Source organism: Salmo salar, chromosome ssa10, assembly GCF_905237065.1.
Source record: "Salmo salar chromosome ssa10, Ssal_v3.1, whole genome shotgun sequence".
NCBI classification, from domain to species: Eukaryota; Metazoa; Chordata; class Actinopteri; order Salmoniformes; family Salmonidae; genus Salmo; species Salmo salar.
The window spans coordinates 110020025-110080832 of NC_059451.1; the positions used below are offsets into that span (position 1 = coordinate 110020025).

Below are 60808 nucleotides of genomic sequence, written 5' to 3' on the forward strand. Positions count from 1 at the left end.
TGCAAAGACATAAAACGTTAACCCCTGGTCGGTCTCCGTCCCGCATCCGGCGAAAAATCCTATCGCCATTAGCATAACAATTTTTATTTTTATTTTTTTTCAAATATAGGACTATGTTATATCGTTTTATAGATACACCTCTCCTGAATCGAACCACGTTGTACGATTTCAAAAGGCTTTACAGCAAAAGCAAAACATTAGATTTTGTTAGAGGAATATATCGTAAAAGTATGCCACATAGCCATTTTCCGACCAACCACATGCATCACAAATAACCAAAAAACAGCTAAATGCAGCACTAACCTTTGACAATCTTCATCAGATGACACTCCTAGGACATCATGTTACACAATACATGCATTCTTTTGTTCGATAAGTTCATATTTATATATAAAAACAGCATTTTACATCGGCGCGTAACGTTGACTAACTATTTTCCCTCAAATGTGTCCGGTGAAACAGCGCTACAATTTACTAAATTACTATTCGAAAACATTTTTAGGACAGGCCACTTCCTGTAAGGAATCTTCTCAGGTTTCTGCCTGCCATATGAGTTCTGTTATACTCACAGACACCATTCAAACAGTTTTAGAAACTTTAGGGTGTTTTCTATCCAAAGCCAATAATTATATGCATATTCTAGTTACTGGGCAGGAGTAGTAACCAGATTAAATTGGGTACGTTTTTTATCCGGCTGTGCAAATACTGCCCCCTATCCCCAACAGGTTAATCAGGAGAATCACCTCTTTCTAATGACATAAGGTTGGGCAGCGTCCTCTGCTGTCATCGGTCACTAGACCAGAAATAGTCAGAAGTTGCCCGTTTTTTTCCTACTCCCTGGTAATGCAGACATAAACACACTTGGCACCATCGAGGTGCGGATGTTTACTTTCTACACCAGTTGTTATTTTTCAGTTTGGTCCTAAGAGCAGGTTTTAGTGGTCAAATAAAAATGTCATGACGTTGGCCTGTGGGTAAGGTTTATGACCCCCCCCCCCCCATAAATACCTTTCTCCCTTCCCCTCTCTGACCCTACTGAAGGACTTGAATAGCCTGTGTTAAATATAGAGAGTCTGGGAACATCAAACAAATGGGGAAAGGAACCATATTTTGGTAATAAAACCAGTTGGAAATATGCTTGATAACGTAATGAGTATGTATGTCAGGTCGGTTGTCATCTGAGACATTATGACTGATGACAGGACGACAGAAACTGTACCTGAGAAAGTATACACCCTCTAGTTATCAGAGTAACATGGAATTGTTATGCAATTGAAATGTTTGATATTGAAATTGTTTGTTAGGAGATTAAATGTAATTTTAGCTTCCAAATGAGAGAATTGGGTTTTCATAAGGAAAGTGCCCTGCTTGATCAGTGGCCCAACCCTGTGAAGAGACAGGGGTTATAAACGATGAAACACCTCCTTTCCCCTCTCCACTATATAAGCCTTTGATGAAAAGATAACCACGTTGTTCCAGTACGGGAGGTCTGCAGCCTCTACGTTAGAAGGACACACATGTCAAGGACAGAACTAAGCCAACCTCGGCGTGAGCTATGGTATGAACTGGTATGAACTTTGAGCTTATTCACTACAGAAGTGATACTTCCTAGCCGTTGAGTTAGCAGCGACCGCTGCTAACGTGGGCTAGGAAAGGACGGACGACGGATCCAGTCTAACAACCAGACGAAGATACCACCACGTATCCAATTGACCACCATTGACATTCTTCCGAAAACAGGGAGATCTGTTGGCCAACCCGGCCAGCATCTACGACCAATCTACCGAAGCGCAGCTCAGAGTAAATATTTATTGCATTTTCCTTTTCCAAATGGGCGGTAATTTAGAATGCATAAGATAATGTATTTACGATAGCATAGCTGCTGTTTCTTTGTTCCTAAATCTTCCCGCTCTTTCATTCAAGCCCAACCCCTTTTCCTTTGTGTAACCAGCCATCATACAGGTTCAGTTCACCAGGGGTGAATTCTGTATAACATCATTGTATTCTGTGTATTTGTAATTCTGTGTGATTAGTTAGGTATTTAGTAAATAAATAATTAAACCCAATTTTGTATTGCTGATTCAACTTGTTAGCCAGGGTTCGTGAAGATAGCCAAGAATTTACAACTTTCATTATGAGACTGAAAATAAGATAAGGGTTAATAGTGACTGCTACCGATGTAAAATATTACTAAGTATTTTAAGAGTTTATTCGGAAGATAACGGCTCTATAAACGTTCTTCTGTGGTGCCCCGACTTTCTAGTTAATTACATTTACATGATTAGCTTAATCAGGTAATATTAATTACAGAGAAAGAATTTTATAGGTTAGCATGTCATATCACTTAATCCGGCATAGCCAAAGACACGACAAAAAGGTAGACATTTTTTGGTGCCATTTAGGGGAAATGGAATTCTAAGGATCATTCCAGTCAGAAGAGGCTCTGTGAAGGTTCGTTTAAATTAATTTGCTATGGCCTCGCTAGTGTTCCAGCTCAGACAACGTTCTTTGGCCGTTTTGACACGTTCTATTGTCCAGCCTACTAGGACTCAGGGGACAGAGGCTGGGTCTAGCTCTGCTACGGGGCAGGCTACTGGAGGGGGGACCAGGAGGGAGGAGAGTAGAGCAGGGCCAAGCGGTGTTCTGTACCTGCCTGTCCAGGAGGGGGGACAAGGCCTGGTGTACCTGGAGAGCAGGGTGGCAGCGTTCTGACTCAATGAGGTGCAGAGGCTACTGTACCTACTGTCTCTCTCTCTCTCACTCTGTCTCTCTCTCTCTCTGTCTCTGTCTCTCTGTCTGTCTCTGTATGTCTGTCTCTCTCTGTCTCTCTCTGTCTGTCTCTCTCTGTCTCTCTGTCTCTCTCTCCGTCTGTCTCTCTGTCTCTCTCTCTATCTCTCTCTCTCTCTCTCTCTCTCTCTCTCTCTCTCTCTCTCAACAGCGCTCTGCACAGGCAGAAGTGGAGGACAGTGATCAGATCTTCACTGAGCTGATCCGCTCCATTGAGAGAAGGAGCTCTGAGGTGAAGGAGCTGATCAGAGCCCAAGAGAAGGCTCAAGTGAGTCAAGCTGAAGGACTCCTGGAGCAACTGAAGCAGGAGATAGCTGAGCTGAGAAAGAGAAGCACTGAGCTGGAGCAGCTCTCACACACAGAGGATCATATCCATTTCCTCCAGGTAACTAAACTGTCTTGTTACATGTGATATGAAATTAACTTAATGTGAAACTATTCATCTCAATCATTATGTTGTCCTGTCTGTCTCTCTGTCTCTCTGTCCCTGTCTCTCCCTCTCTCTGTCTGTCCCTCTCTCTCCCTCAAATGTCCCTCTCGCTTAATCTCTCTGTCCGTCCCTCTCTCTCTCTGTCCGTCCCTCTCTCTCTCTGTCCGTCCCTCTCTCTCTCTGTCCGTCCCTCTCTCTCTCTCTGTCCGTCAATCTCTCTCTCTCTGTCCGTCCCTCTCTCTGTCTTTCCGTCACTCTCTCTGTCCGTCCCTCTCTGTCCATCCATCCATCTCTCTGTCCGTCCCTCTCTCTCTCTCTGTCCGTCCCTCTCCCTCTCTCTGTCCGTCCCTCTCCCTCTCTCTGTCCGTCCCTCCCCCTCTCTCTGTCCGTCCCTCCCCCTCTCTCTGTCCGTCCCTCCCCTCTCTCTGTCCGTCCCTCCCCTCTCTCTGTCCGTCCCTCCCACTCTCTCTTTCCGTCCCTCCCCCTCTCTCTGTCCGTCCCTCCCCCTCTCTCTGTCCGTCCCTCTCCCTCTCTCTGTCTGTCCCTCTCCCTCTCTCTGTCCGTCCCTCTCCCTCTCTCTGTCCGGTCCTTCTCCCTCTCTGTCCGTCATTCTCCCTCTCTCTGTCCGTCCCTCTCCCTCTCTCTGTCCGTCCCTCTCCCTCTCTCTGTCCGTCCCTCTCCCTCTCTCTGTCCGTCCCTCTCCCTCTCTCTGTCTGTCCCTCTCCCTCTCTCTGTCCGTCCCTCTCCCTCTCTCTGTCTGTCCCTCTCTCTGTCTGTCCCTCTCTCTGACTGTCCCTCTCTCTGTCTGTCCCTCTCTCTGTCTGTCCCTCTCTCTGTCTGTCCCTCTCTCTGTCTGTCCCTCTCTCTGTCCATCCCTCTCTCTGCCCGTCCCTCTCCCTCTCTCTGTCCGTCCCTCTACTTCTCTCTGTCCGTCCCTCTCCCTCTCTCTGTCCGTCCCTCTCTCTGTCCATCCCCCCCCTCTCTCTCTCTGTCTGTCTCTCTGTTTCTCACTGTCCGTCCCTCTCTCTGTCCGTCCCTCTCTCTGTCCGTCCCTCTCCCTCTCTCTGTCCGTCCCTCTCTCTCTCTCTGTCCGTCCCTCTCCCTCTCTCTGTCCGTCCCTCTCCCTCTCTCTGTCCGTCCCTCCCCCTCTCTCTGTCCGTCCCTCCCCCTCTCTCTGTCTGTCCCTCCCCTCTCTCTGTCCGTCCCTCTCCCTCTCTCTGTCCGTCCCTCTCTCTGTCCATCCCCCCTCTCTCTCTCTGTCTGTCTCTCCCCTCTCTCTGTCCGTCCCTCTCCCTCTCTCTGTCCGTCCCTCTCTCTGTCCATCCCCCCCTCTCTCTCTCTGTCTGTCTCTCTGTTTCTCACTGTCTGTCCCTCTCTCTGTCCGTCCCTCTCCTCTCTCTGTCCGTTCTCCCTCTCTCTGTCCGTCCCTCTCCCTCTCTCTGTCCGTCCCTCTCTCGTCCATCCCCTCTCTCTCTCTCTGTCTGTCTCTCTGTTTCTCACTGTCCGTCCCTCTCTCTGTCCGTCCCTCTCTCTGTCCGTCCCTCTCTCTGTCCGTCCCTCTCTCTCTCTCTGTCCGTCCCTCTCCCTCTCTCTGTCCGTCCCTCTCCCTCTCTCTGTCCGTCCCTCTCCCTCTCTCTGTCCGTCCCTCCCCCTCTCTCTGTCCGTCCCTCCCCTCTCTCTGTCCGTCCCTCCCCTCTCTCTGTCCGTCCCTCCCCTCTCTCTGTCCGTCCCTCCCACTCTCTCTTTCCGTCCCTCCCCCTCTCTCTGTCCGTCCCTCCCCTCTCTCTGTCCGTCCCTCTCCCTCTCTCTGTCCGTCCCTCTCCCTCTCTCTGTCCGTCCCTCTCCCTCTCTCTGTCCGTCCTTCTCCCTCTATGTCCGTCATTCTCCCTCTCTCTGTCCGTCCCTCTCCCTCTCTCTGTCCGTCCCTCTCCCTCTCTCTGTCCGTCCCTCTCCCTCTCTCTGTCTGTCCCTCTCCCTCTCTCTGTCTGTCCCTCTCCCTCTCTCTGTCCGTCCCTCTCCCTCTCTCTGTCTGTCCCTCTCCCTCTCTCTGTCCGTCCCTCTCCCTCTCTCTGTCTGTCCCTCTCTCTGTCTGTCCCTCTCTCTGACTGTCCCTCTCTCTGTCTGTCCCTCTCTCTGTCTGTCCCTCTCTCTGTCCATCCCTCTCTCTGTCCGTCCCTCTCTTTGTCCGTCCCTCTCTCTGTCCGTCCCTCTCTCTGTCCGTCCCTCCCCTCTCTCTGTCCGTCCCTCCCACTCTCTCTTTCCGTCCCTCCCCCTCTCTCTGTCCGTTCCTCCCCCTCTCTCTGTCCGTCCCTCTCCCTCTCTCTGTCTGTCCCTCTCCCTCTCTCTGTCCGTCCCTCTCCCTCTCTCTGTCCGTCCTTCTCCCTCTCTGTCCGTCATTCTCCCTCTCTCTGTTCGTCCCTCTCCCTCTCTCTGTCCGTCTCTCTCCCTCTCTCTGTCCGTCCCTCTCCCTCTCTCTGTCCGTCCCTCTCCCTCTCTCTGTCTGTCCCTCTCCCTCTCTCTGTCTGTCCCTCTCCCTCTCTCTGTCTGTCCCTCTCCCTCTCTCTGTCCGTCCCTCTCCCTCTCTCTATCTGTCCCTCTCTCTGTCTGTCCCTCTCTCTGACTGTCCCTCTCTCTGTCTGTCCCTCTCTCTGTCTGTCCCTCTCTCTGTCTGTCCCTCTCTCTGTCTGTCCCTCTCTCTGTCTGTCCCTCTCTCTGTCCGTCCCTCTCTCTGTCCATCCCTCTCTCTGCCCGTCCCTCTCCCTCTCTCTGTCCGTCCCTCTCCCTCTCTCTGTCCGTCCCTCTCCCTCTCTCTGTCCGTCCCTCTCTCTGTCCATCCCCCCCTCTCTCTCTGTCTGTCTCTCTGTTTCTCACTGTCCGTCCCTCTCTCTGTCCGTCCCACTCTCTGTCCGTCCCTCTCCCTCTCTCTGTCCGTCCCTCTCCCTCTCTCTGTCCGTCCCTCTCCCTCTCTCTGTCCGTCCCTCTCCCTCTCTCTGTCCGTCCCTCTCCCTCTCTCTGTCCGTCCCTCCCCCTCTCTCTGTCCGTCCCTCCCCTCTCTCTGTCCGTCCCTCTCCCTCTCTCTGTCCGTCCCTCTCTCTGTCCATCCCCCCCTCTCTCTCTCTGTCTGTCTCTCTGTTTCTCACTGTCCGTCCCTCTCTCTGTCCGTCCCTCTCCCTCTCTCTGTCCGTCCCCTCTCTCTGTCCGTCCCTCTCTCTGTCCGTCCCTCTCTCTCTCTCTGTCCGTCCCTCTCTCTCTCTCTCTGTCCGTCCCTCTCCCTCTCTCTGTCCGTCCCTCCCCCTCTCTCTGTCCGTCCCTCACCCTCTCTCTGTCCGTCCCTCCCCTCTCTCTGTCCGTCCCTCCCCTCTCTCTGTCCGTCCCTCCCCTCTCTCTGTCCGTCCCTCCCACTCTCTCTTTCCGTCCCTCCCCCTCTCTCTGTCCGTCCCTCCCCCTCTCTCTGTCCGTCCCTCTGCCTCTCTCTGTCCGTCCCTCTCCCTCTCTCTGTCCGTCCCTCTCCCTCTCTCTGTCCGTCCTTCTCCCTCTATGTCCGTCATTCTCCCTCTCTCTGTCCGTCCCTCTCCCTCTCTCTGTCCGTCCCTCTCCCTCTCTCTGTCCGTCCCTCTCCCTCTCTCTGTCCGTCCCTCTCCCTCTCTCTGTCTGTCCCTCTCCCTCTCTCTGTCCGTCCCTCTCCCTCTCTCTGTCTGTCCCTCTCTCTGTCTGTCCCTCTCTCTGACTGTCCCTCTCTCTGTCTGTCCCTCTCTCTGTCTGTCCCTCTCTCTGTCTGTCCCTCTCTCTGTCCGTCCCTCTCTCTGTCCGTCCCTCTGTCCGTCCCTCTCTCTGTCCGTCCCTCTCTCTGTCCGTCCCTCTCCCTCTCTCTGTCTGTCCCTCTCCCTCTCTCTGTCCGTCCCTCTCCCTCTCTCTGTCCGTCCCTCTCCCTCTCTCTGTCCGTCCCTCTCCCTCTCTCTGTCCGTCCCTCTCCCTCTCTCTGTCCGTCCCTCTCCCTCTCTCTGTCCGACCCTCCCCATCTCTCTGTCCGTCCCTCCCCCTCTCTCTGTCCGTCCCTCTCCCTCTCTCTGTCCGTCCCTCTCCCTCTCTCTGTCCGTCCCTCTCCCTCTCTCTGTCCGTCCCTCTCCCTCTCTCTGTCCGTCCCTCTCCCTCTCTCTATCCGTCCTTCTCCCTCTCTCTGTCCGTCCCTCTCCCTCTCTCTGTCTGTCCCTCTCTCTGTCTGTCCCTCTCTCTGTCTGTCCCTCTCTCTGTCTGTCCCTCTCTCTGTCTGTCCCTCTCTCTGTCCGTCCCTCTCTCTGTCCGTCCCTCTCTCTGTCTGTCCCTCTCTCTGTCCATCCCTCTCCCTGTCTCTGTCCGTCCCTCTCCCTCTCTCCGTCCGTCCCTCCCCCTCTCTCTGTCCGTCCCTCCACCTCTCTCTGTCCATCCCTCTCCCTCTCTCTGTCTGTCCTTCTCTCTCTTTCTGTCCGTCCCCCTCTCTCTCTGTTCGTCCCTCTCTCTCTCTGTCCGTCCCTCTCTCTCTCTGTCCGTCCCTCTCTCTCTCTCTGTCCGTCCCTCTCCCTCTCTCTGTCCGTCCCTCTCTCTGTCCATCCCCCTCTCTCTCTCTCTGTCTGTCTCTCTGTTTCTCACTGTCCGTCCCTCTCTCTGTCCGTCCCTCTCCCTCTCCCTCTCTCTGTCCGTCCCTCTCCCTCTCTCTGTCCGTCCCTCTCCATCTCTCTGTCCGTCCCTCTCTCTGTCCATCCCCCTCTCTCTCTCTCTGTCTGTCTCTCTGATTCTCTCTGTCCGTCCCTCTCTCTCTCTGTCCGTCCCTCTCTCTCTCTGTCCGTCCCTCTCTCTCTCTGTCCGTCCCTCTCTCTCTCTCTGTCCGTACCTCTCCCTCTCTATGTCTCTCCCTCTCTCTGTCCGTCCCTCTCCCTCTCTCTGTCCGTCCCTCTCCCTCTCTCTGTCCGTCCCTCTCCCTCTCTCTGTCCGTCCCTCTCCCTCTCTCTGTCCGTCCCTCTCCCTGTCTCTCCCTCTCCCTCTCTCTGTCCTTCCCTCTCCCTCTCTCTGTCCGTCCCTCTCCCTCTCTCTGTCCGTCCCTCTCTCTGTCCGTCCCTCCCCATCTCTCTGTCCGTCCCTCTCCCTCTCTCTGTCCGTCCCTCTCCCTCTCTCTGTCCGTCCCTCTCCCTCTCTCTGTCCGTCCCTCTCCCTCTCTCTGTCCGTCCCTCTCCCTCTCTCCGTCCGTCCCTCTCCCTCTCTCTGTCTGTCCCTCCCCCTCTCTCTGTCCGTCCCTCCACCTCTCTCTGTCCGTCCCTCCACCTCTCTCTGTCCGTCCCTCTCTCTCTCTCTCTCTCTCTCTCTCTCTCTCTCTCTGTCGGTCCATCTCTCTCTCTCTCCGTCCATCTCTCTCTCTGTCCGTCCATCTCTCTCTCTGTCCGTCCATCTCTCTCTCTGTCCGTCCATCTCTCTCTGTCCGTCCCTCTCTCTCTGTCGATCCCCCTCTCTCTCTCTGTCCGTCCCTCTCTCTCTCTTTCCGTCCCTCTCTCTCTCTCTCTTTCCGTCCCTCTCCCTCTCTCTCTTTCCGACCCTCTCCCTCTCTCTCTTTCCGTGCCTCTCTCTCTCTCTCTGTCCTCTCTCTCTCTCTGTCCCTATCTCTCTCTCTCTCTCTCTCTCTGTCCGTCCCTCTCTCTCTCTGTCTCCACCTCTCTCTCTCTGTCTCCACCTCTCTCTCTCTGTCCCCCTGTCTCTCTCTGTCTCTCTCCAGAGTTATCAGTCTCTCTCCAGTATCAGTGTATCTTCAGACTTACCCAGCATCGTTGTCCGTCCTCCTCAGTACTTTGGAGATGTGAGTAAGACTGTGTCTGAACTGAGAGAGAAACTAGAAGACTTCCTTAAAGGAGAATGGACCAAGATCTCCACTACAGGTGTGTTGAAAACATTGAAAGTTCCCTACTAGTCATATACATGTGGAATATGGTATGATGATAACATTCCCTCTCTCTGTCAATGTGTTTGTGTGTCTGTAGTGAATATAGTGGATGTTGTACTGCCTCCAGAGCCCAAGACCAGAGAACAGTTGTTACAATGGGAGTCTCTTTATTGTGAAGTAACTAACAGTCTCTTTTTACTGACACTCCTAACAATCCCTCTAGAAATATATAGCAATAGTAGATCTAATCAAAGACTGGGTATCTATCTGACTCCTCATATTTCTCTGATTTGATCTCTGCTGTGCTCTAATCAAAGACAGGGTAGATACAGTATCTGACTTAACTTATTGTTCTGACTCCCCTCATTGGTCTCTGCTCTGCTCTTCTCCCAGATTCCTGTCAGCTCACACTGGACCCAAACACAGCACACACACACCTCTCTCTGTCTAAAGGGAACAGAATGGTGACCTATACAGACCAAGACCAACCATATCCTCACCATCCAGACAGATTCAACAACTACTGTCAGGTTCTGTGTAGAGAGCGTCTGTCTGGACGCTGTTACTGGGAGGTGGAGTGGAGTGGTTATGTTGTTACAGCAGTCTCATATAAAGACATCAGCAGAACAGGGTCAGATAGTGGATTTGGACACAATAACAAGTCCTGGAGTTTATATTACTATAGAGGTGGTTATTGTTTCAGACGCAATCATGTTGAGACTGAAGTATCAGGCCCTCAGTCCTCCAGAGTAGGAGTGTACCTGGATCACAAGGCAGGTACTCTGTCCTTCTACAGTGTCTCTGACACAATAACCCTCCTCCACAGAGTCCAGACCACATTCACTCAGACCCTCTATCCTGGGTTTGGTCTCTTTGTAGGAGGTACTTCTGAGCTGGTTAAACTGTAGTAGGGTCCACATAGATACTAGTCATGCTGGTGTAGTCTATAGCTGAGCTGGTTAAACTGTAGTAGGGTCCACATAGATACTAGTCATGCTGGTGTAGTCTATAGCTGAGCTGGTTAAACTGTAGTAGGGTCCACATAGATACTAGTCATGCTGGTGTAGTCTATAGCTGAGCTGGTTAAACTGTAGTAGGGTCCACATAGATACTAGTCATGCTGGTGTAGTCTATAGCTGATCTGGTTAAACTGTAGTCGGGTCCACATAGATACTAGTCATGCTGGTGTAGTCTATAGCTGAGCTGGTTAAACTGTAGTAGGGTCCACATAGATACTAGTCATGCTGGTGTAGTCTATAGCTGAGCTGGTTAAACTGTAGTCGGGTCCACATAGATACTAGTCATGCTGGTGTAGTCTATAGCTGAGCTGGTTAAACTGTAGTAGGGTCCACATAGATACTAGTCATGCTGGTGTAGTCTATAGCTGAGCTGGTTAAACTGTAGTAGGGTCCACATAGATACTAGTCATGCTGGTGTAGTCTATAGCTGAGCTGGTTAAACTGTAGTAGGGTCCACATAGATACTAGTCATGCTGGTGTAGTCTATAGCTGAGCTGGTTAAACTGTAGTAGGGTCCACATAGATACTAGTCATGCTGCTGTAGTCTATAGCTGAGCTGGTTAAACTGTAGTAGGGTCCACATAGATACTAGTCATGCTGGTGGTGATGGTCCCCAGATGTGATGATTCATTCTACTCTGTTTTATCTACAATGATTTAACTGATTTCATCTTCAGATGTTCTGAATTAAAATAAACATTCAATGTATTCATATTTATTTAAGTGCAATGTTTTAATCTTGTACATTCCCATGAATCATGATGTATGGTGTTGATGTTTATTGGTTGTCATTCAGAACCATTGATATGTTTTCTCAGTTGGTTCTCTGTCTCTATGTAATTCTCCTCAGATTCATCCTAGTCCTGGACTAAAAAGTATGTTCAATGTAGATGTCCAGGAAACCGGCCCTAAATGTGTCATCTTTCATCCTCCCATACTGCTCAGTCCAGCAACATTAAACCTGTCCAGCAGGTGGTGTTATTGACCAAACAATAAAACCAGCAGATATCTTGACTTGCCACTCAGTATATCAGTAATGTTCAGAATAGTACTTTAATATCATTGGAGATTGATGGTCTTTTTAATCCACTATCCAGAGTCAGGAACAGATGAAGTTAGGTCTGCTACTGTTCAGTGATTAAATATGATTTATGGTGATGGGAAATAAAAAATACAACACTAAACTTCATCTAGTAATAGTTTTCCTTTGTTATTTATTCCAAGGTGTGTCTTTAACTTGTAAATGGATTGTGTGGAGGTGAGCTAGTGGTGTGGGTGAATATTCCAGCTGTGTTTAGGCATCTTCATGTCTGACATCCCCCAGTTCTGTTCAGACCCATTGAACTGGGTCCCATTCTAAATGGTGACTTGTATTGATAGTCCATACTGGACCTAACTGTGGTTAACCAGACTGGAGGGTTCTGATCACATATTCCCTCATCTCCACAACTTTACCTGATGTTCTTTCTCTGCCTCTCTGCCTCTCTGCCTCTCTATCTCTTTCTCTCTCAGATAGCAGACAACCTCAATATGGTTTAATTCCTGTAGTTATCAGAACACATGGGCTGTGTCCCAATTATCTCCTTTCTCTCTAAGTGTGAACTTGTCCACCTCCCTTCATGGATTAAAAAGGAAATGACTGGTATATGTAAACTCCCTCTACCCCATGTCAACACCAATCCAATGCTTTTACATTTGTGAGGAGTAGAGAAGGAAAGCTACACTTCAGGAGGAAGGAGAGATTATTGGGACGCCCCCATGGAGAGATGATAGAGGGATGTGAAAGAGGAGAGGTAATGGTTGTACTCCCCCATGGAGAGATGATAGAGGGATGTGAAAGAGGAGAGAGGTAATGGTTGTACTCCCCCATGGAGAGATGATAGAGGGATGTGAAAGAGGAGAGAGGTAATGGTTGTACTCCTCCATGGAGTGATGATAGAGGGATGTGAAAGAGGAGAGAGGTAATGGTTGTACTCCCCCATGGAGAGATGATAGAGGGATGTGAAAGAGGAGAGAGGTAATGGTTGTACTCCCCCATGGAGTGATGATAGAGGGATGTTTAGATCTTCATTTGTAGTTGATGTCGGGTTTCATCTGTCAAAAGGTCAATCACACCTGGTGACTTAAGAGTTATAAAGGTCTTTACTGTGGGGTCACCATGATCTGATTACTGTGGGGTCACCATGATCTGATTACTGTGGGGTCACCATGATCTAATTACTGTGGGGTCACCATGATCTGATTACTGTGGGGTCACCATGATCTGATTACTGTGGGGTCACCATGATCTGATTACTGTGGGGTCACCATGATCTGATTACTGTGGGGTCACCATGATCTGATTACTGTGGGGTCACCATGATCTGATTACTGTGGGGTCACCATGATCTGATTACTGTGGGGTCACCATGATCTAATTACTGTGGGGTCACCATGATCTGATTACTGTGGGGTCACCATGATCTGATTACTGTGGGGTCACCATGATCTGATTACTGTGGGGTCACCATGATCTGATTACTGTGGGGTCACCGGGATCTGATTACTGTGGGGTCACCATGATCTGATTACTGTGGGGTCACCATGATCTGATTACTGTGGGGTCACCATGATCTGATTACTGTGGGGTCACCATGATCTGATTACTGTGGGGTCACCATGACCCGCAATAACATCTGCTAAATATGTGTATGTGACCAATAACATTTGATTCTGTCTGTCAGTGTGTCTGTCTGTCCGTCCGTTTGGTTAATTAGCTGATGTTCTTATCAGGACTCACTAATTAAAATGTGGATTTAATCTGTACAGCAGAAGTATTGTGGAAGATCCACATTATAGCTCGATTTAACTTCAAAGGCAATGTTCCAGAGTTCTTGGAGACTGCGTTCACGGTAAATGTTGCATATGTCGGATATTACCTTTACATTTTAATGTGGATCTTCCATGATACTTCTTTGATATGGATTGAATCCAGCCCTTGGTTTGGGTCCAGACAACATGGTCACATGTAATGGTTTTGACATCATATACACAACATATATATTGAATACTCAGATACTGCTCAACAGAGACAATAAGAGCACAACCCTTAAATATGGTGACTGGATATTGATATTGTAGTTTGTCCCTTTAGGGCACCTGTAACGCCCCCCCTGCTTATGTACATTGGAATCCTTGGAATGTTTTGTCCTGTGATGAAACAATGGCCACGTTAGTTTCTACTCCCGTCTCCTTAGTTACTGTCCTTCTATTAGTTGGAGAAGTAATACAGCGTGTTCTACAACACTGACCTGTTGTGGTTCCACTATGTGGATCAATGATCAATAACCAGTATTCATTATGTATGTTATCATGTATCATACATGTCATCTACATGTTTCTACTTTAAACACATTTTATTACTGTAGGGTCTCTACATCCTTATATAGCAGACAGACCAGTTTAACATCTATAGTTTTACCAAACGGTTAAGTGATTCATCATTAAGCTCAGTTGGATTAAGTGATGGTCAGGTGTATTTAAATAAAGAACAAGAGAATCATATGAAAGTATTGTGAACATTGCATTGTGAAAGGCAATGACTTTATATGGAAGGTATTTCTAGATGCCACTGATTAGGTTTGGTGAAAAAGTTACTGTCATTTTGTGTGTTGTACATTAGTCAATTGAAATGTGCTTAAAGTAATAAAAACATAAAAATATATTTTTGATGATCTGTGTTGAGTTTTGTACTAAGAGTTGTGAAATGTTACCACACCTGGTAAAATAGTACCAAAGTGATAACACAACTGTAGGAGCGTTACAGAGGGGAACAGGTTGTCTGGAGTCCAGTAACAGTGGGCATGTACCCCCTCCTCTCTCTCTGTGAGTTAACAGTGGACATGTACCCCCTCCTCTCTCTCTGTGAGGTAACAGAGGACATGTACCCCCTCCTCTCTCTCTGTGAGGTAACAGTGGACATGTACCCCCTCCTCTCTCTCTGTGAGTTAACAGTGGACATGTACCCCCTCCTCTCTCTCTCTCTCTCTCTGTGAGGTAACAGTGGACATGTACCCCCTCCTCTCTCTCTCTGTGAGGTAACAGTGGACATGTACCCCCTCCTCTCTCTCTGTGAGGTAACAGTGGACATGTACCCCATCCTCTCTCTCTGTGAGTTAAGAGTGGACATGTACCCCCTCCTCTCTCTCTGTGAGTTAACAGTGGACATGTACCCACTCCTCTCTCTCTGTGAGGTAACAGTGGACATGTACCCCCTCCTCTCTCTCTGTGAGTTAACAGTGGACATGTACCCCCTCCTCTCTCTCTGTGAGTTAACAGTGGACATGTACCCCCTCCTCTCTCTCTGTGAGGTAACAGTGGACATGTACCCCGTCCTCTCTCTCTGTGAGTTAAGAGTGGACATGTACCCCCTCCTCTCTCTCTGTGAGGTAACAGTGGACATGTACCCCCTCCTCTCTCTCTGTGAGTTAACAGTGGACATGTACCCCTCCTCTCTCTCTGTGAGGTTACAGTGGACATGTACCCCCTCCTCTCTCTCTGTGAGGTAACAGTGGACATGTACCCCTTCCTCTCTCTCTGTGAGGTAACAGTGGACATGTACCCCCTCCTCTCTCTCTTTCAGGTAATAGTGGACATGTACCCCCTCCTCTCTCTCTGTGAGGTAACAGTGGACATGTACCCCCTCCTCTCTCTCTGTGAGGTACAGTGGACATGTACCCCCTCCTCTCTCTGTGTGAGGTAACACTGGACATGTACCCCCTCCTCTCTCTCTGTGAGTTAACAGTGGACATGTACCCCCCCCCTCTCTCTCTCTCTCTCTGTGAGGTAACAGTGGACATGTACCCCCTCCTCTCTCTCTCTGTGAGGTAACAGTGGACATGTACCCCCTCCTCTCTCTCTGTGAGGTAACAGTGGACATGTACCCCATCCTCTCTCTCTGTGAGTTAAGAGTGGACATGTACCCCCTCCTCTCTCTCTGTGAGTTAACAGTGGACATGTACCCACTCCTCTCTCTCTGTGAGGTAACAGTGGACATGTACCCCCTCCTCTCTCTCTGTGAGTTAACAGTGGACATGTACCCCCTCCTCTCTCTCTGTGAGTTAACAGTGGACATGTACCGCCTCCTCTCTCTCTGTGAGGTAACAGTGGACATGTACCCCCTCCTCTCTCTCTGTGAGGTAACAGTGGACATGTACCCCGTCCTCTCTCTCTGTGAGGTACAGTGGACATGTACCCCCTCCTCTCTCTCTGTGAGGTAACAGTGGACATGTACCCCTTCCTCTCTCTCTGTGAGGTAACAGTGGACATGTACCCCCTCCTCTCTCTCTTTCAGGTAATAGTGGACATGTACCCCCTCCTCTCTCTCTGTGAGGTAACAGTGGACATGTACCCCCTCCTCTCTCTCTGTGAGGTACAGTGGACATGTACCCCCTCCTCTCTCTGTGTGAGGTAACACTGGACATGTACCCCCTCCTCTCTCTCTGTGAGGTAACAGTGGACATGTACCCCCTCCTCTCTCTCTGTGAGGTAACAGTGGACATGTACACCCTACTCTCTCTATGTGAGTTAACAGTGGACATGTACCCCCTCCTCTCTCTCTGTGAGTTAACAGTGGTCATGTACCCCCTCCTCTCTCTCTGTGAGTTAACAGTGGACATGTACCCCCTCCTCTCTCTCTGTGAGGTAACAGTGGACATGTACCCTCTCCTCTCTCTCTCTGTGAGTTAACAGTCGACATGTACCCCCTCCTCTCTCTCTGTGAGTTAACAGTGGACATGTACCCCTTCCTCTCTCTCTGTGAGGTAACAGTGGACTTGTACCCCCTCCTCTCTCTCTGTGAGGTAACAGTGGACATGTACCCCCTCCTCTCTCTCTGTGAGGTAACAGTGGACATGTACCCCCTCCTCTCTCTCTGTTAGGTAACAGTGGACATGTACCCCTTCCTCTCTCTCTGTGAGGTAACATTGGACATGTACCCCGTCCTCTCTCTCTGTGAGTTAAGAGTGAACATGTACCCCCTCCTCTCTCTCTGTGAGGTAACAGTGGACATGTACCCCCTCCTCTCTCTCTGTGAGTTAACAGTGGACATGTACCCCCTCTTCTCTCTCTCTGTGAGGTAACATTGGACATGTACCCCCTACTCTCTCTCTGTGAGTTAACAGTGGACATGTACCCCCTCCTCTCTCTTTGTGAGGTAACAGTGGACATGTACCCCTTCCTCTCTCTCTGTGAGGTAACATTGGACATGTACCCCCTCCTCTCTCTCTGTGAGGTAACAGTGGACATGTACCCCTTCCTCTCTCTCTGTGAGGTAACAGTGGACATGTACCCCCTCCTCTCTCTCTTTCAGGTAATAGTGGACATGTACCCCCTCCTCTCTCTCTGTGAGGTAACAGTGGACATGTACCCCCTCCTCTCTCTCTGTGAGGTACAGTGGACATGTACCCCCCTCCTCTCTCTCTCTGTGAGTTAACAGTGGACATGTACCCCATCCTCTGTCTGTGTGAGGTAACAGTGGACATGTACCCCCTCCTCTCTCTGTGTGAGGTAACAGTGGACATGTATCCCCTCCTCTCTCTCTGTGAGGTAACAGTGGACATGTACCCCCTCCTCTCTCTCTGTGAGGTAACAGTGGACATGTACACCCTACTCTCTCTATGTGAGTTAACAGTGGACATGTACCCCCTCCTCTCTCTCTGTGAGTTAACAGTGGACATGTACCCCCTCCTCTCTCACTGTGTGGTAACAGTGGACATGAACCCCCTCCTCTCTCTCTTTGAGTTAACATTGGACATGTACCCCCTCCTCTCTCTCTGTGAGGTAACAGTGGACATGTACCCCCTCCTCTCTCTCTCTGTGAGTTAACAGTGGACATGTACCCCCTCCTCTCTCTCTGTGAGGTAACAGTGGTCATGTACCCCCTCCTCTCTCTCTGTGAGGTAACAGTGGACATGTACCCCCTCCTCTCTCTCTTTCAGGTAATATTGGACATGTATCCCCTCCTCTCTCTCTGTGAGTTAACAGTGGACATGTACCCCCTCCTCTCTCTCTGTGAGTTAACAGTGGTCATGTACCCCCTCCTCTCTCTCTGTGAGTTAACAGTGGACATGTACCCCCTCCTCTCTCTCTGTGAGTTAACAGTGGACATGTACCCCCTCCTCTCTCTCTGTGAGTTAACAGTGGACATGTACCCCCTCCTCTCTCTCTGTGAGGTAACAGTGGACATGTACCCTCTCCTCTCTCTCTGTGAGTTAACAGTCGACATGTACCCCCTCCTCTCTCTCTGTGAGTTAACAGTGGACATGTACCCCTTCCTCTTTCTCTGTGAGGTAACAGTGGACATGTACCCCCTCCTCTCTCTCTGTGAGGTAACAGTGGACATGTACCCCCTCCTCTCTCTCTGTTAGGTAACAGTGGACATGTACCCCCTCCTCTCTCTCTCTGTGAGTTAACAGTGGACATGTACCACCTCCTCTCTCTCTGTGAGGTAACAGTGGCCATGTACCCCCTCCTCTCTCTCTGTGAGGTAACAGTGGACATGTACCCCCTCCTCTCTCTCTCTGTGAGTTAACAGTGGACATGTACCCCCTCCTCTCTCTTTGTGAGGTAACAGTGGACATGTACCCCCTCCTCTCTCTCTGTGAGGTAACAGTGGACATGTACCCCCTCCTCTCTCTCTGTGAGGTAACAGTGGACATGTACCCCCTCCGCTCTCTCTGTGAGTTAACAGTGGACATGTACCCCCTCCTCTCTCTCTGTGAGGTAACATTGGACATGTACCCCCTCCTCTCTCTCTGTGAGGTAACAGTGGACATGTACTCCCTCCTCTCTCTGTGTGAGGTAACAAAGGACATGTACCCCCTCCTCTCTCTGTGTGAGGTAACAGTGGACATGTACCCCCTCCTCGCTCTCTGTGAGTTAACAGTGGACATGTACCACCTCCTCTCTCTCCGTGAGGTAACAGTGGACATGTACCCATTCCTCTCTCTCTGTGAGTTAACAGTGGACATGTACCCCCTCCTCTCTCTCTGTGAGGTAACAGTGGACATGAACCCCCTCCTCTCTCTCTGTGAGGTAACAGTGGACATGTACCCCCTCCTCTCTCTGTGTGAGGTAACAGTGGACATGTACCCCCTCCTCTCTCTCTGTGAGTTAACAGTGGACATGTACCCCTTCCTCTCTCTCTGTGAGGTAACAGTGGACTTGTACCCCCTCCTCTCTCTGTGTGAGGTAACAGTGGACATGTACCCCCTCCTCTCTCTCTGTGAGTTAACAGTGGACATGTACCCCCTCCTCTCTCTCTGTGAGGTAACAGTGGACATGTACCCCCTCCTCTCTCTCTGTGAGGTAACAGTGCTCTGTACAGGCAGAAGTATGAGTCAATCTTTACTGAACTGATTGGGTCCATTGAGAGAATTCTCACCGAGGTGAAAAGGTTTATTAGAGGCCAGGAGAAGTCTGCAGTGAGAAGAGCTGCACGACTCCTGGAGCAACTGAAGCAGGAGATAGCTGAGCTGAGGAAGAGAAGCACTGAGCTGGAGCAGCTCTCACACACAGAGGATCACATCCATTTCCTCCACGTGACATCATTTGGTCTATCAACAGAAGAATATGTCTCTCAAAGTGTCATATCTGGCTTTTCTCCCCATGCTAGTGGAATGTGTTTGAGCTTTGGAAGTGTTAATTTGTTAAACATTCATCTCTCCCTTCAGGGTCTCAAAAGTCTCTCTATGACCCTCCTGAGCCTGTGTCCTCTCCCATCCTGTCATCTCTCACCTCTCCTTTAGACAGCATGGTGTTTTCTCCTCCTGAGTCTGTGTCCTCTCCCATCCTGCCTGTCATCTCTCACCTCTCCTTTAGACAGCATGGTGTTTTCTCCTCCTGAGCCTGTGTCCTCTCCCATCCTGTCATCTCTCACCTCTCCTTTAGACAGCATGGTGTTTTCTCCTCCTGAACTGAAAGATCAACTGGACAACATGAATGATGTCTACACATGGTAGGAAGTGCTCCAGCTGACGTTGGATCTGAACACAGCTGATCCAGAACTCAGCCTGTCTGAGGGGAACAGGAAGGTGACAGCCACTGATAAAGCTCAGACCTCTCCTGACCAGAGAGATGATTCACTTTTCTGAATCAATTACTGAATCAATGTGATCTTTCAAAATAAAAGTCATGACTTTGGAATTGCTCTATTATTGAATTGATTGACACAATGAATCAGTTATTTACAGTAATCTATGTACCAGTATATCCATTTAGACAAATATGTGTCACATAACACACTCCCACATCATGGGGCGGCAGCGTAGCCTAGTGGTAAGAGAGTGTTGGACTTGTACCCGAAAGGTTGCAAGTTCAAATCCCAGAGCTGAAAAGGTACAAATCTGTCGTTCTGCCCCTGAACAAGGCAGTTAACCCACTGTTCCTAGGCCGTCATTGTAAATAAGAATTTGTTCTTAACTGACTTGCCTAGTTAAATCAAGGTAAAAAAATTAAAATCATAGACTAATACACAGTACATAACACACACATATATATATATATATATTTCAGTAGGAAGGAACACACATGTTTAAGTCTCTGACCATCTTAAGTGACTGTCAATGAAAACAGAGGCAGAGAGAGAACATCAGGTAAAGTTGTGGAGATGAGGGAATATGTGATCAGAACCCCTCCAGTCTGGTTAACCACAGTTAGGTCCAGTATGGACTATCAATACAAGTCACCATTTAGAATGTGATTCAGTTCAATGGGTCTGAACAGAACTGGGGGATGTCATATATGAAGATGCCTAAACACAACTGGAATATTCACCCACACCACTAGCTCACCTCCACACAATCCATTTACAAGGTAAAGACACACCTTGGAATAAATAACAAAGGAAAACTATTACTAGATGAAGTTTAGTGTTGTATTTTTTATTTCCCATCACCATAAATCATATTTAATCACTGAACAGTAGCAGACCTAACTTCATCTGTTCCTGACTCTGGATAGTGGATTAAAAAGACCATCAATCTCCAATGATATTAAAGTACTATTCTGAACATTACTGATATACTGAGTGGCAAGTCAAGATATCTGCTGGTTTTATTGTTTGGTCAATACCACCACCTGCTGGACAGGTTTAATGTTGCTGGACTGAGCAGTATGGGAGGATGAAAGATGACACATTTAGGGCCGGTTTCCTGGACATCTACATTGAACATGCTTTTTAGTCCAGGACTAGGATTCATCTGTGTCTGGGAAACCAGACCATATACTTTAGTAGAAAGTAAGTGATTCCAGCTAGTAGTGGGCTGACTAGTCCTGAATTGTCCTTTTGTTCCTGGACCATTTTCCATGCAGCTCCAGGTGACAGAGAACACATAAATTAGGGCCGATCCTACAAGCTGATCAATGATACTGAGGAGAATTACATAGAGACAGAGAACCAACTGAGAAAACATATCAATGGTTCTGAATGACAACCAATATACATCAACACCATACCTCATGATTCATGGAAATGTACAAGATCAAAACATTGTATTTACAAATATATGAATACATTGAATTTTAATTCATAACATCTTCTGAAGATCAAATCAGTTAAATCATTGTAGATAAAACAGAGTAGAATGAATCATCACATCTGGGGACCATCACCACCAGCATGACTAGTATCTATGTGGACCCTACTACAGTTTAACCAGCTCAGCTATAGACTACACCAGCATGACTAGTATCTATGTGGACCCTACTACAGTTTAACCAGCTCAGGTATAGACTAGACCAGCATGACTAGTATCTATGTGGACCCTACTACAGTTTAACCAGCTCAGCTATAGACTACACCAGCATGACTAGTATCTATGTGGACCCTACTACAGTTTAACCAGCTCAGCTATAGACTACACCAGCATGACTAGTATCTATGTGGACCCTACTACAGTTTAACCAGCTCAGCTATAGACTACACCAGCATGACTAGTATCTATGTGGACCCTACTACAGTTTAACCAGCTCAGCTATAGAGTACACCAGCATGACTAGTATCTATGTGGACCCTACTACAGTTTAACCAGCTCAGCTATAGACTACACCAGCATGACTAGTATCTATGTGGACCCTACTACAGTTTAACCAGCTCAGCTATAGACTACACCAGCATGACTAGTATCTATGTGGACCCTTCTACAGTTTAACCAGCTCAGCTATAGACTACACCAGCATGACTAGTATCTATGTGGACCCTACTACAGTTTAACCAGCTCAGCTATAGACTACACCAGCATGACTAGTATCTATGTGGACCCTACTACAGTTTAACCAGCTCAGCAGTACCATCGACATAAAACCCAGGATAGAGGGGCTGAGTGAATGTGGTCTGGACTCTGTGGAGGAGGGTCATTGTGTCAGAGACCCTGTAGAAGGACAGAGTACCTGCCTTGTGATCCAGGTACACTCCTACTCTGGAGGACTGAGGGCCTGATACTTTAGTCACAACATTATTTTGTCTGAAACAATAACTACCACTATAGCACTGTAAACTCCAGGACTTGTCATTGAATCCAAATATATTACCTCTCTTTGATCTGCTGATGTCTTTATATGAGACTGCTGTAATAACATTACCAGTCCACTTCACCTCCCAGTAACAGCGTCCAGACAGACCCTCTCTACACAGAACCTGGTCATTGTTGGTGAATCTGTCTGGATGGTCAGGATATGTTTGGACTTGGCCTGTATAGGTCACCTTTCTGTTCCCTTCAGACAGAGAGAGGTGTTTGTGTGCTGTGTTTGGGTCCAGTGTGAGCTGACAGGAATCTGGGAGAAGAGCAGAGCAGAGACCAATGAGGGGAGTCAGAACAATAAGTTAAGTCAGATACTGTATCTACCCTGTCTTTGATTAGAGCACAGCAGAGATCAAATCAGAGAAATATGAGGAGTCAGATATATACCTAGTCTTTGATTAGATCTACTATTGCTATATATTTCTAGAGGGATTGTTAGGAGTGTCAGTAAAAATAGTCTGTTAGTTACTTCACAATAAAGATACTCACATTGTAACAACTGTTCTCTGGTCTTGGGCTCTGGAGGCAGTACAACATCCAATATATTCACTACAGACACACAAACACATTGACAGAGAGAGGAATGTTATCATCATACCATATTCCACATGTATATGACTAGTAGGGAACTTTCAATGGTCTAAAGTTGCTGTTCTTATTGTTTTCAACACACCTGTAGTGGAGATCTTGGTCCATTCTCCTTTAAGGAAGTCTTCTAGTTTCTCTCTCAGTTCAGACACAGTCTTACTCACATCTCCAAAGTACTGAAGAGGACGGACAACGATGCTGGGTAAGTCTGAAGATACACTGACACTGGAGAGAGACTGATACCTCTAGAGAGAGAGAGGGAGAGAGAGAGAAAGAGAGTGAGGTAGAGTGAGAGCGAGGGAGAGAGAAGGACAGAGAGAGAGAGGGACAGAGAGAGAGAGGGCGACAGATAGACAGAGAGAGGGACAGAGGGAGAGAGGGACAGAGAGAGAGAGGGACAGAGAGAGAGAGGGACAGAGAGAGAGAGGGACAGAAACAGAGGGACAGAGGGGGACGGACAGAGGGGGATGGACAGAGGGATAGAGAGGGAAGGACAGAGGGAGAGAGAGGGATTGATAAAGGGAGAGAGAGGGACGGACAGAGAGAGAGGGATGGACAGAAAGAGAGAGGGACGGACAGAGAGAGACAGGGACGGACAGAGAGAGAGAGGGACGGACAGAGAGAGAGAGAGAGAGAGAGAGAGACAGGGACGGACAGAGAGAGAGAGGGACGGACAGAGAGAGAGAGAGAGAGAGAGACGGACAGAGAGCGAGAGGTCCGGACAGACAGAGAGAGAGAGAGGGCCGGACAGAGAGAGAGAGAGAGAGAGAGAGAGGGACGGACATAGAGAGAGAGGGACTGACAGAGAGAGAGAGAGAGAGAGGGACGGACGGAGAGAGAGAGAGAGACAGGGACGGACAGAGAGAGAGAGAGAGAGACAGAGATGGACAGAGAGAGAAAGCGAGAGTAACGACAGAGAGAGAGGGACGGACAAAGAGAGAGAGGGATGGACAGAGAGAGAGAGAGAGAGGGACGGAAAGAGAGAGAGAGAGAGAGAGAGAGAGATGGACAGAGAGAGAGATGGACGACAGAGAGAGAGAGAGAGAGGGACGACAGAGAGAGGGAGAGGGACGGACAGAGAGAGGGAGAGGCACGGAGAGAGAGAGGGACGGACAGAGAGAGAGAGACAGAGAGAGAGGGACAGAGAGAGAGGGACAGAGAGAGGGGGACAGAGAGAGAGAGGGACAGAAAGAGAGAAGGACAAATAGGGACAAAGAGAGAGGGACAGAGAGAGAGGGACAGAGAGACAGGGACAGAGAGACAGGGACAGAGGGGGACAAAGAGAGAGCGACAAAGAGAGAGCCATCAAGAGGAACAAAGAGAGAGATGGACAAAGAGGGACAAAGAGAAAGACAGAGAGAGATAGGGACAGAGAGAGAGGGACAAAGAGGGACAAAGAGAAAGAGGGACAGAGAGAGAGAGGGACAGAGAGAGAGAGGGACAGAGAGAGAGGGACAAAGAGGGACAAAGAGAGAGAGGGACAAAGAGGGACAAAGAGGAACAAAGAGAAAGAGGCACAAAGAGGGAGAGGGACAGAGAGAGAGATGGACAGAGAGAGAGAGAGGGACAGAGAGAGAGAGAGTGAGTGAGAGAGAGAGAGACAGGACAACAGAATGATTGAGATGAATAGTTTCACATTAAGTTAATTTCATATCACATGTAACAAGGCAGTTTAGTGACCTGGAGGAAATGATGTGATCCTCTGTGTGTGAGAGCTGCTCCAGCTCAGTGCTTCTCTTCCTCAGCTCAGCTATCTCCTGCTTCAGTTGCTCCAGGAGTCCTTCAGCTTGACTCACTTGGGCCTTCTCTTGGGCTCTGATCAGCTCCTTCACCTCAGAGCTCCTTCTCTCAATGGAGCGGATCAGCTCAGTAAAGATCTGATCACTGTCCTCCACTGCTGCCTGTGCAGAGCGCTGTTAAGAGAGAGACACAGAGAGAGAGAGAGAGATAGACAGAGAGATAGAGAGAGTAGGTACAGTAGCCTCTGCACCTCATTGAGTCAGAACACTGCCACCCTGCTTTTCAGGTCCTCCAGGCCTTGTCCCCCCTCCTGGACAGGCAGGTACAGAACACCACTTGGCCCTGCTCTACTCTCCTCCCTCCTGGTCCCCCCTCCAGTAGCCTGCCCCGTAGCAGAGCTAGACCCAGCCTCTGTCCCCTGAGTCCTGGTAGGCTGGACAATAGAACGAGTCAAAACGGCCAAAGAACGTTGTCTGAGCTGGAACACTAGCGAGGCCATGGCAAATGAATTGAAACGAACCTTCACAGAGCCTCTTCTGACTGGAATGATCCTTAGAATTCCGTTTCCCCTAATGGCACCAAAAAATGTCTACCTTTTTATTTGACCACTAAAACCTGTTCTTAGGACCAAACTGAAAAATAACAACTGGTGTAGAAAGTAAACATCCGCACCTCGATAGTGCCAAGTGTGTTTATGTCTGCATTACCAGGAAGTAGGAAAAAACGGGTAACTTCTGACAATTTCTGGTCTAGCGATCGATGACAGCAGAGGACGCTGCCCAACCTTATGTCATTAGAAAGAGGAGATTCTCCTGATTAAAATGGTGTCCGACATGAAAACATCTAAATTTACACATTGTGAGATATTTAGTGAAATAAACAGACATACCATAACTAAGCTGCTCAAACTTAAATCATTAGAAATAATAGTTTATCCTGATTAAAATGGTGAAGAACTTCAAACCATTAAAATAAATACATCTATTACAGATAATTGGAGAAATAGACATGTCCCTATTTTCCCAAAACAATGGCAGTCTGAAAGTTATAACAGCAGTATTTTATTTAACCAGCTTTCCATTTATCTACGACCATTTGACTTTGTGTTTAACATTTAGTGGTTTGTAATCTTGCGGTTAAGAACGTTGGGCAGTAACTGAAAGGTGCCTGGTTTGAATCCCCGAGCTGACTTGGTGAAAAATCTGTAAATCTCCTTTTTTAGGCAGATTCGGGATCTTAACCCTAGTGGCTCTGGATAAGTGTCTGCTAAATGACTCACATGTAAACGTAAACTATCGAGTAAACACCACCTCTTCCTTCCTAATCTGACCTTTGAACCTTGGTCCACCGACCTTTAGAGGACATATAAATGCCGTCCCTTGTGCTCAGAGTCCTATCTCTTCTGCCACACATCTATCAAAATGTCTCTGATCTTACATTTGTCCTCACCTCTACCCAGTGGAATATTAATATATATTATATCTTGTTGTAAAGCTCTTTTAACTAACTGGTCTACATTTTCATTCCCTTCCACACCTGAATGTGCTGGGACCCAGCAGAATCTCACTACTACACCCATTCTCTCATTTCTCCATAATAAGATTGATACCTACAACTGTCCAACCAAATCCACTGCCTTGTCTACTAGTATATTCCCAACAGTCGTCTAGAACAGTAGCAGTGGGATGCTCAACCTCACAGCCTTGCAACCCAATAAGCTAATGACAATTTATTACGCCGTATACCCAAAGGCATCTCACCTGCCTCCACTAGTAAGACACATACAGATGTTGATTTAAATGCACCAATACATATCCTTAAAGCTATATACTGGATTCTGTCCAGCTTAAGTCTTTGCCGCTGTTCCATAAACTATACACCCGTAATAAATTGTCGACCTGATCAGAGCTCTATAAATATCCATCAACGATTGTCTGTCAGCACCCCCATTCCTAACCAGAGACCCACACAACCAACTACCACAAAAGTGATGGAATGAGAGAGAGAGAGAGACATCGTTACAACACTGTACATAGACATAATATAACGTTTCTTCTTCTTTGGAGTTTAACGGTGGTTGGCTTCCAATATGTTGAATTACCGCCCCCAACTGGACAATAATATGAATCTATTTTACTTTGTGATGCAAAATGGGAAAAGGAACATTTCATATTTTTGCAAATAAAAAACACTCTTCCAACTAACCCTACACTCATTAAAAACCCACTACCCCATTCCACTACTTTGACCCTATCTGCTCCTGCACCAGGCCAACTAACCCGACAGTTATTAAAAATCCCCTACCCCATTCCACTACTTTGACCCTATCTGCTCCTGCACCAGGCCAACTAACCCTACACTCATTAAAAACCCACTACCCCATTCCACTACTTTGACCCTATCTGCTCCTGCACCATGCCAACTAACCCTACACTCATTAAAAACCCACTACCCCATTACACTACTTTGACCCTATCTGCTCCTGCACCATGCCAACGACCTGGGAGGACGGGACACCACCACCCAACACACCCTGGAACTCTTCTGAAGTCAAATCTCATATGACCAAATACTTCTCTGCAGCTGCCACCACAACATCTATTGTCTGTGATTTACGTTCCATTTCTGAGGTACAGTTGAAAACCATTGCTATGAACTCTAAGAAGCCAACCTTACTGAAGCATATATCCCTCGTTGGCCAATTCCTCTGTGCTGGCACAGATCTACTACTCACAGGGATCCTCAGGATTCCTCACCCTTGACCCATCCTCCTCTTCTTTCTTCACTGCCTCAACACACGACACCTTCTGCACTACTCTGACTCTAGTCACCTCAACCTGCCTCTCTCTCACCAGACACTTCTGATCCCCAGCAACATGGGCACCCCTACAGTTGACACAACTTTATCCACTGAAACTACACAATCCTCTATCCCATGACCTCCTGCACACTTCCGACATCTTGGAATCTCCCTCCTACAAACTGCTGCAGCATGACCATAAACTTTGTACCTGAAAATCCTTTCAAAGAAATCACACATTTCAATGGTGTCCTGTTCCTGAGAGCAATGCAAGAAACAGATCTTGACATAAGTTCCGTGACACGGAGCGCCCACTGTCTCTGGTCAGAAGAAACACAAACAAATATCACAAGTCCACTACAGGTTACCTTCACTGATTCAACTGCACCCAACTCCTTTCCCACCCACCCTGAAACCACAAATGGATCTGTCAAAAGGTATGGATCCACTTTCTCCAACAATGTAACTCCTACTGCACCAGATTCTTCTTTATCATGTCCATTGATGCCAGGCTCTGGTTCTGAGCTCTTCTCCACACCTTCTACCTCACTTAACTCTCCCTCATTCATTTCCATTTCAACTCCAGAACTCAGTCTGGCGCACGGCTCATTCTGTTTGCTCTTGAATTATAACATTTGAAATGTCTCTATTCCTTTGAATCCTTTGTGCGTGATGTTTACTGTTCATTTCTGGTTGTTTATTTCACTTTTGTTTATTATCTATTTCACTTGCTTTGGCAATGTAAACATATGTTTCCCATGCCAATAAAGATCTTTGAATTGAATTGAGAGAGAGAGAGAGAGAGCTCCATGTTAATGTATAGGGGAAATGAGCCATTGTTACTTTTGGTTATGTGATGAGGTAGCCCCGCCTGCGACTTCAAAATCACAGTCGGCCCAATAGGGAATGTCCTCTTGTTGTAATGGTCAAGATGTTGGTTTCTCCCACAGTTGACCTGGGTTCATATCCCATCAGTTACATAAAGCAGTCTGATAGGGGTCCAGACATAGTGGGATTGGAGAAGGTCCCCTGTATTTCTCTCTCTCTCTCTGATTGGAGGAGACAGGTAAAATGGTGTGTCTCCTCTGGACAACAATACTCACCTTGAGAGACTCCACAGCCTGCTGGAGCTCCTTCAACTCCTTCTCTCTCTCCTGGAATCTCTGTTGGACCTTCTGCTGACTCATCCCCAGCAGCCTCTGTGGAGAATCACTCTTCAATGAGCTTTCAAGCTTTATTTATCCAGTAGATCAATATTATAGTAATGTGACATAGGACCCATAGAGAGGAAGGTCTACAATCCTGAGGACGTCCCTATACAATATCATATTATGGTGCAATGTGAATGATTATAGTTTTTATGGTAGGACTACATGTATCAAGGGGTTGAGACTGAACTTTGGACTCATAAAAGGGCATTCAGATGTCACAAGTTTCTTCGTCTTCCGACGATATAGAGAAATCGTCGTCTGAGAACGTGGACCAATACGCAGCAGAGTTGGTGCTCATCATCTTAACTTGTTGGGGATAGGGGGCAGTATTTGCACAGCCGGATAAAAAACGTACCCAATTTAATCTGGTTACTACTCCTGCCCAGTAACTAGAATATGCATATAATTGTTTGATTCGGATAGAAAACACGCTAAAGTTTCTAAAACTGTTTGAATGGTGTCTGTGAGTATAACAGAACTCATTTGGCAGGCAAAAACCTGAGAAGGTTTCATGCAGGAAGTGGCCTGTCTGACAAGGTGTTGTTGTTCTGGCTTCTGTTTATTGAAGAGTCAGGATCTTAGCTGTAACGTGACACTTCCTATGGCTCCAATAGGCTCTCAGAGCCCGGGAAAAACCTGAACGATGACGAGGCAGCCTCAGGCTGAAATACATAATCGCCGTTGCCAAGTGGCCGATAAGAGGACAAAGGGCTTAGGCTCGTGCCCGAGTCGACCCCTTGCTGTATTTTCTTTCGGCTGTTTACCTAATTGCAGATTCCCGGTTGGAATATTATCGCTTTTTTACGAGAAAAATGGCATAAAAATTGATTTTAAACAGCGGTTGACATGCTTCGAAGTACGGTAATGAAATATTTAGAAATCTTTTGTCACGAAATGCGCCGTGCGTGTGACCGTTATTTACCATTGGGATAGTGTCTAGAACGCACGAACAAAACGTCGCTGTTGGAACATAACTATGGATTATTTTGGACCAAACCTACATTTGTTATTGAAGTAGAAGTCCTGGGAGTGCATTCTGACGAAGAACAGGAAAAGTAATCAAACTTTTGTAATAGTAAATCTGACTTTGGTGAAGGCTAAACTTGGTGGGTGTCTAAATAGCTAGCCCTGTGATGCCGGGCTATCTACTTAGAATATTGCAAAATGTGCTTTCACCGAAAAGCTATTTTAAAATCGGACATAGTGCATAGAGGAGTAATGTATCTATAATTCTTAAAATAATTGTTTTGCTTTTTGTGAACGTTTATCGTGAGTAATTTAGTAAATTGTTAGTAAATTCGCCGGAAGTTTGCGGGGGGTATGCTAGTTCTGAATGTCACATGCTACTGTAAAAAGCTGGTTTTTGATATAAATATGAACTTGATTGAACAAAACATGCATGTATTGTATAACATAATGTCCTAGGTGTGTCATCTGATGAAGATCAAAGGTTAGTGCTGCATTTAGCTGTCTTCTGGGTTTTTGTGACATTATATGCTAGCTTGAAAAATGGGTGTCTGATTATTTCTGGCTGGGTACTCTGCTGTCATATGTTTGAGAAATTGAAGTAATAGCATTTCAAAGGTATTTGAAAATCGCGCCACAGGATTCAACTGGCTGTTACGTAGGTGGGACGAATTTGTCCCGCCGGTCCTAGAGAGGTTAATTTATTAAATGACGTTGAACACGAGAAAACAAGAAAACAACAAGAACGACGAAGGACAGTTTCACAGGCTAAATGAAGACTAGCAGTGTGAAATACATCTACCCACAAAACACAAAGACAAACACACCCTATTATATAGGACTCCCAATCAAAGGCAACTCACCTGCCTTCAATTGGGAGTCCAATCCCAATTAACTATACATAGAAAACAAACCTAGAACCTATACCCACAATTTTTCAAACATATGACTATTTCACAGCATTTTAAAGACAAGACTCTCCTTTATCTAACCACACTGTCCGATTTCAAAAAGGCTTTACAGCGAAAGCAAAACATTAGATTATGTCAGCAGAGTACCAAGCCAGAAATAATCAGACACCCATTTTTCAAGCTAGCATATAATGTCACAAAAACCCAGAAGACAGCTAAATGCAGCACTCACCTTTGATGATCTTCATCAGATGACAACCCTAGGACATTATGTTATACAATACATGCATGTTTTGTTCAATCAAGTTCATATTTATATCAAAAACCAGCTTTTTACATTAGCATGTGACGTTCAGAACTAGCATACCCCCCGCAAACTTCCGGGGAATTTGCTAACAATTTACTAAATTACTCAAGATAAACGTTCACAAAAAGCATAACAATTATTTTAAGAATTATAGATACAGAACTCCTCTATGCACTCGATATGTCCGATTTTAAAATAGCTTTTTGGTGAAAGCACATTTTGCAATATTCTAAGTACATAGCCCAGGCATCACGGGCTAGCTATTTAGACACCCGGCAAGTTTAGCACTCACCAATATCAGATTTACTATTATAAAAGTTTGATTACCTTTTGTTGTCTTCGTCAGAATGCACTCCCAGGACTGCTACTTCAATAACAAATGTTGGTTTGGTCCAAAATAATCCATCGTTATATCCGAATAGCGGCGTTTTGTTCGTGCGTTCCAGACACTATCCGAATGTTAAAGAAGGGTCGTGCGCATGGCGCAATTCGTGACAAAAAAAATCTAAATATTCCATTACCGTACTTCGAAGCATGTCAACCACTGTTTAAAATCCATTTTTATGCCATTTTTCTCGTAAAAAAGCGAAAATATTCTGACCGGGAATGTCCATTTAGCTAAACAGAGGAAAGTAAACAAAGCTTTCGGTCGACGCGGGCACGAGCCTGAGTCTCACAGTACTGTAACCAGCCACTACCCAAACGCGCTACTTTGTTTCAGCCAGAGCCTGCAAAGCCACGATTCAGTGTTTTGCCGCCTTCTGAGAGCCTATGTCAGCCGTAGGAAGTGTCACGGGACAGCTAAGATACTCACTCTTCAATAAACAGAGACAAGAAGAACGACACCTTGTCAGACAGGCCACTTCCTGCATGAAATCTTCTCAGGTTTTTGCCTGCCATATGAGTTCTCTTATACTCACAGACACCATTCAAACAGTTTTAGAAACTTTAGGGTGTTTAGATAAAGGAGAGTCTTGTGGTTAGATAAAGGAGAGTCTTGTCTTTAAAATGCTGTGAAATAGTCATATGTTTGAAAAATTGAAGTTTTAGTATTTTTGAGGAATTTGTAATACGCGCCACGCCTATCATTGGATATTGGAGCAGGTGTTCCGATAGCGGAATGTCTAGATGTAAGAGGTTAACCTGTTGGGGCTAGGGGGCAGTATTTTCACGGCTGGATAAAAAAACGTACCCGATTTAATCTGGTTACTAATCCTACCCAGTAACTAGAATATGTATATACTTATTATATATGGATATAAAACACCCTAAAGTTTCGAAAACTGTTTGAATGGTGTCTGTGAGTATAACAGAACTCATTTGGCAGGCAAAACCCTGAGACAGATTCTGACAGGAAGTGGATACCTGATGTGTTGAATTACCTTTAAGCCTATGCCATTGAAACACACAGGGGCTTATTAATCTTTTGGCACTTCCTATTGCTTCCACTAGATGTCACCAGCCTTTACAAAGTGTTTTGAGTCTTCTACTGTGAGATCTGACCGAACAAGAGCCTTGGAACGGTGATGGCCGATTAGACTCTGGCGCGAGGTCATGTTGGGTACCCTCGTTCCAATACGTTTTAAAAGAGAATGCATTCGTCCACCTTGAATATTATTCATGTTCTGGTTAAAAAAGGCACTAATGATTTATGCTATACAACGTTTGACATGTTTGAACGAACGTAAATATATTTTTTCCCCTCGTTCATGAAGTGAAGTCCGGCGGGCTTAGATCATGTGCTAACAACACGGAGCTTTTTGGACATAAATGATGAGCTTTTTTGAACAAAACTACATTCGTTATGGACCTGGGATTCCTGGAAGTGACATCTGATGAAGAGAATCAAAGGTAATGGATTATTTACATAATATTTTCGATTTTAGATCTCTCCAACATGGCCGTTCGTCTGTATCGCAAAGCGTATTTTTCTGGGCGCAGTGCTCAGATTATTGCAAAGTGTGATTTCCCAGTAAGGTTATTTTTAAATCTGGCAAGTCGATTGCGTTCAAGAGATGTAAATATATAATTCTTTAAATGACAATATAATATTTTACCAATGTTTTCTAATATTAATTATTTAATTTGTTGTGCTGACTTGACTGCCGGTTATTGGAGGGAAACGATTTCCTGAACATCAACGCCATAGTAAAACGCTGTTTTTGGATATAAATATGAACTTGATAGAACTAAAAATGCATGTATTGTCTAACATAATGTCCTAGGAGTGTCATCTGATGGAGATTGTCAAAGGTTACTGCATCATTTTAGCTGGTTTTATGGTTTTGGTGACGCCTGTCTTTGAATTGACAAAACATTACATACAGCTATTGTCAATGTACTCTCCTAACATAATCTAACTTTATGCTTTCGCCGTAAAACCTTTTTGAAATCGGACAACGTGGTTAGATTAAGGAGATGTTTATCTTTCAAAGGGTGTAAGATAGTTGTATGTTTGAAAAATTTGAATTTGGACATTTATTTGGTTTCAAATTTGCCGCTCTTGAAATGCACCTGCTGTTGATAGGGTGCACCACGGGTGGCACGCTAGCGTCCCACATAGCCCCAAGAGGTTTTAACTGGTCAGGACTTGACATCAGAATGGTAATAGTGTTTGACTTTAGAAAATGGTGATACATTTGGAGAATCTGGGTTAACATATCTATATACTGAAGGTTTATGGTCATATTTGTGGATCCATTTCATTTGAATGATCTCATATTCAAACAGATTTAGTTCCTACTGTATCTTTAATTCTTTGTTTATCAGACAGTCACCAACAAGTTGTTCTGGTCTTACCTGTTTCTCAGTCCTCTCTGCTGCAGCTGACACTGTATCATGGCATTTATGTTTATCCATTGTACACAGCAGACAGATACACTGCTGATCGGTACGACAGTAAACCTCCAGCAGTTTGTCATGATGAGAGCAGATCTTCTCCTGTAGTTGTGCGGTGGCTTTGACCAGCTTGTGCTTTTTGAAAGCAGGAGATTCATAGTGAGGTTGGAGGTGAGTCTCACAGTAAGAGGCCAGACACACCAGACAGGACATGAGGGCTTTCTGCTTTCTGGTCCCAGTGCAGACATCACACGCCACATCTCCAGGTCCAGCATAACACAGAGCAGGAGGGGGAGCAGCCTGGAGTCCTGTCTTCTTCAGTGTCTCCACCACTTCAGCCAGAACGGTGTTTCTCTTCAGAACAGGTCTTGGGATAAAGGTCTCTCTGCACTGAGGACAGCTGTAGACACCTTTCAGAACATCCTTATCCCAGCTTTCTTTAATACAACCCATACAGTAACTGTGTCCACAGGCAGTAGTCACCGGATCCTTCAGTAGATCCAGACAGATGGAGCAACAGAACAGTTCCTGATTCTCTGCCATTTTGGTGCTCTCTCCCATAGGTTAAGCAATGGCAGTGTGAAAGATGACTTTCTGTTCAGTGTGAAAGATGACTTTCTGTTTCATTGAACTCTACACCAGAGGACAGGGAGTGGCTTCCTACTTGACTGTGTTTTCTGTTTGTAGAGGGGGTGTGGTTTCATTGATAAGGAAGTGTAACAGAGTGTTGGGTAGTAGGCAGAGATGGTCAGTATTCATGTTACATGTATTTGAAATACGTATTAGAATTACTTCAGAGTATTTTGTCTTTTGAATCATACTGGGCTGAACTACACTACATTGTATTTTGTATTTTCTAAACACTAAATACTTTTCTATACTATTTTTTATAGGGGTTCACATCTTGTGGTCCCTCTTTCACCCTGCATTGGTATCAGCAGTCTGATAGTACTATGGTGTGATAAGCCTGTCTGCTAAATGACAACATTGGTATCAGCAGTATGATAGTACTATGGAGTGATAAGACTGTCTGCTAAATGACAACATTGGTATCAGCAGTATGATAGTACTATGGTGTGATAAGACTGTCTGCTAAATGACAACATTGGTATCAGCAGTATGATAGTACTATGGTGTGATAAGACTGTCTGATAAATGACAACATTGGTATCAGCAGTATGATAGTACTATGGTGTGATAAGACTGTCTGCTAAATGTACTAAATATAAATGTGTATGTAAAAATGTTGATATATATTTTGTTGAGGGAAAATGTACTTGATATGATTGTAATATGTTGTTGTCTCACCTAGCTGTCTGAAGATGAATGCACTAAACAGAGCGTCTGGTAAATGACTCAAATGAAAAGTAAAAATAAAATATTGTAAAGCATGCTGAGTATTATTCTAATGAGCTCCACCCCCAAACAAGGCCAATATTAATACCCAGTGTGCGTTGCGGTAAATTTGGTATGTTAATTTTCACATAGACATTCGTATTTTAGTAATTTAGCTTATCCAGAGTGACTTGCTCAACTAAGGTAGACAACATACATACAGTACCATTGTCAACAAGCAAGAAAAAAAGGTTTTGTAACCGTTACTGAAAAGGTTGTTGCTGTTTGGTCCATCTACTTCCAAATAGTTTCTGTATTACAGTGTTTCTCATTTGCTAACACACAATTCTGAAACCTTACTAGATTTCCTGAAAACATTAAACACTAAACCTCATTTTCAGGCACTGTTTACATAACCTCTGACTCCTCTTGCAAAATGAAACATTCGCCTTATAACAGCTATACTTGTGTTAAAATCAAACACTGCTCTCAAATCATAAACAAAGTGATCAAAATGATATACACTCTCAAGCAGTCAGTAAACAATACACCAAAAAATAGAAAACACATTGTTCAAAACATACAATTCTCAGGGAGAAGTACATTTTTAATCTAAAAAAAATATTCATATTTTTCCATCATTGTCTTTTGATGAACGAAAACAACGTTCTATCATAGTAGCTCAAAATTGATCAGAAATTACTACTCTGCTTTGCTCTTTGCAATTTTGTTTTTTGTTCTTCCTCCTCCTTGTACCCCTATTTTTACAGTACTGTACCCTGCATCTCAAAAACTTGTCCTTTGTCTCTGTGATACTGTAATTCTTGTTCTTTGTTGATATGAACCTGCAACCAGTCAAAATCTATTGAGCAGTCAGTACTGTTAATAAATGGAAAGCACAATGTTCAGGGCCATACAATTTGTCCATTGTACAGTATACAGCCTACAATGCATTGTACTACAGTATACAATAGTAAAAGGGACAAAAATCAAAGGAGTAAACATGTGATCAATGTGCTTCTTCTTGTCTTTGGGCTGGTTCAGGCCAGAGCACTTCCTCGATATCACAAGCAATATTGTCCCTCCTGAGGCAACGGGGGAAGAAGCCTCTTGTGTGCCGTATCCAGCCCTGACATGATTCCTCACCTATATCACCACAGGCTAAATCCATGGCTTGCAGCAGATTTACTCTAGTGTAGGGTTGTCTATCATACACTTTCCATCTCCAAGAGGAGAAAAACTCCTCAATCGGATTCAGGAAAGGCGAGTATGGAGGGTGGTACAAGTTCATAAACTGCCCATTGATGTTAAACCATTCCCTTACCTGAGCAGCTCGGTGGAAACTGACATTGTCCCACACTATCACATAGGTGGGAATGGGATTCTCATTTAGCTCTTGACCCTGCTGCTCTTGAACCTGCTGCTCAAATAAAATATCTCTTAGATTGGCAATACATCTTAGAAGGTGCTGGGTGTTATATGGCCCGAGTGTAACATGGTGATGTAGAACACCATGGTTGCTGATAGCAGCACAGATTGTGACATTGCCACCTCGTTGACCAGGGACTTCAACAATGGCCCGCTGTCCAATCATGTTTCGGCCTCTCCTTCTCCTCTTTGTTAGATTGAAGCCTGCTTCATCGACAAAGATGAACTCATGGGGTCTGTCCAAGGATTCCAAGTCAAATATTGTCTGTGTAGAAATACAATATACTGTATGTAGGATTTTGTAAGTCGTACAGAGACAGTGCTATACTGTAGAGTACAATTAGGCCTACTGTATGCACTTCTGATTCACATACATTGTATGTACTGAAGAGTAATGTCATTCACATAGTATGTGTTAGTACTGTAGAGGATCTGGATTACAGTAAATGTTTCTGAATGTACACTTACTTGCACATACTGAGCTCGCAGTTCTTTCACCCTTGGTGAGTTGCGCTCAAAAGGTACTCTGTATACTTGTTTCATTCGCATCCTGTTACGATGGAGGACACGGTCAATTGTGGAAATGCTCACACTGTCGATTCCCTGGAAGTGTGTGTTGTCTTGTATCACTCATTCCTGGATTTCTCTGAGTCGTAATTGCATTATCTTGAAGGACCATGCCAACTATAACGGCCTCTTGCTCCCGATTGAATATAGCTGTCCTTCCACCTGCATGTGGCAGCCTTGCAATTCTACAGAAAGTAGTTGTGCAGTTACAAAACATATTCATGCAGTACAATACATACCGTGATTAACTTTACAAATGTCTATTGAAACAGCTGCATATAGTGTACTACAGTAAATTTGCAATTACAAAAATACAGTAGTATACTGTACCTGTTCTCTTCTCTGAATGTCCTTACTATGGTGGACACAGAAAATCGGCTCAAATTGGGTTGCACTCTACGTCCTGCTTCCCTCATTGTCAGTCCATGGACAAGAACATGGTCTATAACTGTTGCTCAAATTCCAGCAGATATTTCCACTCTTTGTCTTCCTCTTCCTCTTCGTCCTCCTCTTCCTCTTTCTTGCCCTCCTCCTCCTCTTCCTCCTCGTCGCCCACCTCGCATTCGCACTCGTCCTCTCACATTGTTTCTTCTATCCATTCTCAGACTTTCTCCTTCCCACCTTCAACAACCTGTTTGCTCTCTGAACTGGCTTATATTGGTTGTGTCGCATCATTTGAAACAGGTTAAATCAATTTTGAGTGGTTGTGTTCAATCAATGACGTGTGTTCTCTATTTGTATTTGATTGTTGCCACTTGTGTTTACCAATATGGATGACATGTGCATTAGAGTGCAGAATGTGTTTTGAGAACGAGAATGTGTTTAGAGTTTTGCTGAAAAGTCTAAGTGAGATTTGCAAATTGTGTTTTACCATGTGAAATGGTTTAAGGTATTGACAACAGACTGCATAATTAGCTAAATGAGTCCAGGCAACTGAGAACTTTGTTCAGCCAATGGGGTTTAGTGTTTTAGCAATTGAGAAAAACTGTAAAAGTTATGTGTTACATTATATACATTACATAATACAAGTATTAGTGGTTTAATTTGATACATTGATCTTTATGGTATTTTGTATCTGAATTTTGTATTTGTATGTAGTAATTTCTGTCCATCCCTGGTAGTAGAATACTCTTGTCTGTAGGGTGTTTTCAGGACCAGGACACTGGAGGCAAAGGACTAGTTTAAATAGGAAAATGTCATGGAGTTTTATTAAAAATAAATGTTTTACAAATCACTTTCCAAAGGATTTCAAAATACTAAATAAAATACCTAGCTCTCCTCAGAGCATAATCGCTGGGCAATCTCTTAAAAACTGCACGCTGAGGCATAACAATGTGTTGTAGACATTCTAACCAGAAAGGGGAGAGACTGAAGAATCTTTCAACAACAGCTGTATTAATATGTGGAGACATGAGGTCAACCATCACTCAGGGTGCATGGTAGAGAGACCAATGATTCAGGAACAACGGCTGTATTAAGATGTGGAGACATGAGGTCAACCATCACTCAGGGTGCTCTAACGGCCGTAGAAGGGAGTAGACCAAGGCGCAGCGGGTTGAGTGCTCATATTTAACTTTTATTAACCCCTGTGCGGCCTCCGTCCCGTATGCGAAAAATCATATCGCCATTAGCATAACAAAATTTAATAATAAAAAAAAATATATATATATATATATCAAATTATATTGTTTTATAGATACACCTCTCCTGAATCGAACCACGTTGTCTGATTTCAAAAAGGCTTTACAGCAAAAACAAAACATTAGATTATGTTAGAGGAGTATATCGTAAAAGTAGCCACATAGCCATTTTCCGACCAACCACATGCATCACAAATAACCAAAAAACAGCTAAATGCAGCACTAACCTTTGACAATCTTCATCAGATGACACACCTAGGACATCATGTTACACAATACATGCATTCTTTTGTTCGATAAAGTTCATATTTATATATAAAAACAGCATTTTACATATTTTACATCGGTGCGTAACGTTGACTAACTATTTTCCCTCAAATGCATCCGATGAAACAGAGCTACAATTTACTAAATTACTATTCGAAAACATTTTTTAAATGTAATATTGTCATTCTAAGATTTATAGATGAATATCTCTTGAAAGCACCTGTAATGCCAGATTTAAAAATAACTTTACTGGGTAATCACACTTTGCGATAAAAGGGGATGCGATACTCAGAACAATAGGCTAGCAATAGCAATAGGCTAGCCATCTTGGAACAATCGCATATCACAACTAGTCTTGTATACTATTGTCAATAATCCCTTACTTTTGGTTGTCTTCATCAGAAAGCACTTCCTGGAATCCCAGGTCCACAACAAATGTATTTTAGTTCGAAAAAATGACTCCTTTATGTTCCAAGAGCTTGTTCTTGTTAGCGCGTCTGAAGGCTGATCCAAATGCTTCGTCGGCCATGGGACAGCCATTTAGAGAAAATGCATTTTTTTCCCCATTTAGGTTCGTTCAAACATGTCAAACGTTGTATAACATATATCTTCAGGGCGTTTTTCAACAAGAGAGCCAATAAAATTAGAGGGGGACGATTGCATTGTGTTTCAAAACGTTTCGAAAGGGGAGGGTAACCAGGGGCGCCGGCGTCATAATGGTGATGGCCCTCTCCGTGTGACCACGTTCCATAGCGTCTCATTCATTCAATTTTAACAGTAGAAGGCTCAAACTAATTTGTGAAGACTGGGGACATCTAGTGGAAGCAATAGGAAGTGCTCAATGAACCATAGCTCACGGTGTGATTAATAGGCAACGTGATGAAGTTGAGTTCGCAATTCAGAATTCCACTTCCTGTTTCCATCTGTCTCGGGGTTTTGACTGCCATATGAGTTCTGTTATACTCACAGACACCATTCAAAAAGTTTTAGAAACTTTAGGGTGTTTTCTATCCACAAGTATTAATTATATGCATATCCTAGCTTCTGAGTTTGAGTAGGAGGCCGTTTAAAATGGGCACAAATTTTTTTCAAAAATCGCTTTAGCGCCCCCTATCCTAGGGGAACGCCAAGAGGTTAAACACTAAACAAAACAAGAAATGAACAACAGCCAAACAGTTCCGTCAGGTACAAAACACTAAACAGAAATCAACCACCCACAAACACAATGAGAAAAAACCCATACTTAAATATGGTCTCTAATCAGAGGCAACGGGATACAGCTGCCTCCAATTAGAGACCAATCCCAAACACTTCCAACCTAGACATAGAAATGAAAAAACTAGATACTAAAACATAGAAATAGACTAACATAGAACTAAACCCCAAAACCCCAAAACAAACACCCCCTGCTACGCCCTGACCAAACTACAATAACATATAACCCCTTTAACTGGTCAAGACGTGACAGGTGCATGGTAGAGAGACCAATGATTCAGGAACAACAGCTGTATTAATATGTGGAGACATGAGGTCAACCATCACTCAGGGTGCATGGTAGAGAGACCAATGATTCAGGAACAACAGCTGTATTAACCTGTTAGGGCTAGGGGGCAGTATTGACACGGCTGGATAAAAAACGTACCCGATTTAACCTGTTAGGGCTAGGGGGCAGTATTTACACCGCCGGATAAAAAACGTACCCGATTTAATCTGGTTACCACTCCTACCCAGTAACTAGAATATGCATATACTTATTACATATGGATAGAAAACACCCTAAAGTTTCTAAAACTATTTGAATGGTGTCTGTGAGTATAACAGAACTCATTTGGCAGGCAAAAAACTGAGAAGGTTTCATGCAGGAAGTGGCCTGTCTGACAAGGTGTCGTTCTTCTTGTCTCTGTTTATTGAAGAGTGAGGATCTTAGCTGTCCCGTGACACTTCCTACGGCTGCCACACTTCCTACGGCTGCCAAAGCTGAATCGTGGCTTTGCAGGCTCTGGCTGAAAAAAAGTAGCGCGTTTGGGTAGTGGCTGGTTACAGTACTGTGAGACTCAGGCTCGTGCCCGCGTCGACCGAAAGCTTTGTTTACTTTCCTCTGTTTAGCTAAATGGACATTCCCGGTCGGAATATTATCGCTTTTTTAGGAGAAAAATGGCATAAAAATTGATTTTAAACAGCGGTTGACATGCTTCGAAGTACGGTAATGCTAGCCCGTGATGCCTGGGCTATGTACTTAGAATATTGCAAAATGTGCTTTCACCAAAAAGCTATTTTAAAATCGGACATATCGAGTGCATAGAGGAGTTCTGTATCTATAATTCTTAAAATAATTGTTGTGCTTTTTGTGAACGTTTATCGTGAGTAATTTAGTAAATTGTTAGCAAATTGCTTCGGAAGTTTGCGGGAGGTATGCTAGTTCTGAACGTCACATGCTAATGTAAAAAGCTGGTTTTTGATATAAATATGAACTTGATTGAACAAAACATGCATGTATTGTATAACATAATGTCCTAGGGTTGTCATCTGATGAAGATCATCAAAGGTTAGTGCTGCATTTAGCTGTCTTCTGGGTTTTTGTGACATTATATGCTAGCTTGAAAAATGGGTGTCTGATTATTTCTGCCTTGGTACTCTGCTGACATAATCTAATGTTTTGCTTTCGTTGTAAAGCCTTTTTGTAATCGGACAGTGTGGTTAGATTAACGAGAGTCTTGTCTTTAAATAGCTGTAAAATTGTCATATGTTTGAGAAATTGAAGTAATAGCATTTCAAAGGTTTTGAAAATCGCGCCACAGGATTCAACTGGCTGTTACGTAGGTGGGATGAATTCGTCCCGCCTAGCCCAGGGAGGTTAATATGTGGAGACATGAGGTCAACCATCACTCAGGGTGCATGTTAGAGAGACCAATGATTCAGGAACAACAGCTCTCTTATATAGACACTATTTTACATGAGATTCAAGTGTCACCATCTTACACAAGCAGTTTGGAAAAGGCTCATTTCAGGGTTTAAGCTAAATCATGCTGCTCAGCTGTTAGGTGAAACTCTCGGTGTGGTCAGGGTGTGGTTTCAGTTCTAGGAACATGTTTCTGAGAACTGACACATCTCAGTTGTCAACCCTAATGCTGAGCTGTTGTCGTGACTTCTATCTCAACAACAGGATGCTACCCCTACCCAGAAGCTCTTTTGGCACTCCGCCTACAACATTTGGTTTAGACAGAGGAACAGAAAGAGGAACTTGTACGACACGCTGTTCTAATTCAGATTTACTGGCACAATGTTTTCTTCATTGTATCTTCTTCACACAATAACTCAGTTTAGTACCTTGAAGACTAACTATATGTCATCTTACTTAATTACCTTGTACCTCAGTTAATTTCTGTCACCACAAATGTTTTCCACAAGTTCATCTGACTCTGGGTCAGTAGATAAAGGGCTTCATCTGACTCTGGGTCAGTAGATGAAGGGCTTCAGCTGACTCTGGGTCAGTAGATGAAGGGCTTCAGCTGACTCTGGGTCAGTAGATGAAAGGCTTCATCTGACTCTGGGTCAGTAGATAAAGGGCTTCATCTGACTCTGGGTCAGTAGATAAAGGGCTTCATTGCCAAAATCCTGAAGTTTCTCTTTAAGTCAAAACTATAAATGAAATGTCTTTGGCCACCATACCAATTAAAACTATAACTAAAATGTCTTTGGCCACCATACCAATTAAAACTATAACTGAAATGTCTTTGGCCACCATACCAATTAAAACTATGACTGAAATGTCTTTGGCCACCATACCAATTAAAACTATGACTGAATTGTCTTTTGCCACCATCCCAATTAAAACTATAACTGAAATGTCTTTGGCCACCATACCAATCAAAGCTACATCAAAAGAGTTCTTCAAGAGGTCCATAGTCTTGATAGTGGCTGGGTTGGAGACCCACCAGCTGCATGGTGGCTCACCAAACGAGCATAGAGAGCTGACTGCTGCAAGGTGTACTGCTTAACTAGGATGTGGCCCTAGTTGGAGAGTGGCTTTAGGGTGGAGTACACTTCCAACAGCAGGCATTCCCTTCAACACGTTACAGAAGATAATGTGGAGACAGAGATAGGTAGTATTTCTGTTATATGTATTTGAAATAAATATTTACCCCTCCTGCTGTGTTCTGGTTGACTATGATTTGCAAGTTCTCTCTCTGAAAAATGTAGTTCATTTAATCTGATTGTCATAAAGTTCCATGACTTTGTCCACACAGGGCATCTGAACACACAATTACATTTTGGGTGTTTTATTTAACTTTTGTACACCTGTGGTGTTCCCGTTCATTAGTAATGAATGGGTGAGACTACAATTAGTGTATAAAATTGAGTTCAGGCACATAACCATTCATCAGATGGACACACTTCCTCTCCCAGACACCCACATGCGTGTGTGTTTGAGCACACACACACACACACACACACACACACACACTCCCCTTCTTGGCTTCCATTGCAACCCCCACAGGAACCACACCTGTTGGAATTCTCACAAACAATCGCAACATTGTTTCAATAATATATAGAACTTTTCTCGCAGATCTGGTATATAAAGCTTTTTTGAGACCTTGCTCACAATTCATTCTGTGGCAACACAATGACCAAACGATATACTGTATGTGAGGCTCTTGAACATATCTTTGATCATGACGCTGGTGAGGAGGAGAGAGGCCAGGAAACTGACAGTGAAGATGCATTAGAGGAGGAAGTATCAGAAGTTGAAGACAACACAGAATATGATCCAGACCAAGAGACAACCGATGTGGAACAATCCAGTGATGAGGAAGAGGGCCCTGCTGAGGTTGTTGGTACATTCCGGTCAAATAATGGGAATCCTGGTCTTCATCCCCAGCTGAGAGGAGAGGTCGGCTGTCTGCTGAAAATGTTATCAGGATGACACCAGGGCCAACAAGGTACGTCATATCCCGGGTTGATGACATAACATCCTGTTTCAAACTGTTCCTGACAGTCAATGGAGACTATAGTGATAAACATGACCAACTTGGAGGGGAGACGCGTTTACAAAGACAACTGGAAGGAGGTGGACCGGACACACGTCCAAGCAGACGTGGGTCTCTGGATTTTGGCTGGTGTGTACAGATCCAGAAACTAATCTACCACCTGTTTATGGGATGCAGAGTCTGGTCGGGGGATTTTTCCTGCCACTATGTCACAAGACCAGGCCGCTGTCAACAAGACAAGCTGGCAGCGATCAGAGAGGTTTGGCACAAGTGGGTGGAGCGCCTGCCACTTATCTATAACCCAAGTCCAGACATCACAGTGGGTGAGCGTCTGGTCGCTTTTAGGGGACGCTGCCCATTCAAACAGGACATGCCAAGCAAACTGTCTAAATATGGAATAAAGATATGGGCAGAATGTGATGCAAGGACAAGTTATGCCTGGAACATGCAGGTTTACACTGGGAAACGTGCTGACAGTGTTCCTGAAAGGAACCAGGGGAACCTGCTAACGGTATTCCCGTAAAGGAACCTGGGGAACATGCTGATGGTGTTCCCATAAAGGAACCTGGGGAACATGCTGATGGTGTTCCCATAAAGGAACCAGGGGAACCTGCTGACGGTGTTCCCATAAAGGAACCAGGGGAACCTGCTGACGGTGTTCCTGAAAGGAACCAGGGAAACCTGCTGACGGTGTTCCTGCAAGGAATCAGGGGAACCTGCTGACGGTCTTCCTGCAAGGAATCAGGGGAACCTGCTGACGGTGTTCCCGTAAAGGAACCAGGGGAACCTGCTGACGGTGTTCCCGTAAAGGAACCAGGGGAACCTGCTGACGGTGTTCCCATAAAGGAACCAGGGGAACCTGCTGACGGTGTTCCCATAAAGGAACCAGGGGAACCTGCTGACGGTGTTCCTGCAAGGAACCAGGGGAACCTTCTGACGGTGTTCCCATAAAGGAACCAGGGATATGTGGTGACGGTGTTCCCATAAAGGAACCAGGGATATGTGCTGACGGTGTTCCCATAAAGGAACCAGGGGAAGTGGGTGGTCCTGGAAATGACTGCAGGTCTCCAGAGGAACAACATAACATGTGACCATTTCTTCACCTCATATGCTGATGACCATGGTGGGTCAGAAGGAACAAGGCTGAGTCGACTCCTGCCTTACTCACCACCAAGGACAGGGATCGTTTCTCCTCTAAATTTCCTTTCACCGATACACACTCTGTGTCCTACTGCCCCAGGAAAAAGAATAATGTGCTCCTGATGACAACTCTGCACAGGGACGCTGCTGTGAGTACCAGGGAGGACAAGAAGCTCAACGCTGTCTTGGATTACAACAGGAACAAAGAGGGAGTACCAGGGAGGACGAGAAGCCCAACGCTGTCCTGGATTACAACAGGAACAAATAGGGAGTACCAGGGAGGACGAGAAGCCCAGCGCTGTCCTGGATTACAACAGGAACAAAGAGGGAGTACCAGGGAAGACGAGAAGCCCAACGCTGTCCTGGATTACAACAGGAACAAAGAGGGAGTACCAGGGAGGACAAGAAGCCCAGCGCTGTCCTGGACTACAACAGGAACAAAGAGGGAGTACCAGGGAGGACAAGAAATCCAACACTGTCCTGGATTACAACAGGAACAAAGAGGAAGTACCAGGGAGGACAAGAAGCCCAACGCTGTCCTGGATTACAACAGGAACAAAGAGGAGCTGACAACCTTGATAAAGTATGTTACTTTTTATCTTTCAAGTCTCATGTATTTGTTTTGCTATTACCAGATTGTTTTATCTGCACCACAAAAAATAAGACATGTTGTTGTTTGGTGAAATGCTCATTGAATTTGTGAACAATATGGAGTCAATTCTATTCATTTGAATATGTAAATATGTTCTAGATGTGATAAATTAAAACAAAGCTTTGATGCAGTTTTTCACGTCACTATGCAAGACATGAAGTATCACTTGTATGTAGTCATTATTTTGTTTCCTGATTGTTGCACTGAGGATGACGTCACGTTGGCCCATGGTGGTGTTCTTCAACATCTAGATGTGTCGGCCTACAGCGCGTTCCTGGTGTGGATGGAGGTGAATCCAGGCTGGAAGCAGGGGAAATGTATCAAGAGGAGACTATTCCTAGATGAGTTGGGGAAAGCCATGGTGGCACCCCTCATTCAAAGGCGCCAACACCTTCCTCCAACACCATCTTCCAACACCTTCCTCCAACACCTTCCTCCAACACCATCCTCCAACACCATCCTCCAACACCTTCCTCCAACACCTTCCTCCAACACCATCCTCCAACACCATCCTCTGCTGGATTGGTGAGAGATATACAAGGGCCAGAGGCAAGATCTACGGCCGTCAGAGACAGAAGAGACAGGAGGAAGAGGGGCAATCTGTGTGCACCAAGAGATGTCAAAACCAGCATCACGTTCCATAAATGCAGTGCATATATTTGCAAGGCACATGCAACAACACCACGTATTGTCCAACATGTGCATGAGAACACACAAAATGTAGCCACCATTGATTGACAGATTGTGAACATTTTAATGTTTTTGTAATTGTTAGTAATACTGTTATTGTTACTGTTGTTCTTTAATGTGTTCAGACACTCATTTTGTAATATGGTAAAGTTTTCATGTGTAGTTTTGGGCCGATGTCCTTTCTTTACTAATCAAATCACACCGGGACACAACGGGACACAACAGATGTTATTTTGTGACACTATTTAAACATTTGAAATGGTTTGAAAACAAATGTCGTTGTTAAACTTTGACACAAAGTAGTCTGTGATAAATAGCACAATATGTTTCATCTGAGTATGTGTTATAGTCAGAATAATCCATACATTATGATTTTATTTACTCAGAACGTGTTGTATGAACTCAGGTCAATGAGGCCTACAGGCCATAAATAGTAAATAGAAGATCAAAACGTGTAATGTTCACAAGAACTTCAGCTGATAAAAAGATCTAACACAACATTAGGTGTTAATATATGTATTATTATGGATTTATAATCGGCTATAATGGGGCGGCCATTTTGGACCGGGAACACAGAATGAATTAACATGAAACCAACACAACAGGAGGGTGAATCTGTTCCTGTCTCTGGATAGTGGATTAAAAAAGACCATCAATCTCCAATGATATTAAAGTACTATTCTGAACATTACTGATATACTGAGTGGCAAGTCAAGATATCTGCTGGTTTTATTGTTTAGTTACTATCTGTTCCACCGAGGAAAACTACATAGGATTAATCTGTGTCCGTCACATATAGTTTAGTTAGTTAGTAAGTTAAACTACCTGTTCCATATAGTTTAGTTAGTTAGTAAATTATACTACCTGTTCCATATAGTTTAGTTAGTTAGTAAGTTATACTACCTGTTCCATATAGTTTAGTTAGTTAGTTAGTTATACTACCTGTTCCATATAGTTTAGTTAGTTAGTGATACTACCTGTTCAATGCCACTGAAGAGAATTACAGAGAGACAGAGAACCAACTGAGAAAACATATCAATGGTTCTGAATGACAACCAATATACATCAACACCATACATGATGATTCATGGAAATGTACAAGATTAAAAACTATTAATACAAAGCATTTTACTGGATGAAATCTCTGAAGATCAAATCAGAAATAAATCAATTGGAAAGAAAAACAGAGCAGAATGAATCATCACATCTGGGGACCATCACCACCAGCATGACTAGTAACTATGTGGACGCTACTACAGTTTAACCAGCTCAGCAATAGACTACACCAGCATGACTAGTATCTATGTGGACCCTACTACAGTTTAACCAGCTCAGCTATAGACTACACCAGCATGACTAGTATCTATGTGGACCCTACTACAGTTTAACCAGCTCAGCTATAGACTACACCAGCATGACTAGTATCTATGTGGACCCTACTACAGTTTAACCAGCTCAGCAATAGACTACACCAGCATGACTAGTATCTATGTGGACCCTACTACAGTTTAACCAGCTCAGCTATAGACTACACCAGCATGACTAGTATCTATGTGGACCCTACTACAGTTTAACCAGCTCAGCTATAGACTACACCAGCATGACTAGTATCTATGTGGACCCAACTACAGTTTAACCAGCTCAGCAGTACCATTGACATAAAACCCAGGATAGAGGGGCTGAGTGAATGTTGTCTGGACTCTGTGGAGGAGGGTCAATGTGTCAGAGACACTGTAGAAGGACAGAGTACCTGCCTTGTGATCCAGGTACACTCCTACTCTGGAGGACTGAGGGCCTGGTACTTTAGTCACAACATTGTTGTGTCTGAAACAATAATCACCTCTATAGTACAGTAAACTCCAGGACTTGTTATTGTCTCCAAATAAACTATCTGACTCTGTTCTGCTGATGTCTTTATATGAGACTGCTGTATAAACCAACTCCCCACAAAACTTCACCTCCCAGTAACAGCGTCCAGACAGACGCTCTCTACACAGAACCTGCCAGTAGTTGGTGAATCTGTCAGGATGGTTAGGATATGGTTGGACTAGGCCTGTACAGGTCACCGTTCTGTTCCCTTTAGACAGAGAGAGGTGTGTGTGTGCTGTGTTTGGGTCCAGTGTGAGCTGACAGGAATCTGGGAGAAGAGCAGAGCAGAGACCAATGAGGGGAGTCAGAACAATAAGTTAAGTCAGATACTGTATCTACCCTGTCTTTGATTAGAGCACAGCAGAGATCAAATCAGAGAAATATGAGGAGTCAGATAGATACCCAGTCTTTGATTAGATCTACTATTGCTATATATTTCTAGAGGGATTGTTAGGAGTGTCAGTAAAAAGAGACTGTTAGTTACTTCACAATAAAGAGACTCACATTGTAACAACTGTTCTCTGGTCTTGGGCTCTGGAGGCAGTACAACATCCACTATATTCACGACAGACACACAAACACATTGACAGAGAGAGGGAATGTTATCATTATACCATATTCCACATGTATATGAATAGTAGGGAACTTTCAATGGTCTAAAGTTGATGTTCTTATTGTTTTCAACACACCTGTAGTGGAAATCTTGGTCAATTCTCCTTTAAGGAAGTCTTCTAGTTTCTCTCTCAGTTCAGACACAGTCTTACTCACATCTCCAAAGTACTGAAGAGGACGGACAACGATGCTGGGTAAGTCTGATGATACACTGATACTGGAGAGAGACTGATAACTCTGGAAAGAGAGAGACAGAGACAGAGAGGGAAAGAGAGAGAGGGAAAGAGAGAGAGGGAAAGAGAGAGAGGGACAGAGAGAGAGAGAGGGGCAGAGAGAGAGACAGATGACAGATAGAGGGAGCGGGACGGACAGAGAGAGGGAGAGGGACGGACAGAGAGAGGGAGAGGGACGGACAGAGAGAGGGAGAGGGACGGACAGAGAGAGGGAGATGGATGGACAGACAGAGAGAGAGAGAGAGGGACGGACAGACAGAGAGAGAGAGAGAGGCACGGGCAGACAGAGAGAGAGAGAGAGGGACGGGCAGACAGAGAGAGAGAGAGTGGGACAGAGAGAGAGAGGGAGAGGGAGGGAGAGGGGGAAAGAGAGAGAGACAGAGAAAGGGAGAGAGACAGAGAAAGGGAGAGAGACAGAAAGGGAGAGAGACAGAGAGAGGGACACAGAGATAGAGGGACAGAAAGACAGAGAGAGAGAGAGACGGACAGAGAGAGGGACAGACAGAGAGAGGGAGAGACGGAGAGAGAGAGGACAACATAATGATTGAGATGAATAGTTTCACATTAAGTTAATTTCATATGTAACAAGGCAGTATAGTTACCTGGAGGAAATGGATATGATCCTCTGTGTGTGAGAGCTGCTCCAGCTCAGTGCTTCTCTTCCTCAGCTCAGCTATCTCCTGCTTCAGTTGCTCCAGGAGTTCTTCAGCTTGACTCACTTGAGCCTTCTCTTGGGCTCTGATCAGCTCCTTCACCTCAGAGCTCCTTCTCTCAATGGAGCGGATCAGCTCAGTAAACATCTGATCACTGTCCTCCACTGCTGCCTGTGCAGAGCGCTGTTAAGAGAGAGAAAGAGAAAGAGAGAGCGAATGTACAGTAGCCTCTGCACCGCTTTGAGTCAGAACGCTGCCCTCCAACAATTGTTTACAGACAGATTATTTCACTTATAATTCACTGTATCACAATTCCAGTGAGTCAGAAGTTTACATACACTAAGTTGACTGTGTTTTTAAACGGCTTGGAAAGTTCCAGAAAATGTCATGGCTTTAGAAGCCTCTGCTAGTCTAATTGACATCATTTGAGTCAATTGGAGGTGTACCTGTGGATGTATTTCAAGGCCTACCTTCAAACTCAGTGCCTCTTTGCTTGACATCATGGGAAAATCAAAAGAAATCAGCCAAAACCTCAGAAAACAAATTGTAGACCTCCACAAGTCTGGTTTCTCCTTGCGAGCAATTTCCAAACGTCTCTAGATACCACGTTCATGTGTACAAACAATAGTACGCAAGTATAAACACCATGGGACCACGAAGCCATCATACCGCTCAGGAAGGAGATGTGTTTTGTCTCCTAGAGATGAACGTACTTTGGTGCGAAAAGTGCAAATCAATCCCAGAACGCGCAAGGAGGCCTACAAATCTGACTCAGTTTCACCAGCTTGTCATGACGTTGCCCTCTTTGGGTACAGCGAGCACCATCCCCCTACATCTGTCTCCCACACCCAGGCTGCTGTGGTCAGAAGAGGTCGTAAATTCCTATGAGGAGACCCTCTCCTCATGGCCACAGTATAAAGAGAGAGTGAGATTCATAGAGAGAACAGAGGAATTTCTTCCACCTCACAGAACTGGAGAACCGAACAGCATGTATGTTCTGGAGAAGGTATAACAGATCGGTGAAGAATCCAGCTACGAACTGGTCCGTTTGGTATCATGAGAGACAATACCGCCACATTATCATAACCGTGTTTATAGAAGAGTCTCAGGTATGAGACTTACATCTAATGGTTGTATAAAATGAATGAATAAGGATGAAGCTATTTGTGAGATGATGGGATGCTATTTAATGATGTTAATGTGAGAGAATTGTATTTCTGTTTAAAGTTTCACTAAGTCCTTGGCACGCCCTCAGGGACATAGACAGGACCTGGCGTCATGAGACAGCCTTTTTCTATGTCCCGAATAAAACCCCCACCTAGGTTTTCTATCACCAGACCAGCTTACCTTGATAACGAGAGGGCCAAGGTTTGAGAGCAGACCAGCTTACCTCGATAACGAGAGGGCCAAGGTTTGACCATACATTTCTCTTGCTGAATCTTTTAACCTCGTTTTGAATTTTAACCATACAACGTGGTTAAACTCTTAGACTACCGACACCGACAGAATAAGAACAAGTCTTTGATATTAATTACTAGTCTGCAGCTAGGAATTCGGTATCATTGAACGCGAAGACCGACAACCGCCGAAAACAGCTATTCTATAACGACATAAATGAATGTCACTCTGAACTATCCATCTAACCACGACAGAGAGAGAGGGCGTACAGACTCTCCAACAGAAACAAACTTTTCAACAGAGATCCAGATGACACACTGAGCGTAAATATATATATTGATTGCAATTATTCCCGAATGAGTGAGCCTTCATGTGCAAAGGTTTAGCATTTCAATTGTTATAATTAACAACTCTGTAGTGCCTTCTCAGCTGACCCCCACTCCCCTTTTGTCTAACAAGCCGCCATGCTGGTTTAGCCCACTAGGGCACATTCTCCTATCATTTCCTTGTAACCATATCTACTGTTTGTTATGCATTTATGTGATTTACCTAGTTAGCAAATAAATTATTTTAACCTGTTATGGCTAGGGGGCAGTATTTTCACGGCTGGATAAAAAACGTACCCGATTTAATCTGGTTATTACTACTGCCCAGAAACTAGAATATGCATATAATTATTGGCTTTGGATAGAAAACACCCTAAAGTTTCTAAAACTGTTTGAATGGTGTCTGTGAGTATAACAGAACTCATATGGCAGGCAAAAACCTGAGAAGATTCCTTACAGGAAGTGGCCTGTCTGACCATTCCTTGAGCTTCTTGACTCTGTTTATTGAAGACTGAGGATTTTTGCTGTAATGTGACACTTCCTACGGCTCCCATAGGCTCTCAGAAGGCAGGAAAAAGCTGAATGATGTAATTCCAGCCCCAGGCTGAAACACATTTGCGCTTTTGGCAAGTGGCCGATCAGAGGACAATGGGTTTAGGCGCGTGCACGAGTCGACCCCATGCTTAATTTTCTTTCGTCTTTTTACCTAAACGCAGATTCCCGGTCGGAATATTATCGCTTTTTTACGAGAAAAAATTGCATAAAAATTGATTTTAAACAGCGGTTGACATGCTTCGACGTACGGTAATGGAATATTTAGACATTTTTTGTCACGAAATGCGTCGTGCTCGTCACCCTTCTTTACCATTCGGATAGTGTCTTGAACGCACAAACAAAACGCCGCTATTTGGATATAACTATGGATTATTTTGAACCAAACCAACATTTGTTATTGAAGTAGAAGTCCTGGGAGTGCATTCTGATGAAGAACACCAAAGGTAATAACATTTTTGTTATAGTAAATCTGACTTTGGTGAGTGCTAAACTTGCTGGGTGGCTAAATAGCTAGCCCTGTGATGCCGGGCTATCTACTGAGAATATTGCAAAATGTGCTTTCACCGAAAAGCTATTTTAAAATCGGACATATCGAGTGCATAGAGGAGTTCTGTATCTATAATTCTTAAAATAATTGTTGTGCTTTTTGTGAATGTTTATCGTGAGTAATTTAGTAAATTTTTAGTAAATTCACCAGAAGTATGCTAGTTCTGAACGTCACATGCTAATGTAAAAAGCTGGTTTTTGATATAAATATGAACTTGATTGAACAAAACATGCATGTATTGTATAACATAATGTCCTAGGTGTGTCATCTGATGAAGATCATCAAAGGTTAGTGCTGCATTTAGCTGTGGTTTGGATTTATGTGACATTATATGCTAGCTTGAAAAATGGGTGTCTGATTATTTCTGTCTGGGTACTCTGCTGACATAATCTAATGCTTTGCTTTCGTTGTAAAGCCTTTTTGAAATCGGACAGTGTGGTTAGATTAACGAGAGTCTTGTCTTTAAAATGGTGTAAAATAGTCATATGTTTGAGAAATTGAAGTAATAGCATTTCTAAGGTATTTGAATAACGCGCCACAGGATTACACTGGCTGTTATGTAGGTGGGACGATTTCGTCCTGCCGACCCTAGAGAGGTTAAAAAATAAAACAAATTAGTGTAGTTTATCCTCTCTTAGGGTAGGGGGCAGTATTTTCACATCCGGATAAAAAACGTACCCGATTTAATCTGGTTATTACTACTGCCCAGACACTAGAATATGCATATAATTGTTTGATTTGTATAGAAAACACCCTAAAGTTTCTAAAACTGTTTGAATGGTGTCTGTGATTATAACAGAACTCATATGGCAGGCCAAAACCTGAGAAGATTCTGTACAGGAAGTGCCCTCTCTGACCATTTCTTGGCTTTCTATACTCTCTTTATTGAAAACAGAGGATCTCTGCTGTAATGTGACACTTTCTAAGGCTCCCATAGGCTCTCAGAAGGCGCCAGAACGTTGAATGATGACTTTGCAGCCCCTGCCTGAAAAACAGTAGCGCATTTGGATAGTGGTCGATCTGAGAACAATGAGACGGGTGCGCGCGTGCACGTGAAGAGGCCATTTTACATTTTCAGTCTTTGAATGAAAAAGAAGTCTCCCGGTCGGAATATTATCTCTAATTTGCGAGAAAAATCACGTAAAAATAGATTTTAAACAGCGTTTGACATGCTTCGAAGTACGGTAATGGAGTATTTTGAATTTTTTTGTCACGATACGCGTCCGCGCGTCACCGTTCGGATAGTGTCTTGAACGCAAGAACAAAACAGAGGATATTTGAATACAACTACGGATTATTTTAACCAAAACAACATTTGTGGATGAAGTAGAAGTCCTGAGAGTGCATTCCGATGAAGAACAGCAAAGGTAATCCAATTTTTCTTATAGTAATTCTGAGTTTAGTGAACGCCAAACTTGGTGGGTGTCAAATTAGCTAGCCCGTGATGGCGAGCTATCTACTCAGAATATTGCAAAATGTGCTTTTGCCGAAAAGCTATTTTAAAATCGGACACCGCGATTGCATAAAGGAGTTCTGTATCTATAATTCTTAAAATAATTGTTATGCTTTTTGTGAACGTTTATCATGAGTAATTTAGTAAATTCACCGGAAGTTTTTGGTATGTTTGCTAGTTCTGAACATCACATGCTAATGTAAAAAGATGGTTTTTGATATAAATATGAACTTGATTGAACAAAACATGCATGTATTGTATAACATAATGTCCTAGGAGTGTCATCTGATGAAGATCATCAAAGGTTCGTGCTGCATTTAGCTGTGGTTTTGGTTTTTGTGACATTATATGCTAGCTTGAAAAATGGGTGTGTGATTATTTCTGGCTGGGTACTCTCCTGACATAATCTAATGTTTTGTTTTCGTTGTAAAGCCTTTTTGAAATCGGACAATGTGGTTAGATTAATGAGTCTTGTCTTTAAAATTGTGTAAAATAGTCATATGTTGAAGTAATCGCATTTCTAAGGTATTTGAAAATCGCGCCACTCTTTTCCACTGGCTGTTGACTAGGTGGGACGATTTCGTCCCACATACCCTAGAGAGGTTATCAAGTGCCTGCCTTGCAATAATAAATATAATAAAATAACTAATAAAAAGCAAATGCTTACATAGGTTTTATTTAAAAAATAACAAATGCTATTTAGTACTAAAATGGTATTTACTAACATAATATTATTACTAAAATAGTTGTAGGCTACCCTACCCTAGAATTAGGGTTCAGGCTAAAATAAGTTATTCGTAGGGTTAGAGTTTCTGTACAGCACTTTGTGACATCTGCTGATGTAAAAAGGACTTTATAAATATATTTGATTGATTGGACTGGGAATAGAACTTTCAGAAGTTGAGTTGGTGCCACAGTGTTCAATACAACTAATAGGAGCTGGCAGGGTGAAACATGACCTAAAATAAGACCTGTTTTTTCAATAAAACTAATAGGAGCTGGCAGGGTGAAACATGACCTAAATAAGGCCTGTTTTTTCAATACAACTAATAGAAGCTGGCAGGGTGAAACATGAACTAAAATAAGGCCTGTTTTATCAATACAACTAATAGGAGCTGGCAGGGTGAAACATGACCTAAAATAAGCCCCACTTTTTCGCATTTACTCCAAAACTACGGCAAACAGCTGGGACATATGGTAATATTATATAACTGGGCTCCTCGTCGGATGCAATTAACTAGTTTTATCAGTAAATGTGTTTTAAAATGTAGTGTCCAGCCTAGCCCTAGCCCCCGCTGTCGGCTGGTCGCGCTTGTCTGCCCTAAACAAACCCTGTGTACCACCCCTCCCCTGTTTAACCTTGAATTTAGTTAAGAAACAAACACTTGTCTATGAAAAGAGACTCCCAGCCGAGAGCCACGAAACGAAAACCACTTGTAAATTTACCAAAACGAACAAACTCTTTAGGGATCTGTTCATCCGTAATAAACGATTCATAACCAGAGACCCACACAACCAACTACCACGGAAGTGATGGAATGAGAGAGAGAGAGACATCGTTACAACACTGTACATAGACATAATATAACGGTTCTTGTTCTTTGGAGTTTAACGGCGGTTGGCTTCCAATATGTTGCATTACCGCCCCCAACTGGGTTATAATATAAATCTATTTTACTTTGTGATACAAAATGGGAAAAGGGGAAATTATGATAATACTAAATAACACCATTCCAACTAACCCTACACTCATTAAAAACCCACTACCCCATTCCACTACTTTTACCCTATCTGCTCCTGCACCATGCCAACTAACTCTACACTCATTAAAAACCCACTACCCCATTCCACTACTTTGACCCTATCTGCTCCTGCACCATGCCAAATAACCCTACAGTCATTAAAAACCCACTACCCCATTCCACTATTTTGACCCTATCTGCTCCTGCACCATTCCAACCAACCCTACACTCATTAAAAACCCACTACCCCATTCCACTACTTTGAACCTATCTGCTCCTGCACCATTCCAACTAACCCTACACTCATTAAAAACCCACTACCCCATTCCACTACTTTGACCCTATCTGCTCCTACACCATGCCAACTAACCCTACGTAGCCCCGCCTGGGTTCAGTGGCGGCCCAATAGGGAATGTTCTATTGATGTAATGGTCAAGATGTTGGTTTATCCCACGGTAGACCTGGGTTCATATCCTGTCAGTTACATTAAGCAGTCTATTCTCTGAAAGGGGTCCAGACAGCCTGTTCCCAACAGTGGGGTCAGTGGGATTGGATAGGGGCCCCTCTCTCTCTCTATCTCTCTGACTGGAGAAGAGAAGTGAAATGATGTGTCTCCTCTGGTCAACAATACTCACCTTGAGAGACTCCACAGCCTGTTGGAGCTCCTTTAGCTCCTTCTCTTTCTCCTGGAATCTCTGCTGGACCTTCTGCTGACTCATCCCCACCTGCCTCTGTGGATAATCACTCTTCAATGAGCTATCAAGCTTTGTTTGTCCAGTAGATCAATAGTATAGTAATGTGACATAGGGCCCATAGAGAGTAAGGATTCAAATGTATCTGTGTGAAATTATATTATTACGTTGCTATGTGAATGATTATAGTTTTAACAGTAGACGAAAATGTATCAAGGGGTTGAGACTGAACTTTGAAATTACAAAAGGGCATTCAGAATGATAATAGTGCTTGACTTTAGAAAATGGTGATATATTTGGAGAATCTGGGTTAACATCAGGGGCGGAAATTCCGGGGGGACGGGGGACACACGACCCCCCCATCCTGGGAAAAATATGATTTGTCCCCCCCAATATATCACTGAAACATAACTATGTAATTTAAATAATATTAATAATACGCAATGAAAGCAATTGTGCTGATTATAGACACTTAATAGCTCGTTTTTAAGTTTCAAAAGATTGCGACCCCCCCACCCTTTGCCTCACAATGGTTTGATCCACTGCCAGTTCCTTAGCTTGCGAGGTAACGTAGAGGCCATATCTACTGTCTGAAAGGCACTCAATGCACGTAACTGACGTGAGGTTAATCCAGTCAATCGCGCACACACACTAGCTGAATATGCAGAGCTAGCGCGCAAATATTAACTATTAAGCTAGCTAGTACCTATTCCATTTATGTGGCGTCGTCAAAGATGGAATCTTTGCTATCGTCAATTTATTCCAATATCAGCATGCATGTAAGTTAGTGCTTCAAAGTCCCTGTGATAAGGTTAGCGATAAACTGAACAGAACTACACTCTCTTCTACCATTGTTTTAAATATATTTAATGGTCTCGTTGCAAAAGCTAAATTGTCGCAAGGGAACTTTTATTTATATATTTTATTTCACCTTTATTTAACCCGGGTAGCAAAGATTATAGCAAACACCATTGAATTGGTGCTTGCTAGCTTTGCAAATTCAGCTATTGTTAGAAGCCAGCCAATATGAAACAAACGATTAAAATTACAAAAGGTTGCAGCATATGTTGTGTAAATGGTGAACTCATACAGCTGTCAACTCTTGTCACTGCAATCCTTTTCACATTTGCTAGCTACCTTGTAGATCGAAGCCCATATAGAATGATAGAAGATAAGATGATAGAAGCCCATCTCCTACTGTAAATAACCCACATACTGTGTGTGTGTAGCCAACCAGGTAGAAAAATGGCAGAAAAATGGCAGAAAAAAGACGGACATCAGAGTATTTTTCAGTACACCAAAACGCAAAGTAAGAACCCTAGTAGCCTAATATCTCAAAGACTAGTTGATAAAATGTTCATAAGAAAGAAATGAAATTCTAATGGAAATGTTTCACAATGATGTCATTAGGCAGAGCAGGCAACAGATGGCACACAGACAGCAGAGTTGGGGACAGATATGCAGGGACAGACTGGCAGAGACAGGGAGACTCAGGTAAGTTTGTTGAGTCTTTGTTTGGCAACATTATGAAAAGTTCTCAATTTTTTTTACTTGTAAAATAGGAACATAATTGGAAAATGCCATGGATACCCCCACTCTCAACTTAAACTGGTGACTGAACTAAGATTTGTTAAAGGCAATGGTATTGCTGTTGTGATTAGTTGTGTAGTTTTGGGTACCGGTAGTTAGGAGTACGGCAAACACCTTATTTCTTTGGTTCCTCAACATACATTTACCATATTAAACGTAGGCTATGTGTTACAGCACTACTTTTGGTGTCCCCCTCCGGAATTGCTCTTGAGAAAATGTAATGTAATTGTCCCCTCCAAAGTTGATATCAGATTTTCGCCCCTGGTTTAACATATCTATATAATCAAGGTTTGTGTTCATGTTTGTTCTGCTGTGGATCGAATTAATTTGAATGATCTCATATTCAAACAGCCTTAGTTCCTACTGTATCTTTAATTCTTTGTTTATCAGACAGTCACCAACAAGTTGTTCTGGTCTTACCTGTTTCTCAGTCCTCTCTGCTGCAGCTGACACTGTATCATGGCCATGTTCATCCATTGTACAGAGATAACAGATACACTGCTGATCGGTACGACAGTAAACCTCCAGCAGTTTGTCATGATGAGAGCAGATCTTCTCCTGTAGTTGTGCGATGGCTTTGACCAGCTTGTGCTTCTTCAAAGCAGGAGATTCATAGTGAGATTGGAGGTGAGTCTCACAGTAAGAGGCCAGACACGCCAGACAGGACATGAGGGCTTTCCGCTTTCTGGTCCCAGTGCAGAAATCACACGCCACATCTCCAGGCCCAGCATAGCACAGAGCAGGAGGGGGAGCAGCCTGGAGTCCTGTCTTCCTCAGTTTCTCCACCAGCTCAGCCAACATGTTATTTTTCCTCAGATTAGGCCTTGAAGTGAAGGTCTCTCTGCACTGTGGACAGCTATAGACCCCTTTCAGAACATCCTGATCCCAGCAGCCCTCAATACAAATTCTACAGTAATTATGTCCACAGGCAGTAGTGACTGGCTCCTTCAGTAGATCCAGACAGACAGAACAACAGAACTGGTCCTGGTCCAGCAGAACTCCCTGCTGAGCCATTGGGACGGTTGTTGTTCACTCTCACACAGACAGATCAGTTTAGTTTCCACAGAAGAGCGTTTGTGAAGGGGAGGGACTTCCTGGTTCTGCCAGAGGGCTGGGGTTAGAGGGAGGGAAGGAGGGAGTGAGAGAGGGAGGGGTTACAGGAAGGGAGGGAGAGAGAGAAAACTGCAGGCAAAGTTGAGAAGGAGACAAATATTTTAGTTCCTAGGTTAGGACCCTTAATATGGAATGCATTAAATAGAGTGGTTAGAATATAGAAAGGGTAACAGTTTCTATGAAGAACATATCTATAATGCTTTTAATGAATGTTGTAATGTCTTAAACTGATATGCTGTGATACTAACTATAAGCCTCCATAATAACTCATACGTGGTTGTAAAACTGTACAATGTGTTATAGATAATTAGCTACAATTGGGGGAGGGGGGACTTGAAATGGATACAATGTACTGGAGGTGAAATGAATACAGGATGTATTGACTGATCATTGAGAATGATGGAACACTTTAAATTACAGTGTGTTTATTGGTGTGTAATTGTTCCTGTTAGTACAGTGGTGTAACAAGTACTGTGATGCCTCATTCTTCCACTGTACTAGCAGCAGTAACCCTAACCAGTAATAAGGCTACTGGAATGGAAACTGGTACAGGAAATATAAAGTAAGGATTTATACATGTCATCTATGATATACTGTATGTAATGAGATGTCTCTGTCTTCTAGATGGTGTTCTATACTGGATGTAATGATATGTCTTCTAGATGGTGTTCTATACTGTATGTAATGATATGTCTCTGTCTTCTAGATGGTGTTCTATACTGTATGTAATGATATGTCTTCTAGATGGTGTTCTATACTGTATGTAATGATATGTCTTCTAGATGGTGTTCTATACTGTATGTAATGATATTCTCTGTCTTCTAGATGGTGTTCTATACTGTATGTAATGATATGTCTCTGTCTTCTAGATGGTGTTCTATACTGTATGTAATGAGATGTCTCTGTCTTCTAGATGGTGTTCTATACTGGATGTAATGATATGTCTTCTAGATGGTGTTCTATACTGTATGTAATGATATGTCTCTGTCTTCTAGATGGTGTTCTATACTGTATGTAATGATATGTCTCTGTCTTCTAGATGGTGTTCTATACTGTATGTAATGATATGTCTTCTAGATGGTGTTCTATACTGTATGTAATGATATGTCTTCTAGATGGTGTTCTATACTGTATGTAATGATATGTCTCTGTCTTCTAGATGGTGTTCTATACTGTATGTAATGATATGTCTCTGTCTTCTAGATGGTGTTCTATACTGTATGTAATGATATGTCTTCTAGATGGTGTTCTATACTGTATGTAATGATATGTCTCTGTCTTCTAGATGGTGTTCTATACTGTATGTAATGATATGTCTTCTAGATGGTGTTCTATACTGTATGTAATGAGTATGTCTTCTAGATGGTGTTCTATACTGTATGTAATGATATGTCTTCTAGATGGTGTTCTATACTGTATGTAATGATATGTCTCTGTCTTCTAGATGGTGTTCTATACTGTATGTATTGATATGTCTCTGTCTTCTAGATGGTCCTCTATACTGTACGTAATGATATGTCTCTGTCTTCTAGATGGTGTTCTATACTGTATGTAATGATATGTCTCTGTCTTCTAGATGGTGTTCTATACTGTATGTATTGATATGTCTCTGTCTTCTAGATGGTGTTCTATACTGTATGTAATGATATGTCTTCTAGATGGTGTTCTATACTGTATGTAATGATATGTCTTCTAGATGGTGTTCTATACTGTATGTAATGATATGTCTCTGTCTTCTAGATGGTGTTCTATACTGTATGTAATGATATGTCTCTGTCTTCTAGATGGTGTTCTATACTGTATGAATTCTGAGGATTTAAATATGAATCTATTAGCATCCATGTTGTTAATATAGTTGTTAAAGTTGTTATTGTTTCACTTAAACATTTCATTTTGGGACCAAAAGGTGATCAAACATCTTCTTTCTGTCTAGAAAACAAACAACAAATGTTGTCAATGTTTCTGTCTTATTTCAGCTGTTGTTCTACACTTCAACGTGCTCCACTTTTCTGTTGATCGTTGAAGAAACAATGTTATTCAATGTAACAGAGTGATTTATCACAGTGTCAGACTGTTACATAGACATTAATCATGGTTCCTTTCCATGTAAATGTAACAGAGTGATTTATCACAGTGTCAGACTGTTACATAGACATTAATCATGGTTCCTTTCCATGTCAATGTAACAGAGTGATCTATCACAGTGTCAGACTGTTACATAGACATTAATCATGGTTCCTTTCCATGTCAATTTGG

The 60808-nt window shown here is 44.1% G+C and overlaps 1 protein-coding gene and 1 pseudogene across 1 annotated transcript; both read right to left on the bottom strand.

Annotated features, from left to right (window-relative positions):
• Window positions 1–21362: 21362 nt before the first annotated feature.
• On the bottom strand, window positions 21363–33670 carry LOC106561500 (tripartite motif-containing protein 16-like; annotated as a pseudogene).
• A 13658-nt stretch (window positions 33671–47328) lies between these two features.
• On the bottom strand, window positions 47329–58515 carry LOC106561501 (tripartite motif-containing protein 16). Its single transcript, XM_045688410.1, has 6 exons — window positions 57860–58515; window positions 55793–55888; window positions 49086–49319; window positions 48330–48487; window positions 48143–48204; window positions 47329–47906 (listed from the first exon to the last, which is right to left on the bottom strand). Exons 1-6 carry the CDS (start codon window positions 58451–58453, stop codon window positions 47395–47397), a joined length of 1656 nt encoding a protein of 551 aa, XP_045544366.1. The 5' UTR covers window positions 58454–58515; the 3' UTR covers window positions 47329–47394.
• Window positions 58516–60808: the final 2293 nt, after the last annotated feature.

Coding starts and splice junctions, on each gene's coding strand:
- LOC106561501 (XM_045688410.1), bottom strand. CDS start 58,453: ATGGCTCAGCAGGGAGTTCTGCTGGACCAGGACCAGTTCTGTTGTTCT. Junction 55,889..57,859: donor CAGAGAGGACTGAGAAACAG/GTAAGACCAGAA, acceptor GATTATCCACAG/AGGCAGGTGGGGATGAGTCA. Junction 49,320..55,792: donor AGGCTGTGGAGTCTCTCAAG/GTGAGTATTGTT, acceptor CTCTCTTAACAG/CGCTCTGCACAGGCAGCAGT.